Source organism: Neopsephotus bourkii, unplaced genomic scaffold, assembly GCF_033783945.1.
Source record: "Neopsephotus bourkii isolate Nb327-2 ecotype Australia unplaced genomic scaffold, CSIRO-AGI_Nbou_v1 NB_1589, whole genome shotgun sequence".
NCBI lineage: Eukaryota > Metazoa > Chordata > Aves > Psittaciformes > Psittacidae > Neopsephotus > Neopsephotus bourkii.
In genome coordinates, this window is record NW_026902065.1 from 1,776,027 (window position 1) to 1,848,115 (window position 72,089).

The following is a 72,089-nucleotide window of genomic DNA, read 5'->3' on the forward strand; positions in this document are numbered from 1 at the left end:
AAATGTTCGTCTTTTGATCAACTGCCAAGTGCTTCTTAAGGAACAAGGAGAGGGATGGATGTTTAGTGAAGCCAGCATGCATCCTGAGCTACAGCTTTGGGGCTCCCACATTTTAGGTTGCACCCATGTTCAAAGTGCAGCAGAGGCCATAAATAACCAAAAACTATGAAGTCCAATCACAAAAAAAAAGATAAGAATAAAGTTCAGGAGTATTTTTCTTCCCTGTCCTCTGTCTCTTTCCTGTAGACCACAACAGCAGGAGAGAAGTCTGTGTGTGCTAAGAGTGTTTGTTTTTCTGAAAGTCTGCATCCTGTAAATCTCTTTAAAGTTCTAAAGCATTTGAAACATAGCCAGGTCATTATGCATTAAGATTAAGGTTACAGGGCATATTGGTAGTTAAAAAAAAATAAGCCTGTAACCCTATTTTATAAAGACCCGCTCCCCACACACGCTGTATGTGTTTTGGTCATTCTATTGGAGCCAAGGGAACTGCTCAGAGCATGCAAAGTTAAGCATTTGTACAAGTCTCTCCAAGATCAGCATTATAAGGCAAAATCAGGAAGGAAAAAAATAAAGGGAAGAAGAAAGCGCCTTTACAACACATCGCTGGTATGGGATTTTCAAACATTCAAATGTTAGTTAAATAAAAATCTATTTCCTTCATAATAAGGCTGTGCATTGTGACTTAGGCATTGCTATTTCTATGGCAAATCATAGTTTTTAACTGCCAGCTATTTTGCCCATGTGAATTGTTGAAATGGGTCACAAGATACAATTGGAGAAATATATTCTGCTTCGCATTGTCACTTGAAAATGGTCTGAATGCCTCATATGTAAAATTTTGTAAACTATTCAGCAATCATGGCAAACTTCAGCCTAGAATGTGGGTGTTTCACAAGCTGCAACTACTGAAAAACATGGTTTCATAATGAAACCAAATTTTCCGTCTTAAATATAGAGCTAGCTGTAACTTACCTTAATACCTGGTAATACAGTTTTATAAATATACAAATAACATTTTGGTTTGCATATAATGCCTTGATTCTAGGCTTTTAAGAGTTCTAGCAAGAAGAAACTAACAACATCTGAAGAAATGTGACCAAAAAATCGGGGTTTTTTTTCCATTCACTTTTGAAGCACAAGAAGTGTAAAAATATTAGTGTTCCTAGGCATTGGAAGAACTGGTAAGACATTGGCTTACTTGGTTTTACAAAGGAATCATTCTGCTATAATCTTGCAAGGATTTTTGAGTGATAAACGTAAAGGAGTTTCTCATGTTTTTTCCTACGCTAAACAAGAGATCCCATCATCACAATCCAAATTCTCCAACTTGAGCACAAGCCTCTGCTGTGTTGCAAGAGCTTCTTTGGAAGATCAACTATAGCAGCAAAGCAAAAAGCCAACACCTTAAACTCCAGAAGGAAAGCTACCTTTCCACCTCTCAGAAAGAAGACCCTACCACTACAGAAAGCAAATATCCAGATATTCATCTGGTTAACTCCGAGATGATGATGATGATTAAGGCTGCAGTGTTTCAACTGAATTATTTTCTTAGTCACAAGACTTAACACTTGCTGAAGTCATTGGAAAACCTCCTCCCAGCTGAATGGGAAGTGGTCAGTCTTACAGAGAACACTTGGGATGATAAGATAAATGGTGCAAAATGGCAGCAATATGTGGACAGATATGTTGTTCACACATGTCACAGCCACTGTTAATCGCAGCAGGATTTGGCTCACTGTGGTATCCTGAGGTTATCTCCATATGTCTGTATACATGTAGCTGAACATACCTTTTAGCCCTCTTGTCATGACAACGCCTCTATTTCAAGTTAATGTTGTGCCTGATACTTGCTGTGAGCCCATACAGCATTTGGTAGGAATTCTTCTTTATTTTTAATGGAATACACAGTATGATTCCTTGGGGCAGCAGACATGCTACATAGGAAGGCTTGGTCCTTTGTAAAGATAGGATAGCCACTTTCCAGAACCACACACAAACTCTGGCTTCTGCCAGATACAATTCCTCAGCCAGGACCAAAGCAGCTATAGAAAAACATCAGAAATGGCAATAAGCTTGCCAGTCCTTTCTAATGACTGGTCAGTATGCAGTACCAGAGGATATAACTCTAAATCTGCTCCTGCGAAATACAACTTGCCTTCATTTGTTTTGCTTGTCAGAAGACAAATGCCACATTCTTTGTTGAGATACGTAACTCCACCTAAAGTGCCAGAGATTGTTGATTTTTTATTCCCTGTTCTCTCAGAATAAATGTGTTCTGTAATGCCAAAGAAGGATGTAATTCTTGGCTATTTACATAGCATATGCACTGGCCTGAATTACAATTTCCTGCAGGTATGTGTGAAACACAGAAGCTGACACAGTAGAACTGCAGACTGCCTAGTCCACTGTCCTACCTCCAACAGCTATGGATGCAGTTATATCTAAAAGAGAGCCCTAATCCCACCCTCACCTCAGAACCATTGCAACTTTCTTCCAACACTGCCTCAAAGCTTTCACTGTCATCAGGGATCTTACACCCTGCCTGTATGAAAGACACATCCCTCATTTATGCTGCACAAACTGTGGCCTCCCAGAATCTCTCCTAGGTGACAGAATGGCAGGGAAAATACCTTTTCAGAACAGAAGTTCACACTGTACCACCTGAGGCAGATACCGTGGTAGCAGCTGTAACTGTAGAGCTGCCATTAGCATTTTCTTCCTCCCCACTAGACTTTGTACTGCTTTGGAGTGGCTAAGGTGATGCTATTGGAACCTTTGTTACCATTTGGGAGCATGAGGAGTTTTGGATATGACAGACTGCAAAGATGCAAAGTGACGTTCAAGTCACATCTAGCCCTAGGGCAGGGAAGCAGAAATTAAATTCAGAAAAATATTGACTGATTTTAATACATTTGTTGTTCTTGGTATTTTTTCCTCTTTTTTTTATTTTTTTTACTTTCTTGCTGGTGTAATTGATCCTTTGGAAATTAAAAAAGAAAGATTCAGCAAATTCATTTTGGATTATAATGAGTAACAGTTTATGGGATGACTGCAAGATACCTGAATTAAGACAAAACATAAATGTGTAGATGCATACAGAGAAAAAGGAGAAGGAGAAATGGAAATTATAAAGTAACATTCATGATTTCTAAAAAAAAATCTTCATTTTACTGCTAATCATAATGGACTCCTGCTGCTTATAACCTTATTGTAATCAAAAGGGTATATTCATTTCTTACATAGTTATGTGCACATAATTCCTACTGAAGCTAATAAGTGTTATGTGCTCACTGTGAGGGGCAAAGGGGTAGCACACAATTAAATCATTTGCTGTAGCTGCATAGTAAACGATAAAAATAGCTTAAAATGTTATAATTATCAATAACATTGACCATTTTTAATTCTTAAGAGGATGTATAGCATCGGCCCTTTGGCCTTGTGATGGGGGTAAGACAGAAATGGTCACAGGCAGTGAGGCAGTGGGAGGACAGGTTTCCCTGCATGGTCAAGCTTTCTACAGGCCTCCAGTAAGTCTTGCTACATGCTGTAAGGGGATTGCTTAATCACTTTTCAATGAAACTTCTCATGGGTGCCTGCTGGGCTGGGTGATGTCACATCACCATGCCTAAAGATGTGGAAGAAACACGTCTTGGTGGGACCAGACACAGTGCTGAAAATATCATACATAGCAGCTTTGAAGAAATACCAGTGAAGTCTGTACTGACCAGCAGGAAACTAATATCCCTTTTTCAAGGGTATTAAGGAACCTGCAAGAAATTTTCTTGCATACCTTGGTTTGGTATATTTTAGATGTAACCCATTGGTCAGGTCTGACATCAGTGTTCAAAACAGTGGCAGGATGTTCAGCTGGTGCAGTTAATTGACACGTTCGCTTCTGAGAAAAGCAATCCAGATCCCTTGGACAGTGTAACCACAGCTGCAGGTAAACAAGAAAAGGATCCTATTTACATATAAATAGTGCCATTTTGGCTGTATCGTTTTAATTTTATATGGCAGGCTCAGATGAACTTTCAATATGAGAAGCCAAAACAGTGCAGCTTAGATATCAGACTGACCTAAAAACTCTTTCGACAATGCTTAACCAAAACATTTCCATTGTGCTAGGATAATTTCACACAAGGTGATGTTGATGAAATGGATAAACCCTAAAAAATAAAATACTTTGATTTTAGTAAATTACTATTTCCTAAAAGACAACTGAAGTAATATTCTCCAGTTCTGAGCAGTATTTTCCAAACTTTGACATTTACATCAAAAATAAATTTCTCAAAAATAAATAACATAAAAAGAAAATAATGAAAAGTTACAAAGCTGGATAAGGGACTATGCACTTAGATGGTGAAGGAACAATTCATCATAGTACAATTCACTGTGTATAGAAGCATTTGAAAGATGACTATCTTAGGCTGCTGCACTTCACATGGATGTCCTGAGATGAATGTTCTTGAATACAACAGTCAAGGGCACCTCAGCAAAGCAAGGATAATGCAGAAATATGAAAGAAATTAATAAAAAACAAACAAAACCAAAACAAACAAAACAAAACAAACAAAAAACCCAAACAAACAAAAAAACCCAACAGGTTCCAAAGCTGAATTGTTCAGAAATTTTGTGTCTTCTTGAGTTTAGACAGCCTGATTTGGAACAAAAGGCACTTCGTGGATTGATGGAAGTCACGGCAGAACTCCCCTTCCTCTTACTTCATATTAGAAATAGGCATCATTGTCTTCTCATGTGTTACACAACATTTAATGGAGGAGCTGCCACCTGTAATTACAGCAGCCACATCTTCAATGTTTACGCAGTACACACAAGCCTAGGAATGTTACAATCTGGAAATAAGGACAAATATCCAAATCTCTACCTAGTTAACTAAATAAGTAGCATTTATTCTGAGATGTACCAGACCACTCAAGGCTCCAGTTTAATTGTTTTCAGGGGCTGTAGACAATCTCCTTCAGATCCAGCTGTGCTGCTGGAGATCCCATCCCTTCCCATCCCTTCCCTCCCCTAGTGCTAAGCACCCTTTAGAACCAGCCTGCACAGCAGTTTGTATCAGCATTCCTTTATTTGTGCCAAGTAAATTCATCCATGTTAGTTTAATCAGTTTAAATGGGTGGCAGTAGTGACTGTAGCCTTGAAAGGCACCAAATTTTGGACAGCAAGGCAAGGATAAATGGCAAGCCATGAGCAGCCTGGGAGCTCATGAAGAGAAGTAAGAAGCTCAGGTGCAGAACAAAGGTAGAGTACCAATTCAGAGCTATTTAATCCTTTAGTGGTGATTGGGTGCGTGCGGGGAGGGAGAAGCAGGATTATCTGCACTGGTTGCTCCCTTAGGTGGGACCTCCTTATCTCATGCCATCCTGTATATCTGGTTTTCCAGGCTCTCCCATGATTTGAGGTGTCCCACCTGCCACGAATGAAATACACTGTTCCAGTATAGCTACATCCTTTATTCCTCTGCTTGTAAATGCTGTACCAGTGACCTTTCAGATCATTTGTTATTCAATATTTTTCAGGGAATCAGGCAAACATTGCTAGTCAAGAATTGTCACTTGGCACAATCAGTCCAGACAGGATTTGCTGCACCCCAAGTTACACACTGAGCAGCTAGCTGTGATGCAGTCAGGGAGTGTCTAGCTCCCCATATGTGGTGTGCTTCCCATCCAGGAAATCCCATTCAGAAATGTGGCAGCATTACCTGGATGGCAAATATAACCTAGAAAGCTTGACTGGTCCCAAAACCACCAGCTGTACTATGTTTGGGGACACAGCATTTGCACTTGCAACACATGTTCTCTTTCAGTCAGTGGCTCTGAACAGCAGATCTTGTAGCCCTTCACATGTAGATGACTCAGCCTGACTTCCTCCTCTCTTCCCTTTGCCCAACCTGAGGTGTTTGAAGATGCTGATATTGCAGTGTTTGCTAAAGATACTAACGTGTTAAAACGGTGACAGTAGCACCTGTGTGAGAGACAGCTCAGTCTGCTTACCCTTGTATTTGGGGAGCTGTGCCCAGTGGTGTATGAAGCACACCAGCAGCTTTCTCATCAAGTGAAGCTCAGCTGCAGAGAAGTTGGGAATCCCCATCCAAATCAGCAGGCCGGGCTGGAGACCTAGGGCATGGGAAGGAATGGCAATCCATGGGAAACCAGATCAAGATAGTAATTATAACCACCTTGCTCTCAGTGAGGACAGGTCATAATCCTCCTTGCATCCCAGTGGGAACATAGGACCTTAAATAACAGATCTCAAAGTCTCCTTTGTGGGATGTGACACCTCTTTCTGCTCCTCAGATTGTCCTCCGCAGCTGTTTGATTTCCAAGGAATAGCAGTGAATTTGCAGATTCTTCCCTAAAACCCAGAAGGGGAAGGAACATCCACCAAGGAGCTATTCTTACATTGTCACCTCCTGTCCTGCCTCAGCCAAATTATGCAGTTGTGATAGACTTTTAAGTAGTGGCTGTATTCTGCCTCAGAGCTAGCTGCATTCAGAGGGGTGAGCAAAATCTGGCCTTCTCTCAGTTTCAGTGTCCTCTGGATTAAAAATTAGAGGGGACATATTTGTGTTAACTTTCCTCGTAAACTGGGGAAGGATTTAAACAATTTGAAACCTCAGACAGCTTCAGAGAGACATTCTGGAGTTGCGCTACTAGGCACAGTTACACCTTGTAACCCTGAGGAAGACAGGGCAATCAATGGCTTACAATAACAAGTATGTATACACTTCTATGTATACAGACACTGATTCTCACTTCCACTCCCCTTACAATGGACCATAAGATGAAGGTAAATATTATTTTGCACAATTCTTCCTTGCTGTTACAGCAGAGACAGACTTGTAGGGAGAAGGGTTGATGGAGCTATAGCTCTGCTTACAGCATATACTGGATGCCATGTATCCTCTTAGCTGCAGGTTGGAAAGCAGCTGCTCCTCTTCTGCAGTTTCTTAGATTGTGGTCATATTCCAGTCACCTCGACACTACCAAAAGTTGTAAAAAGACCTTTCTGTAAATGAGAACACAAAGCAATATACTTTTTTTCTTGATCAGTTCCTCTTTTGCTTTGTTTTACAACAGGTAGTGAAAAATGTTATCCTTACAGTTACAGATGTGTTGCACAGTTCCTCTTGGAAACTTTCTACAGTGAGATTAGTTAGTAGAAATGATCTTGTGGCTGACAAAATGTGTATGTGCATTATGAAATAATGAGTGGCTCCTTAAAAAGCTCCAATAAATTATGTCCTCAAATGAAGATGTTCTGCTGTCTGTGTCCAACGTTATCAATTTCCTTTGTACAAGAAGAAGAAACATCATGCAGAGGTATGAAGGACACCTACAGTATCCCTCCTTTATGACTCATGTATGCCTGTCTTCACAATCTTTTCTTCTGGACTGACCCTTTGAAGTCTTTTTTGCTCTTCCCTTTCCAGAAAACATTCATACTCTGAATGGCCTGATTTTCTAAGGCAAATTAATCTAATTCACTGTAATTAGGAACATGGTAAACTTCTACTCGTGTACAAAAGATGAAAGGTAACAGCTAGCAAGTGATTATTTCTATCAGTAGGTTTCTGTATAGCATTTCAGACAAAACATTCCTGCTCTTAATAGCTTGAATGTCTCAAAAGAAATCCATGGTAACTTGATCAACAGTGTCTGAATCTTTTCACAGGCTGGATGCTTTTCAAGAAATAATGATATTTGAATCATCTTTCTTAATGAAGAAGAGAGCAGCAATACAATGTGCCAGTTCTGTTGCTTAGGCACTCAAAGTTGGCTCTGGCTTCACATTAGGGTTGTTCTCTTGGTGTCTGCAGATTGCTAAGGCCCTGATCCAAGATAGTAATGAGGCAAGTGTGCCTAAAATAAGCCTGGAGGTAATTCTTCAGACTATCTCATGTTCAGTGCCATGCTCCTGCTCTGAGTACCTTGCAGAAACAGGATGGGAAAGCCAGGAGGAAGGGGAGGTGGGTGTTATTTGCAAACACTTTTGACAAACAGATCCCAGTGTGGAAGTGCTTACACAGCACCAGGAGCAGTGGTCTCCTGAGCACATCCAGGGTATGTAAATCACACACATCAGTCTCCTTAATTGGAAGATCAGGAAGCACAAAACCATTGCAGTAAACTGCACTACATTGGATTGCTGCAGCTGGAACCTCTAAGCACGTTAAACTCACTGGAGCAGGGATCCTGTTACTAGTTCTGCTTTTCTTCCCGTGAGTTCTATGACACTCAGCCTAAAATCACTCAGTTAAAATGATCCCTGCATCCACTGAGAGGTGTGAAGTGGGAACTACAGATGTGGAGCCTAGTAATTATCTAATCCCAAATTCACCATTTGACCAGATCTGGCAGTTTGTTCATGCCAGAACAGCATACAGCATGCCCCTACCCATGGTGTAGGTAATTGATCTGTGGGCAGAGAAGGGATTCTTCTCTCTCTAGCTTCTCAGGACCATTGATCAATAGAATCTGATGCCCTGATCTGCCTGATTCTGCAAGCCTTCTGGTGTGAGAAAATAAGAAACTTTGGCCTGAAGCAATGGGGTCTGGCCACAGAAACCACAGACCTCAAGGTTCTGAGACTGAGCAAAATCTGTGATAGTTGTTGGGAGATTATGGCTCTGCAGAGACACAGTAAAGCAGAAGCATGCCTGTATAACATCAGTCTGCACAAGAGGAAGGATGCAGTAAGCAAAGCACACTTCAGTTTATGAAGACAGCCCTAAAGGAAGATATAGTTGCATTTTATTTCATGTTAATTGTGTGCGTATTTCTCATCAGCATCCCATGGTCAGACTAGAATATTGGAAACCTCTCCTTTTTTATTAATTTTTTTTCTTCAGCTGCATTCCTATTCTTTGCAGAGGCAAAATCAGTCATGAATCTTAAACAGCTTTTGCACAGAATCAGCTCAACTAATGAAAAAGCAGAGAAGATTGTCATAATCTCTTGAATCTAAGGAGTAATACACAGCACTGATTCCATCAGGATGAGGAAGAAAGAAAGAAAGACATGAACAAGATGGCCAGGTGCATTATGAATTTTTTGCAATATTTCTTTAAAAAAAAAAAGTGGGGGAGGGGGACTTGACACTATTTTAACAATGCAATTATTTTACATCATCCTTCTCCTCATTACTTATGGACAGGCTGATGCTGAGATTTAGCACAGGAAACAGTTTCAAGAATCCATATATTCTTGGCTACAGTTCACGCCCTCAGACTGTGCCAGAACTCCAACTGAATGCTAAATATCTAATCTACCTATGCATTTTTAATGCATGTGTTACCATAATATTAAAATAACACAGAGCACTAATGGCAACTCTTCTGTATTTTAGCAAATAAAAGGCAGTGCCCAGGATCTATACTGAAACAGGAGGTGTAGCCAAAACTGATTTACACTGCAAAAACATATTTATTTTTTCTTTCCCCAGAGATGATGTGCCATGCACAGTATAGTGAAAAGCACGAATTTAGATGTGACCAAACTTGTGGATAAGGTTTGCTGGATTGGGAGCTCTTCATCTGGAAGATATAGGCAGGTCTGCAATTCTAGCACTGGCCCTCTGTGTGCCCTCAGCTAAGCCACTAGGTGCATTTGTCACTGAAGGCAAAATGGGTGATGGCTCTGCTGACAGTGCTCCACAGACTTGCTGTGGAGCAATCCCACATCAAAGGAGGGTCTCTGGTACAAGCACAGCATCCTATCTGTGAGGCTTTTCTGGGTCCAGGACTTGCTCTAGGCTACTGTCTGCACAGTATTACTGTGGGACAGTTCAAGGCACTAGCTTGGTCAGGGATATCTAACCAAGAACTGCTTTGTGTAAAAGTTCTTTAGGAATTACAAGGATAGTCAGAGAAATTAAACAGGGGAGATGTCTGCTCTTTCTTGCCACATCTTCTCATCTGAGAGCTTCAAGGCTAGGACTCTTCCTTAGTGTTTTGCAGATACAGCATAAGGAAGCTTCAATTTCAGCAGCAGCTGCCAAGCACAACTGCAATACATGATAATTAATATGAATTAATTGTGTATACCAAAGAAACCAGCTGACTAGCAGGCCCTATGTACTGACTTCTGAAAAGATGATTAGCCCTTTGTTTTTCTCTCTGCTTATAAATATATACATAAGTGTATATACATATTTCTTTTCCACAGAAAAACATTAGTGATTGACCATTAAAAAAGGTATATAACATATATAAGGCTTAAGAGCGGGAGAGAATGAAAGGAATGTTCTTAAACCATGACATTTCCAGGATTTTGAAATGGTGTCTTCCATTTCTTTAATTATTTCTGGAACAAACATACTCAGTATTCATTACCGCTCAAGTCTCTGATCCATTAAGCTTTTCTGTTGAAAACAGAAAAAGACTCAGTGCAAAGGGAAGGAGATCAGCTGCTACAGAAGTAATTAAAAAGAAAAGAAAAAAAGAAGAAAAGGAGGGAAATAATCTGTATCCCTGGAACAGATTCACACAGAGCTGGTCCCCTCCTTCCTGCCTAGAACATACAGGTTAAAGTATTCGTGCATTTGCATTACCTTCTGCAGTATTCTGCTTTGGCTCTGCCTGTTATCAATCTAAAACACTTTCACTCAAGTTAACTTGCTAACTCTTGCTAACCTAACCTAATTCTGAGGAATGCTACTTCCTCACTGTCAGAAGGCCTTTCTTCCCTAGAAGACGATGAAATCCTGGCTAGGCAAAGCAATTACAGCTCTGCAACAATTCACTAATAACCTAAAGTGAGATCCCTATTCCATAATCCTGCTCCAAAAAGAAATATTCATGCTTCTAATGCAAATACTGTTTCTGGGTTTTGCTCACTCGTTCTGTCACTGAGACACTGAAAAGAATGGGTACTATGTTACATCCCAAAGGCAAACACTATCACATTTATTTTCCTCGGGAAAATTAATTTCTCCACTCATGTCTTTACCCCAAGGTACCCGAACACCACCATCTTCATTTCCTATTTCAGGTGCCAGAGAACAGGCAAGGTGACTTATGCTCTTGATGCTTTAGTTGTTCTTTTTTTAATCTGGGAACATGATATGTATTTTGTCCTTGTTTCCTCTGGCAAACTTGGTACCGCTGTAGACACACTGTGACAGGAACACATACCTCAGTTGCCTAAAGAATAAGCACCTAGTTCTCACCTAGTTCTCAACACCAGCTAAAGTTAGCTGAAATGAATCCCACTCATAGTCACTGCTACTTTCTGGATAGCTCAAAGCTACCTGTTATAAGCTGCTCATGCTGTGCCAGCAGTCTCGCTTTAATCAATGCAACACCTCAAACAGTGAGACATGACCCAGCTAGAGGCAGAACTGATTTCCCTGTTCTTTAAATCAATGAATTTTGCCATTGATTTTCCTTAGGACTAAAATATTTCTTTACCTTTAGCATAAGGATATAAGTATGGCCTTGCTGGTTAAAAGCAAAGGTCTGTGCAGCCCAACAGATAAACAAAAGTGTTAGAAGCAAGGCTGGAACAGAGTGATTGTTCCCTATTCCCATACGCCTTTCCAGCAGCTAGAAACAATGCTGTTTCCTGAGCTTGTAGTTGTGTGTATATCGCTCAAAAAATACAACCTTTTTTTGGCCTAGTGCCAACAGTTTTATTTAATTGTTGGTGGCTTAATTTCTATGCATTTGGGCTTTCAGAATATCCTGAGTTCCACAGTGCTGTGGAATACCTGAATACTTGAATATGCTCCTGAATTCTTACAGTGCTTCTTTTAAACCTGCTGCCTAATAAATTGTTCCCTCCCTCCAGTGAACCTTGTCATTTTCTTAATGAAATTTCTAGTTCTATATTTCCATACCTACCTCATTCTTTTTTTCATTCTACCAGGAGATCAGAACTGCAGGTAGCATTCAAGATGTGAGCACAGCACAAGTTTGCATGGTAACAAAACATATGGTTTCATCATGTTGCTTATTTCTTTCTTCTAATATTCCATTTGTCTTTTTGACCACTTTGAGATGATGCTTTCGAAGAATTACGTGTAATGATTCCCAAATCTGTCTTCGGAGTGGTAATAGCTCATTTAGAGTCCATCACTGTGAACGTACAGTTAAGGCTGTTTTTTTTTTTTCTGTGTGCATTACTTTGCATTTATTGACACTGAATTCAGCTGCTATTTTATTACCCAATCACCCAGTTTCTCGAGCTCCTTCTGCAAGCCTTCACAGTTTTAGCTCTGACTGCTGTAGATAACTTGATGACAGCAGCTGGCTATGACAATTTACTATTCACCTCTAAATACTATGGGACCACACCAAACCCCTCCCTCTTCTGTGAAACTGCCCCTATTTTCTAAGGTCTCCAAAGTGACACGCTTCAAACTACCCTCTATCTTCAGGTACCCAGGTGATGTGGTTTTTCCCTTTTCCTTCTAGATACCCTTACCACAACGTCTCCTCATACTAAAACTCCCTTTGGCCATTCCCAGAGCCAGGCCTCCTAGCTGCAGCCCAGCGAGGAGCATAATTATAGGTTACTCCCCGCCCAGGCACGCCGAAGTACCCCCTTGCGCCCAGGGCGCGGAAGCACCCCTCCGCGACCTCCAAGCCTGCGGTGCCTTTCTCCTTCGCGGCTTGGCCAGACCAGCCCATCGGCGCATGGCTCCCTCTGGCGGCCGCGACCGGCATGGCGCCCCGGCTGGACCCTCAGCTGGGTGAGGATAGTGGGCATCCCTGAGGCGCCTCCGCGCCACCCGACAGAGCGAGCAGCAAAAGGGCTGCTCTGCAGGGACGGGTAGGGAAGCAGCCAGCCTCAATGGTAGATGTCCGAGATCGCATGGGCAGTGAAGGAAGCACTTCGGAGCTTGACGTTTGAAGCTTTTGGAGAAAGGTTGTTGCTGCTATGGTCTCAGATCCTTACTAGCAATGTCAGTCATTCCCTGCCGTAGTTGTTCCCAAGCCATGGCACTGTCACAGCGGTTTAGAACTTTTGCGGGTCTCAGCAACAATGGGAGATGAATGTTTTTACAGGGGGGGTGGGGAAATACAAATCCTCTTTGCTGTTCTGTTCATATCTTCCCCAAAGGGAGACGGGAGAAGGAAATTAAACTGAAGATTCCAAAGAGGAATAGCTGATGAACAGGGAGCCAGGGACCCTGCCAGAGTAGTTCTTACCTGGGAACTTACCTGCCATAACTCAGAGTTCAGTGCTTTCTCTAGCATACTACTAACTGCTGGCAGACTAGCTGTCTGTGCTGTACAGTGCAGACTGAGAGAAGCTGAGAAAGAAGTGAATTTCCAGTTAATTCTTCACTTGCTCACAGAGAGGGCACTGGGAATGGAGGGTTCACCTCTGTCACTCTGGGCAACAGTGTGCTGATGTAAAAGACAGTGCTGTAAAAGATAATTGCTTCATCAGGCTCACAACATAGAATGGAACTAAGTAGCCTGTTTAGAACTCTGTATTAACTGAGACAGTTCCACTGGTCTTAGAAGCAGCACCTCAGTACACCAAAGTTCAGCACAATCCCCCCCCCGGAGGAACCAGCAGGTTTGAAACTGGCTCATACATAGAATCTCTGCGTTGCATGGTGCTGACATGCCCTGGTGCACCTGGAAGGAAGTTCAGATACAAATGCTTAAACTAAGCCCATGGTTTAGCTCAGTACAGCCCATTCCACCAAGAGCAACATGAAGATACAAGATTTTTGTAACATTTTTGTTTTCATAAGATCACTGCATTATTTTGTCACCTCTCATCTCGCACACCCAAGTGTCTCCTTTTACAGCACCAACTACAGACAAGGTTCTTAGGTACTAAATGTGAGCTGTAAACTCAGTCCAGTGCCTTGAGAAGTCCAGGTAGAAGCTGCATTTCAGATAGTTAAAAAAACACAGAATGCAAACTCAGTGAATATGACCACATTCCACACGTTAATAGAAAACCAAAACAGTTTGGAGCATCTTTCCAAGCTGATAGCTTCCAATCTCTGTTTGTGACCTCAGGGTATTGGTCTGAAGGCTACATGCTTGGACTCTTCGTGAAGAGGATACACTGCAAGGCTGAATGCAGCCACGATGTCCAGGAGCATCTGTGACCACACAGAGTGTCGTGGTTTGAACCCAGCCAGACAGCTTTTCACTCACTCCCCCCCTTCTTGCCCTCCCCCTATTCCCAGAGGGATGGAGAGGAGAATTGAAAAGAATGCAACTCCCACGGGTTGAGATAAGAACAGTTTAGTAACTAAGGTATAACACAAATCACTGCTGCTACCACCAATAATAGTAATGATAAAGGAAATAACGAGGGAAGAGAATACAACACCTCAGCACCAGCCGACCGATAACTTGCCCCCCCAGCCTGACCAAGCACCGACCGATACCTCCTCCAACCCTGCAGTCCACCTAGCCCTTCCGGGTAACTCTCCGTTACATCCTGGGCATGACGTGCTGTGGTAAGGAATACCTCTTTGGTCAGTTTGGGTCAGGTGTCCTGTCTCTGCTTCCTCCCGGCTTCCCCTCCTTTCCTGGCAAAGCATGAGACTCACAAAGTCGTTGGCCAAACCAAAACATCATTGTTATCAGCTCTTTTCCCAGGCTGAAATTCAAAACACAGCACTGCCCCAGCTACCAAGAAGGAGAAAAATGACTGCTACTGCTAAACCCAGGACACAGAGCCATTATGTTTTCCTCTGGCCTAGTACATATTCTGTTTGGCCTGGGTGAAACTTCAGGTGCCAAATGAGGCATTAAAGCATCCTCAGTCAGAAAGCTTTGTAACAGTTGTGACTAAGCCAAAAACCTGATCAATATTTCAGGCCAGCCAACACATGAATCAGGTACACTGCACAAACTGCAAATGGCTTCACTCCTTTTGTCTGTGTTCCTCCAAATGCTCCCACTGCATTATGCCAGTGTGAGCCAAACCCTAGTGCTTTTCTCAGCCTTGAGGTAAGTCTATATGAGCAATGCAGAAAGTGCATAAACCTTATTTCCTCTGCGTTATGAAGTTTCTAGTGCACTGGAAGTCCAGTATGTGAGCTGTGGTCCAGGGATACTCAGCCAGCACCCCAAGCAGGAATCTTGACTGCATGGTCATAAAGAGTACACAGATCACTTGCTGGGCATGTTTTGTCAAGCAGAAGGTAACTAAGCAAATGTGTATTGTTCTCTTTTTCTCTCAGGAAGCAAAGAATACTCTCAAGCTATATTCATCACAGCTTCCTCATCACAGACACATGCCTGTGGAAATTCTTTCTCTCTCTCCATGTCTTTAAAACACTTTATGTATTTGGTCTTCTAAAAAATCACTGGGAAGATTCGTCAACGATTCACTGTGGAGACAAAAGCTGTAGATGAAGCTGACCATTAGCACTAAAGAGCAACTTCAAACTGGGATGGCATGAGTCACGTTAAGTCCCTGCTCCAGCTGCAAATAGAAGAGATATGCAAGCTGGATTAATCATTGTTATAAAAAAGTGGATTCTGGCGGTGTTCATGGCCTAAGCACATTGCATTCTCTTTAGGCTGAAGTATCCTGAGTTTGATTAGCTCAGTTACATACGGTGGAAAGTTCTTAATGGAAAGGTTTTTGTGTAAAGCAAAGACTGTCTTTTTTGAGGGTGAAGCAGGAGATAAAAAGTCTCTCCTTGATTCTCTGTATGCCCATTATGCAGGTTGGATATTAACTGTGCAGTCACCTGTGGGTGCTCCACTTGAACAGATATGCTATTTCCATATCCACAGAGGACACTGGCATGGTTCAAAGTCAGACATTGTCTCTGCTGGACATTGCCTTGACGACGTCTGCTCGGATATGGTCTCTTAACTGCATCCTCTTCTCTATTGCATCTCTACCTTATTTCAAATGCATTCAGTGCAGCTGTCTTACTGCTTTTTCTGGATTGTGTTATGCCATCTGTATCACTATTGGCTTGCATTATCAAGATAAAAAAAGTCCTTGGCTGCGTATGACTCTCTGTTTATGTGTGTGTGTGCAATTTTTTTAGTGCTCTCTAGCTCTGTGATGTATTAAGGTGGAGCCAAATGAATATTTAGCCATTTAGCTTGTTATGCCTGAGGTGGATTTTCATTGGAATGCAATATTTCTGTAATAAGCTACAAGCCCCAAAGTCCAAAATGTGCATCTTCAGAACTCTTGAATTCAAAATACATGCGGTCTCAGAAAATTAATATTTCAGATGCATTTGTTAGTTCTAACACTTGGGTATTAATGAAAACGCACCGACAGGCTGCAAGCTTGATCCAGCCACCATTTCAATCAAAGGAACTATTTATCTGACTTTTATGAGAGCTAAGTTGAGCCCTGAAAACACAATGTTTCAAATTTCGTTTTAAATGTTTAAGTGAAACTATAGATCTTCAGGTATAAGCAGAAGAATGCCTGAATGCAGCATTCAAATACCTTGGCAGTACAGCTTTGTTTATTTAACACAGTTTCTAAATAACCAATGCTAGAATATGAAATGGGATCTAGACTTACTGCTTGTGTCACTATTGTTAGCCAAGTATTATTAACCAAGGACTGGTTTAAAGGTGACAGATTTGGATATGTAAAAATCATGTGAGTTTGCACTCCATATTCTTCATAGTTCTTCCAAGGAGTGAAAAAAAAGACCCACCACCCTTATTATTTAAAATAGGAAGTGAGATATAATTATAAACTGATTCATAACCTCATCTCACCTCTACTATTAGTGTACTAGCATGTAAACAAAACTTAAGAAAAGTGTTTACAAAAAACTTGTCAAAGCTGACAGTGACTGTCTTGTGTATTCACCTAGTCATGTCAACAGCATAGGGGTGGCAATTAGTATGTGGTGTCTGCAGGGAAGTTGCTGTATATAAAGCACATACAAGGCTGTACCTGCCTTTGCAGAGCCTGAGGAACAAATCTATGTGATGCCTGGAACAGATTAATGCACAGGCATGTGCCTGGGGCTCCAGCTCTGCTTTGATGACAATGACATCTCTGTTTGCATTATTGAGAAATGCTTTTACCCCTCCTGGACATGAAGAAAACCTGGAAATGGCAACCTGCATGTCACGGATAGAGCAACACGCACTTAAATCTGCTGCCAGCGTCCAGCAGAGGGAAGGGCTGTACCTAAAGCTAAAGGGAAATTACAGGGACTTTTTTTTTCCCCCTAAATAAATAAAGAAGACAGAAGAGATTTTTCATTTTTTAAAATGCTCTTTTTATAAATTTTGTAAAAGAGCACTGACAATCTGAATATGTTTTAATTTTTCAAGCCTTACTGCCGTAGAAATACAACTAAATAGAACATTTCAGCCAAATAGTTTTATTTTTGGCAACCCAAATTGTGAATAAGCTTCAGTATTCAGTCAGGAAGGAAACTCACTGCCCTCTTACACTAACATTAATGTAGGCAGAGGCAGAGAACCTGCACTAGTTGCCCCTAACAGTGCTCAACCATCCTTGACCAGCTTTCTCTTTGGCTATGCAAGGGGGCTTCTTGGTGCTTTGTTTTGCCCATGTACAGCCCAGCTACAGTCTGTTGACATGTGGTGGGGGTAAATTTTCATTCTCTTCCCAGAATGAGCCATGGAAACTTTCAGTGGATCAGAAAATAGCACTACTTTTGTAGCACTTTTCAGTGCCTTACCAATGACTGGCACCAATGACCTTCACCAAAGGAGGCTGAATGAGCCAGGGATAAACCACAGAAAGGGTTTAATCTACCCAGCAGCGCCTGTCTGTTGCATTCAGGACTGAAAAATGCCCTTTCATCCCTCCAAGGATGTTTGAACCAGACAGTCTTCACCTTCTGCCTCCTTCTCGTCTTTCCTGGTCTGCAGTGAAGTTCTTACAGCCCCCCTGGTTTTAGTACCTAGTTGGAGTTGTGAAGGACACAGTAGATCAAAATGAGCAGAGGGAAGGGGCTTGGGGGCCAGGGCTGAGGAACAAAAAGTTCATGCAAATGAGTCTCTTTTCAGGTAATTCATCAGTCCTGCCTGTGAGACAGATCCTCCCACCATCTGCAGGAGTCTGACCATATAAAAGAGCTTTTAGGATGTCTTGATGCATCTGTCTCTTAATGTATTAGCAGAAGCACTCTCAAGTCTGGCATTGCCTTAGCTTTCCAGTACTTGATTCTGCAGCCTCAGCTAATAATGCTCTTTAGATGGACTTTTTGGAGTGTGATTTTAGGGATAAAAAGCAGAGAGTGCACTTGAAGAGAGGCCAGGTTAGCACACAACTACAGAAAGGTTGTTTTCCTGCTAAAAACTGCAAGGGGAAGAAAAAGAACAAGAGACAACTATATAGCCCAAACAGTTTTCACAGCCTGTGACAGCAGCATATCACAAAATACAGGAGGATGTTTAAAACATCCATGGTTATAAAAACACAGGATGGCTTCTTGCAGGAAATTTATTTGAAGTATATGCTACATTAGGTGCCCTCCAGGGGAATCAAACTAGGGCTTTTCTGACCCAAAGGTATAGGCAGCTTTAGCAGCTGGAGGTAACCTTTGGCTCGAGTGTGTGTGGTTTGTGGGCCAGACCATAGAAGGACTTGCAGCCATCAGGCAAGAAGTGTGTTTTTCCCTGAAGCTGAAGTTCTTGTGCCACTATAGGAGTGGAAATACCATGTCTCAGAGAGTATCTTAGGAAAACCACCCAAAACATACTTTTGCCCTGTAATCGGACTACTTATTCCAGTATGCAACTCAACCCCTCCAGCAGACCCCTACGTGCCTATGTAGCTTTACAGATGTCATGCCTTTATCCAAAGCCTGAAGTGGGCTTGCTGCACCCCTCCAAAAATCCTGTCATTCCCAGAGCCACAAGAGCCTCTCTCTACCCCTTCCTGTGCCACTTCAGCACCTGGCCTTTCTCTGGAGGGATGCAGCAAGGAAGCTTTTAATGGGCCCCTGAGGGATATCACAGAGAAGTCCAGGAGTGAGGAAGAACATCAGGCACATAATTCATGACCTGCCTCAGGCAGAAGGGGACAAACAACAACGGCAGCAGCGACAACAAAAAAGGTCTTCTCTCTAGAGTGAATTAATAGGAGCTCCCACTGGAGCCCATTAAACAAAATAAAATGCTGAAAGCATAGGAATATTGTGCACTCTATCATTTTTCCAGTATCCCCAGGGAGAGGGCAGTGAAAGTTGCAATGCTACCAAAGTGAAGGAGCCTCAGAGAGGGCTGGCTTAGGAAGGGAGAGCAGTGCCAGATGAGAGAGTCTCATGTTTCATCAGTAAGTGGATGAACGTCTCCTTTGTGTGCCTGCAGGTGATACTTTTCCTTCTCTAGTCTGTACACAGATATCTTGTGCTCTCCCAAGATTTTGCAGGGCCTCAATGGACTTCTTACTCGTTTTGCCATTCTGCCATCTGGCCAGCCTAACACGACAGTCCCTGGCGGAAGTTGAAATCTCGATGTATTGTCTAAATTTGGAAGTGACATTTTCCCCGGGTTTTGTAAGCAGAACTAATGAATCAGTACAGTGCAATCTCTTTCACTCTTTCTTCATGGAATTTGACCTGAATTTAGCACTGATGAGAACTGTATTGACAGGACAGGTTGCAAGGATATTTCTCAGTCTGCTCTGCTGATGTATCTTGCTCCTGCTCAGTATCTTCTCCTGCTATCAATACCTTTTTGTTTACTGCTCTCACTCCTCCATCAGCAAAGAGTTTATTCTCCCCTCAGGACCCCCTTTGCATGGCTCTGAGAATACCTTTTCCTGCCCTCCTGCCATTCCTGCTCTAGGCCTAAGAGAAATTTGATAATACAAACCATTCTAGCTCCCAGCTTATCCTGAGATAATAGTTAAAGTCTCATCAGGCAAAAGGCTGTTTGGCCCAGCAGGCTGGATCAGGATCAGTTCACTCCCTATTCTTTCTTGGATAAAAAGAGTTTGGGGTATTTGACAGGAAAATCGTGATTGTCACGTTTCCCATTATTAATTTCTTTAAAACTGCATGTCTAAGTGCTGGGAATTCTGAAGTTTAAAAAAGACAGGACAGCTCTCAGCTTCCCTTGTGCTTTCGAGAATAAGTCAACCGGAAAAAAAATGGCTTTAGTGACCAGCCTTTATTGATTTTTAATTTACTAGCTTTCTTTATAGATAGTGTGCTCTCTACAGCTTCCTGAGGAGGGGAAGTGAAAAGGGAGGCACTGATTTCTTCCCACTGCTAACTATCCAGTGATAAGGCATGTGGGAATGGTTCAAAGAGGCACTAGGGGAGGTTTAGGCTGGACATTAGGAAGCACTGGTTTACTGAGAGGGTGGTTGAACACTGTAACGGGCTTCCTGGTTGATGCCCCATGCCTGTCAGTATTTAAGAGGCATTTGGACAATGCCATTAATAACATGCTTTACTTGGTAAGCCCTGCATTGGTCAAACAGTTGTGCTACATGATTGTTGTATATCCCTTCCAACTGAAACAGTCCTGTTCTGTTCTGCTCTAGCTCTGTCCTGTCCTGTTCTGTTCCAATCATTTCTGTAATTCTTTCCTACCCTGCAAAGCTGCGGAAGCCCATACATGTAAAAAATCAAGGCTGTTTTTGGCTTGGGGCTTACTATGTCAAGTAACTGAAAGAGAACCTTTGCATGGAAATAAGGTGGATAAGAGTATCACTTCTTTGCATTCTGGGACATCTTTTCACTGTGGAAATGACTCAACTTAAAGTGGAAAACAAGGATGTAAGACAATTTTCACTTCTTTTCCTGGGCTGTTGCAGCCCCAGTGTGCTGTCCCACGGGACATGCTGCCCTCTCCTGCTTGGCTTTGAGAAGCAGAAATGGTTCAAGAAGTCATCGCCTGATACTGGCTCAGCCAGAACATTGAACTGGTAACTAGAGCACTGTTTTAAAATACTGTTTGCAAATCCTATCACGTGGAGGGTATTGACTGATTAAAATCCATGCAGGGTGTCAGAGCCAGTTGGGATCTTTATGACACAGTATTGCTTTTTTTCTTGTCGAAATCAGAACAGTTTCAGAGAAAGGTAAGGGTGGCAAACTTTTATACACTGAAATCTGTGACTGTTCCAGACAGATAAATGCCCTGTTATTCAAGGCAATATAGAATTTATTTATTCCCAACATAAATTATCTCTGCAACAGCTACTTTCTAGGATGCCTCACACTGCTGGATTTGAGAAAAACATCTATGGAACCAGAGGAAAAGCCTTTTAAAAAAGGGGGTTGATAATTAACTACACCACATCTTAATTGAGACAGGTAGCAGCCTTAGAAAAAGCATAAATAATATACTTCTGAGTGGTTTCTGGCAAACCGCTGATTTTCCCATTACATCTAGGAGAGCTAGGTCAGTGCACTAGGTCAGTGGCAAACAGATTTGTTTTGCAGACACAGAGCGTTACACCACCAGGCTGGTGGTGCTTGGATTCACTGTTAATTAAATAAAAAAAGTATTATTAAAATACTTCAAATTGCTTAAACTTGTTCCAATAGTTTTTTAAAAGGTTGTTTTTCTGTGTTTGAGATTACTCCTTTGTTTAAAAATAAATTAATTGTGGTGAAAATAAATAATTGAAAGTTCAGCAGCAACACAAAACATTTTATTATTATCAAAATGAAGAGTTTTTATTGAGCTGAGACTCATGAACTGGAAGTGTTTTTGAGTCCTTGAGAGTTTGACTTTTTGTTCTGATTTGGAATAAGTGCATCTCTTGAAATCTCAAAATACTCCCAGCATGAGAAGGCTACTTCTCATGAAACTGTACCTAGGAGGTAAATGACTCTACACCAGTCTTCTCAAGAATGAGACAGTATCTAGCAGCTCCACCCCATTAGAACAGCATAAACATTTCCCATACAGACACTGATAGTCAGCTCAATCTCATTGACTTATGCCTACTGCTAGGCTCACTTTGTTTGTGTGCACTTTTTCTCATAGAAGCACATTGAAAAAGCTGTCTACCAAAACAAACAATCCAGTGCACACATCGTTAATAGCACAGGACAAAGAAGGTCAATCTTACACTCCCATCTGTATTGCATTGCATGACCTATTTGATGGGGTGTGTGTGTGTGTGTGTGTGTGTGTGTGTGTGTGTGTGTGTGTGTGTGTTTAACCACACTCTAGACACCTAACTTCTAGATAATGAATCTAAAGTACTTCTTGAGACTTTCTCTGTTGAAAACGTAGATAACAAGTGCCTCCTGAAGGAGGTTAGGAGCACCTTTCAGACACTGACCTGGGGGTAGCTCGAGTTGTCCATGATTCTATGATTTGGAAGTGCCATTCTCCTCCCCACTGGTGATTGAGACAGATTGCCATGGCACTGTTTAAAAGATTATCTTCTGCTGGCTATCTCCACAATGGGAATTGGGAAGGCCTAATTCTTTAATTGCAGATACCTTTACAAAACAGCAGCAGTCCAGCACAGCACTAGTGATTCATTAAAGGATTCAGTGCCTTCTCCACATCTGGTGATGAAGAACCATTCTGGAACACAGGAAGTTCATTTTCATACATCACTATGGACATTTATTCACCACCGAACTGCAGCCTATTTGAAATGATGATCTAGAGGTCATGGACTTTCTGTTTTGCTCTGTTATCAATTCCTGGAGCTTTTTTTCTTTTTTCCTGGAGAAATGTTGTTATTTCTCTACATGCAGCCTCTGTAGCCATCTTCAGCAGTTGGAGAGAGAATTGTTCTTCCCAAGTTTGCAAGGATGGGCTATGTTAAGTACATTCCTTCATTATTTTTAACTTTCCATCAGCTAAAAAGCAGACAGATCAAAGCCAGTTTATAGCCATGCCGGACAGTACTCCATGGCAATTGCTGCTCAGAGGCCTGAATTGCTGTGAAAAGGACAACCTTTGATCTCTCCAGCCCTTCCCACATATAACAAGTCCTGCTCTATTTCAAGCAAAGAGCTCCCCATCATGGATTAACTAAAGATTTTTGCTAGAAATACCTCTACGAAGGGCTCGAGGGGCCTGGCAGGAAAGAATAAGCATTATGAAATACAGGAATGGATTAAACTGAGGGTGGGGTTGCTAAAAAACACCTCCAGACTGTAATCAGTGACCTGACTAAAAATGGTTTTGTGCTTCCTCTCTTTCAGTCCTGCTGCTGCTGCTGTTATTATTTTTTGCCTGGGAGAAATATCTTTCTGAGTCCATTTCACCTTGATGGATTATGATGCCATTTTAAATGTCAATTGATAATAATTGTGCCATTAAAAAAAATGTTATCAGTTTAAACCTATGGTGTCCCTTTTATTAATATTTCTAATATATGAGCTTGTTGAGAAATCTATGGAGACAGCAGGACTAATAAATCTGAGGCTAAAAGGACTGCAGAAGGTAGCATGCATAGGCTTTCTGCTAGATCATAGGCAGCTGTTGAACTTTGAGAAGAGCAGAGCAGCTTGGCTGTCACTGGGGAAGTTGTCAGAGTCCAGTAAGGTGTAAAGGATGGAAGACAAACATACAAGGACAGAAGGCTCCAGAGGTAATGTGGGCAATTTGCAGCTGCATCGTCCGTGGCAGCTGCCAGTGCACCTATGCACTGGTGCCTCTGACTGCCTGAGCTTGTAGGCTTGCTCTGTACAGCTGATTGAGCACAAGCCCATAGAGGAGAAATGTTGTGAGCTGCAGCATTCATGCTGTGCATAAACATTGGACAGCTCTGACACTGAGTCATATAAAGAAGTGTGACTTCCTTAAACACCTTAAAACTTAAGGGTTTAAGATGTTTCAGAGATGTCGTGTAGGATATTGTCCTGTTATCATCTTTATCCAGAGGAAGAGACCAGTGGGGCTGGAACAGTTGTGCTTCCCTACTAACATCATAAATACAATTCTTCTTCCTCTTTGAGACAGGCAATATAGGACAGAAAACTCCCAAGAATTGATCCCCAGTTGATTTTGAGTCTGTACATCCAGGATTCTTCACTTTCTGAAAACACATCGTATTTTAAAAATCATATTTTTAAAGGCTTTGTGAGCCTCTAGATTTGCCAGGCACAGGGAGGGTGGGTTAAGAAAATCAATACAGCATGATTTTGTTCTAGACAGCTGCCTTCTGGTTTAAAGAGTTGCCTTCAGAGCTCAGCAACCCTAAAAGAAGATGTTTCCTGCCTCAAGGAATTTATAGACTAAATTAGAAAGGTAGCACGATAATTGTCATGAATGAGAGTCATATGCATTTCCAGGTCAAGCATAAATGAAAAAATATCCCCAAAACAGCCTTCAAAATCCATCACATTAGAACTTGGCAGAAAAATAATTTCTTCATTCTTTGGTAATTTTAAAGTATATTATTTCTTGGTTTGAACATAAATAATTTGTTACATTTCAGCAACTCTATCATTTGAAAAAGGGGGTCAACTTAACTATTTTAATTAGCAAAAATGCATTTCAAGTTCTATTTTTTGCCAGTCATCTTTATTTTAACCTAATACAAAGCAAAGGAATTCAGTTATCCCAATAAAGTATTTTTTTAGTTTAATGAAATAGTATTTATCACTATTTTTCCTTTATTTATTTAAAAATATTAACATGTTCAAGTCTTTTGGTATTACTTAAACGTTTTGATATCAAATCTACATTTTTTTCTGAAGAAACTTTTATACACAAAACATGGGATTTATACACCATTACACTGCTGTTTTCTAATCCCCTCTCAAGAGCTGTCACTTATTCATCCTGTTTCCTACTCCGGTGCTTGCTGTTTTTTCTATATAGAACAAAAATATATTTCTAAGTTGGCATTGTTTTCAGTTACAATAAAAAGAACAATACAATAAGACAGAACAAAAATAAAGCCTTCACAAGGAAGCTTTCAAGTTGTAAATTTGCATGAGAGCATCTCATTTAAGCACACATAGAAAATCAACTTGTCCCTGCGAGCAGCAGGGAGTTTAAAGTTGCAGACTAAGACAGAATAGTTATACAAACAGACACAATTTGATTTTGAGACATTGGACTACAGTGTTATCTCAGCAGGTACCTACCCAGAGCGAGTTGGTGGCAGTGTAGATAGGCAGCGCATACTCTGAACACAGAGATACTCCGGTTTCACTTGGTACGTGTTGTCAGCGTGATCATTGAATAAAGGTATTTCACTGAAATGAAACTTGGAGTGTGCCTGCCTCACCTCTCTCTTCTTCAGAAACGTTCTAACACAGAGGCTCACATATTTCTTTGGAAGCTGGTGTGAGCGTTCATAGAGACATAACTGCCAAAAGGCTATGTTTCTTCCTTTCAAAATGGTGTGTATTTAACTCCGCTAAAACAGAGCTGGAGCAAAGAGGAAAGACAAAGTATGTTTTTTTTCCCCTGAGATACTTTAGGCTAATCTACCCAGTCAGTGACCCCCAAAGAGAGGGCTCTTATAAGGAGTATGGGACCTGTCAGACTTTCCTGTGAAATCCTCCTCCCCCTGCAACAAAAAATTAGCTCCTTGAACACAAAGAGACTTTAATAACAAATCAAAGCTAAACATTTCCACAGCAATGGAAAGCGTATCCTTTCTTGGCCTTCACTTGGCAACTGGAACAGACAAATCCATGGGCTTCACTCCTTCACCTACACAGAGCCTTTGGAAAAATTAACAGCAGGGGAGGCTTAAAAAACAGAGGATCCAAGTCCCTACAGGTGGTGGCCCTGTGCCTGAAAGCTTCTTTTAAATAAATGGTAGCCCAGTAAAATCAGAGAGTTCAAACACTTTCATGTGTGCTGAATTAATACACTGAAGGCTGGACATACAATTCATGACATCTGGGAAGTACAGTTGGAAGCCACTGCTCTATGGAAAGCTGGTAAAAGCAAGAAGAGTGGCCTGGTTTTAGTGCTTTAGGCAAGCTGAGTAAGGAAAGCAAGGCATTTGTAAAAGAATGCACCAGGTTTTTCCTTGTGCTTTTTCATGGGTCTTGAATCAGAAATCATGAGGGAAAAGGGCGACTCTGTCGTTAAATAAACAGTTTTCATGAAGGGTGTAGATTCAGAGCATCTTTCTTTCCATTCCTTCTCCATACAGATGACACGCTCACCTCTTCTCAGCCCATAAAATTACCCACTCTAGAGGAAGACATCCCTCTTTGTGTCCCCAGCCAGAGTTACAGGCACTGGCAGAAATGCAGCAGAGGATGGCTTGCCTAGAACAGTATCCTCCTATGTGTATCAATTGAAATGGCAAGGTGTCCTCTGCTTACGGAGCCACCTCATCACAGAACCAGGGAGGAATGAGATCCTCCTTTACACAGACAGCTCCACTGAGCCACCAGGCAGAGGGATGAAAAGGGAACAAAGAAAAGCACTTCCCACTCTCTATCCCATGCATTTCATTAGTGTGAAAGACACTCTCTTGTCTACCCTGTCATCTGGGGAGAAGCTTGACTAATAAAATCAGACAATTAAGTATTCTTCATCACCACTGGCTGCACCATTTTTTACCTCTTTCATTGTTCTTTTCCCCACCACCCCCACTGCTTTACCAGTATCTTGAATCTGGAATAAGCCAAAAGCCTTTCATCTTATCAGGTGTGGTTTATTGCCCCCTGGTTACACAGTAATTTTGGTCTCCACTCCTTGGAGAGGTCATATGATGGGATATCAGCACAAGAATTGTCAGTTCATTGGACAAATAAGGCAGGGCCTGCCAATACAATTATAAGAGCCTGATAAGGAAGACACAGAGAAGAATCAGCAGGAGAAGGAGACACAACCATAGCAATTTAAAAGGTGAGGGGCAATCCCAGAAGAAGGCAAGAAATGCCAGTGGGGGCAGGGAAAGGGAAGGAACAGGAGTGCATTTAACCACACATTCTCCCCACAATAAGAATTAACAAGACAGAAAAGGCTCAGGAAAGGAATCACTGGCATCCATTCTCATTATCCAGGAAATCTTCTCCCCTTCGGTGGATGCCAGCCTGGGAGACACAAGCAACTGTTGGGATAATTACCAAGCTAGCTTCCCTCATAGCTCAGAAGGGGAAAAAAAAATGTTTTATCTTTAGGATTATAGGTGGGGGGCAGAGGGCACTAATTCCTATTCCTAAGCATGTTGCAGAGGCCATCACTTTTTCTCTTGTGACTGATAAGATTGGATGATGTTGAAAAGCACCTGTTTGGAAAGTTCAAAGGGTTTCCAAAATTGTAGAAAAGAGAATCTGAACTAAAGCTGATGGGTGGGGGACATAGCTGAAGGCTAACCTGGGAACTGCAAGCGAGGGAGGTTTCTCTCTTGTATGCAAGAGAAGTTCACAAGGTTTCTCTCTTACTAGTAAAACACTCAAGGGACAAGTATTCATCCTGCTGGTTAACTCTGTAATAGTACAAATCCAATGGGTTTGCCAAAGATTTCAGCCTGAAAGCAGAAAAGGAGGATAACTGCCCCACCAACAGGATTTACCAACAAGAAGTAATCCTTCCCAGAGCATTTTCCACCTGGGTCTGTGAGGAGCACACATCTTCCCAGGAGGTTCGGAGCTCTGTAATCTGCACTGGCTGGGGGATGCAGGGCAGTGGGTAGGATGGGCAAGACTTTACACCCCCACTTGTAATGCTGCCTTCCCCAGACACAGGAGCGTATGTCTTGGTCCCAAGCTGATCAGCAGTGAGGAGCAGGCGCATGTGCTCACTCTGAGTGGCCTTTGTTTTTCCTCCGAGCGCTGCTGCAGGTCGGCTGGGCACGGGTGAAGAGAGACAGGCACATGCGTCTTGGTGCACACCGAGAGCCAGGAGAGCAGGAGAACACTCTCTGCCCAGTAGCCACTTTGGCAAGAAGATGACAGACCCCCAGGGGTGTGCTGGCCAGAGGAAGCCCAGCCTGTCCTTTTCCATAGAGGAGATCTTAAAGAAACCTTCTGCCAGCACTGCCCTAAGTAGGGAAACCAGGAACAGAAGTAGCTACGCAGAGAGACCACCATCCCTAAAAGCAGTGTCACCACTGGCCTTTGGTAAGTACCAATTATACCACTTAATGAAAATGCTCCTTTCTTTTTAACCCCTAGAGCTATCACATTTGATGCAGGGGGGCAGAACTAGATGATCTTAAGGTCCTTTCCAACCCAAACCATTCTGTGATTCTATGATTATGTAGAATTTTTATTCTTTAGCTTTTGTAGGAATCTAGGATTTCCTGAATCAGGTACAAATCATTAATTGTATATACAGAAATGATCCTTAAAAAAAATTATTTGCTTTCAACTTTGCAGTAGACTGGGCTCTGTTCCCAGGCTTTGGTGGGATTTTATACATTATGAAGTCCCAGTGTCGTTGGAGAGGTGGGTATGCAACCTGAACAGTTACTGCAAGTAGCTCTCTTCAGTAACAGTGAGAATTGTTTATAGTAAACAAATACAACACCGTCCCAGTGTCTTTCCCTTTAGAAAACAATATTCTTGTTATTAAAATAAAAAAATCCCCTGCCATAAGGAAGGACAGCCATTCAAATTCAGGAAGTTACCTAAAATTGCTGAAACATACTGAAGTTGTTGCAGTTTCACTTAAATCAAGAGCTGACTGTTGTCTGGAATTACAGCCAAATCTCACATTAGTACCATTCTCTGATAAATTTGACTACTCATCCTCAAGCAGGAGAATTGATCTGCAAAGGTAATGCTAGCTAAGGAGTGTTAGAACTCAATTGCTGGAACAAGAAAAGAGAAAGCATTTGTGTTTAATCATTTCTCCTTATCATCAGGGACATTAGGTTTTTTCATAAACTAAAGAAAGCCAGCTAGTAGAAAACTAGCATGACTTCAATCTTACCAAACCAGCAGTGCATTAGCCTTTTTAACTTCAGTTTCCTCAGCTTAGTTACTTTGGCCTTGAGTGAACTTTTACCCCCCAGAAATTCTCTCTTTTATTTTCCTTAAACAAAGACCAATGGCCAGAATTTTCAGGATTTAGTATTCCTTCTTTTTTAATTTACATCATCCATGAAATGGAGATGTTTTAAGCATACAAACACATCCACTTAACTTGAAAATGACCTGTAGTTTTGACAGAAAAGTTTCACTCACCTCTCGCTCAACTGCTTTTAACAAAGCTTAAGGCTCCACTTCAATTTTTGTAACACACAGACGTTCTTTCATGGGTTCAGGTCCCCATTTCCCAGGACACTGGATGAATCACCCAGCAGTAAGGGAGAGACTTTCTCCAAACCCTGGCAGTCCAAGTAATCATTGTTTATTTGCATAGCTTCAGCTCTTTTTATGTCCGTAAGTGGATACTGACCTGGACTAGAAAGAAAACAAGACCTAAATTGGGAAGGAAACTACAATGAAGTGAACACCTCACTTACTATTGTAATGTTAGTCACCAGTCCCACTAACGCTGCCTCTCAGCCATGCTTTGCACAAGATTTGCCCTTTGTCGCTCAGCTCTGACACAGGGTAATTTCATTCACTCTGCACAGAACTTGTTTCCTAACCATGGGGCAGAGACAAGCCCACAAGACACCTTACAGATCTGGGAGCCCCAAGCATGGGGCTGAGTACGCAACCGCTGTCTTTGCGCCAGTACCCGCGCCTTTCCACAGAAACCTATGTGTGGGGAAGAAGGACAGCATGCTGCTGGGTTTTCCCAGAACATAGGATAACTGACATTGGGTGGGAGTTATTGAGGTCATGTGGAAGTCCAGCCTGCTGCGCAAAGAAAGGACAGCTTTGAAGACAGACAAGGTTGTCTATCTTTGAAGCTGCCACAGTGAGAGTTGCTTGGCTGTTTCACTACTGGTGCTGTTGGAGGACTGCAGCATTTAGAGGCCTCCTAAGGCTGCCAGTGCAGATTGGACTGGAACAACAGCAGGCCCAGGTCATGTTTTAAATATGGCCCTGAAACAAGTAAGAGCTTGGTATTTTGTAGGAGTGGACAACATATTGTGCTTGCTGGTGATTCATCCAGTGTCCTGGATATTATGCTTGCTGGAGCAAGCATAATAGAGCTTGAGTGCCGAAGGAGCCCAGGTGCTACATTGTGAAGGGGTAGAAATGCTGGTGTGGGCTCTATGGGGGGAGATTTTGTGAACTCAAAGTCCTTTCCAGAGGGCAGTTCCTGTGCCACTGGATCCAAAGTGAGACAGATAACACCACTGAAAATGGAGTCAGCGCTGTTCATAACATGGACCATAGAACTGCATTTTAACAGCATGAAACTCTTCTCTGAGAACAGAGAAGCGTGTCAGAGACAGGACCTTTTTATATTAAGTCTGTTTTGTGATCAATATGTTGAAGCCCTATTTTGTTGTATGCTTCAGCTAAGCGTGCTGCTCCAAGTGCAAGGTCTGACAAATCTGTATGCAGGACATGATGGGTTCCTAGGACTGCATTACTGCACTGCCAGCACTGTCTCATCCCAAATTGCTCCACCTGAGAGTACAGTCAGTTTTTCACCTTGAAAGCAACGCAGGCAGAAAAGCCAGGCCTCGTCACTGACTTCGCTTCATCACCTAGCCAAGTGAGAGATTGTAGCTGTACCAAGGGAGAATAGTAACTCTTTTCTCCCCTGATAGAAAGCCAGGTTGGATTAATACACTTAAGGCAATGTGAAATGTTAACTTATGAAAATAGTAGATTCATTTAGCTGTCACTGGAGCTAAGCAAACAGGAAAGCTGTAGAGATATTCCAAACTGTTGTTGTACATTGCTTTTGCTATTGACCAAGAGTGTTTAAAAAAAAAAAAAATCCTGAAAATGAATCTTTTTCACTGTTGGTTTCTCACTAACACCAAATTGATACTTAGGCTTATTACCCTTTGTTTTCCCAGCAGAACTGCCGATTTTTGCAGATAAGGTTTATTTATTTCAGAAGTGCAATACCCTATGCTGTACATCTTGGGATAATTGCTGTATTTCATCAGTCATTCAACTTCATGCCATATAACTGCCATTAAACAAGTTGTGTAAATAGTCAGCTATATGTAATTTGCCTCAGTGCTGGCCAAGGTCAGGGCACTGAAATGCGCAAGGGAACTTGTTGGAAATTCCAGGAGGGGACACACATCCAGCTCCTTTCCCAGAACAATTCAACACTGTTCAGCAAAGAAGGAAGTATTACAGGTCAGACCTGAGTTATACCTTACTATGGATTTTAGGAACATTTCCCATATCCCATATGGTATGTATCTGAACCAAGCCACGATCCGTATGAGAGCGAGCTGGCACCACACACATACTCATGGCTACCAAAAGGTAAATACCAGGGCCAGAAATTATCATCCACCCCATCTGCTAATCTAGGCAGCCTAGGTACTGAGATCACACTTGTCTAAATATAGAATTAAGAGCTGAGGAGATGGGTAATACCAGAGAACCAGAAGATGCAGAATGTCAGAAATTAGGGACACAGACAAAGTTTGCCCTGGAGTAAGTTCCCAAGAAAACCTGGGAGTGCTAGATCAGATGGCTTCTAGAGGTTGCTCCTAACCTAAATAATTCTGTGATTCTTTAACAAAAAGGATGTTGTGATTTACAGTTGCAGCCTCTTATGGAAAGCTGGGGCAGGACTTGATGATGTATGAGAAGATCTCTGGGCCTGACTTTGAAGTTTGCAGGTTTTGCTGAGTGTAATTCCTGTGGCACTTGGAATAAGGACTGTGCAGAGTTCCCAGGAGTGTGTGACTTTCCAGTTTTAGTGAGCTTACTGCATACAAACACAACTACTAGGTGGCCTGAAACTGCATCTGTTGATCTGACATCTACTGAAAGACTCTTACTAAGTTAAAAAAGGAACAGTGAACAAGAAGACATTTTAGTATTCAGTCTGCGCTTTCCATCTCTTCTTTTAGTCACGATGCCTCAAAAGGGTAACCATGGCCTTTGCAAGTGACACAAATAAGCATCCGCCAAGTGCTGCTCTCCTCCCTAGTGCCAAATCTTTCATTTTAAACAAAAAAGACTAGAAGGCTTATTTCAGAAGAAATCCTTCTTCTGAAATCCCTGGGAACTTGATTTCAATGTGCTTGAAACTACATCTGAAATAATTGTTCATTACTCCACCACCACTGAAGTTCCACCAGCAGGAGGTTCTTTATCAAATCAAGGAGAGTTTGGGATGAGTACGTTACACCTGGAAAATTAATAGTAAAAGTAGTAACAGATAGAGCAGTTTTGTCATTCTGCCTGTTATGCCCCATTATGTTAAGGACATGCAAATTAATAGGAATACAACTGTTGCTTCACACACAAATATCAATATGGTGATTGTTTACTTCACCCTTAGCAACACTCCACCCAGCTTTATTGCAAAAGAGGAAACAAGCTGAAGGAATAAAACTGAACAGATACCACCTGGCCAATATCACCAGTTCATCCCACCATTTACAAGGCAAAACAATCCACCTTAAAAAAAAGGCAAAGAAGCAAGAGAAAAACAGCACAATAAAAAGATGCTTCCATATCTCAGTGACAGGCTTTTCTGTTCACAGCTGTAGTAAGATCTTAAAGTCATAAGCCCTATGCCTACAACAAGTCTTTCTCTCCAGTAATTACACAGAAAGGCTTAGATGGAACTTAGGCCATCTGAAATAACCTCCCACTTCCAAAAGGAAATCTTACTATCTTGCAAGATATTTCCTATCCTTTCCTATGCAATTGAAATTTAAGCTAAAAAGACCATTTTGAGCCACAAGTCAAAGTAATTTCTGTGCATGACAGTATAAAGTGTCTCATGTTGTGCCAGGCTGAAATGTCGTAGCCATCCCTGAAAAGAAAAGAAAAAAAATAGAAAAAGAAAAGGCAAGAAAAAAGAGAGAAGAGAGAAGAAGAGAGAAGAGAGAAGAGAGAAGAGAGAAGAGAGAAGAGAGAAGAGAGAAGAGAAGAGAGAGAAGAAAGAAGAGAAGAGAAGAGAAGAGAAGAGAAGAGAAGAGAAGAGAAGAGAAGAGAAGAGAAGAGAAGAGAAGAGAAGAGAAGAGAAGAGAAGAGAAGAGAAAAGAGAAGAGAAGAGAAGAGAAGAGAAGAGAAGAGAAGAGAAAAGGGAAAGGGGAAAGAAGAGAAAAGGGAAAGGGGAAAGAAAAGAAAAGGGAAAGGGGAAAGAAAAGAAAAGAAAAGAAAAAAAAAAAAAAAAAAAGAAAAGAAAAAAAAAAAAAAAAAAAAAAAAAAAAAAAAAAAAAAAAAAAAAAAAAAAAAAAAAAAAAAAAAAAAAAAAAAAAAAAAAAAAAAAAAAAAAAAAAAAAAAAAAAAAAAAAAAAAAAAAAAAAAAAAAAAAAAAAAAAAAGAAAGAAAGGAAAAAAAAAAGGAAAGAAAGAAAAGAAAAGAAAAGAAAAGAAAAGAAAAGAAAAGAAAAGAAAAGAAAAGAAAAGAAAAGAAAAGAAAAGAAAAGAAAAGAAAAGAAAAGAAAAGAAAAGAAAAGAAAAGAAAAGAAAAGAAAAGAAAAGAAAAGAAAAGAAAAGAAAAGAAAAGAAAAGAAAAGAAAAGAAAAGAAAAGAAAATCAATTGGAGGAAATTTCACCCCATGCCAATTTGTAGGTATTTTCATAGCTCTCTGCTGGAGTGACATGAATAGACACTAAGAAATACTGGCTGGCCTAAAGAAATATCACTTTAGACAGTCTTCTTGCTTGTTCAGGACAACAGGTACCAGAGAAGGTTGCAATGCAAACAGAACTAGACTTTAGGGCTCCTAAGTCTCAGATATGTGTTTTAAGCTCAATATCATCTACCTTTAATCTTATCCTCCAGAAAACTTCTTGATCTTTTCTGACTCTCTTTAGGGTTCATAGCATTCTAATTTACGCTTCTATCTCAAACAACCGATCCTCCCACTCCTTTTCACCAGTTCACAGCGACATTGGTATTTTCCCATCTGCCGAGGACAGTCTTCCATTCCCTCCCTGTTTTCTCCTCTTCAGTCTATAATTATTCTATCCATGCACACACAAAAGTTGTGCTCATCACTGGAGTATGTAAACATCTCAGAAAAACAATCAGAGGGAGGAAAGTTGTGTATGAAGGATGAAGATGCATGAAAAGTCTTCTATAACTTAGAAAATGGCAGTGTCATTCTCAGAAAGCTTTAATCACTGCTCGTAAAAGCATCTTGCTCAGGTACTGTTACATTCTTCATTACTGTAGGATATAAGCACCACTGATTCTGTAGCATACCCATTTTCTCAGCATCACATCTAGCAAAGGAGTGCATCTAGTCCTCGATTTAGGGATGGGGGATTGAGATATAAAAAACCTATGCCAACACTAATTTTCTCTGAGTTATTGAATAAATCATTTAATACCAGCCACGAGCCAGTGACCACTGCCAGGTCTATCCTTCTCCTTCATTCCACAAATATTGTTCAAAACCTCACCTGTTTTCTTACCAGAAAACTCAAACCTAGTTGATCCAAAAGGAATTAAATTAATCTCATTTTGCACAATACTCCTCAAACACAGAGGTGGACCTCATACCAGGTTTTTAAGGTTCGCAGGAAATTGTGTTTGGAAGTTTACCCAAAGATTGGTGATAATTTGAAAAGATAACATTTGAACAGTCATCCTTTATTGACATGAGGCTTTGGCTAATTTCCAGTGCTCTTGTAACTGCATTTTCTTCATGTCACTGTCAGCTCTCTGTAAAATTCCTCATGTGGGCTCTCACCGAGGGCAAAAAGGGGCACTTTGTCTCTGGATGTTATAATTATCATTGTTCCAAGGCTGATCACAAATAGAACTGTTATTTGTTCAGAAAATAAAGTTCTTGACAAGTCTAAAAAGTTAGATGCTTTGCCAATGCACCAGCAGTAAAATATGTATTAAAATAATGGAGTTTCTTCCAGTATAAACTGTTGGGGTTCATGCATGCTGTTATTTAGATATAAGAGGGGAACAGCCACAGGTGCTGCAAACCCCAGAACCTAGGTATGGGTAACTGCTCGATAAAAAGACGCTTGCAGTCCATTAATGCATTAAGATTTTAAAGTTCTTTGGTGGTAACAGCAGCCAAACCTGTGCTGCCACATTCACTTCAGTGTTATGTTAAACATGGAACCTAATGGGTCCATTATGGTTATGAGTTGCCTCTTCCTCTGCCTGTCCCAGCAAAGAAATCCAGGCATGGAGGAAAACTAGATCAAATTCTAGGTTTGACATTAAAACAGCACACACATGGTTATCTTGTCTCTGAAGAGTCAAGCCTTGATTGCATCTACCAAGGGCAGCACATAAAGCACTAGGAACCAGGGATTATGGTGAGGCTGTAGTGTAGAAGAAAGGAGGTAAAAGAGTGGGAGTATTTGGTCTAGCATCCTCTCTTGCGATACTAAGAGCCACCAACAGACCCAGCCTGAGCAATGCAGCTTCCCAGCATATTATACTTCAGTGTATGTCCTTCCGAGCTCCACTTACTCTTAAAGAAGAGTAAGCACTCACTACATCTACAAGGGCAGAAAACTAATTTGAAAGATATTTGCAGTACCCCTGTACACACAGAGCTGATAGTGCTTGTAATGAGGCAGAAGAAAGATTATGGCTTCTGTGACCAATTTCATCACCTAGCACATGTCACCACTGACTACTACTGCGGTTACCTTCAGCTCCGACAGTCACTGTTTGTAGTGCCCATGCTCAAATCTAACATAACCATATGGCTGCACTTCCTGAAAATGGGCCAATATGCACTTCTCTTATGTTTGTCCTGTCAACAAGAGCATGCAGGGGATTTCATGAAGATGAGTTAGCTGTCAGTACCTTCCTAGATATCACCAGTGTCACCTATCACAAAGGCAGATGGATACTGTTGACGTCATGGGCAAAGGCTGCTTCTAGAATTATCCAATGCCAAAATCTGAGAGGCAGGCAGCCCAGATGTAGAAGAAAGGACGAATGGACCTAAATCAGGGAAGACAATGACCTTTAGCTTATTCTGGCTCATTTTCCTGTAGGGTAGATGTACCTACAGGGACATTTAAGAAACGAACAATTTTTAAAAGCATTTGACATACAGCAAATTCCATAGTGATCTTGCTGACAGATTTTCAGAGCACTCCATATCTACTGCACTTCCTAGTTGTTAGAAAAGGCAGCCACTGATTTGGGTACTGACAAGGAAGCTCAGCTTTCTTGACACTGGGTGTGCCTCCTTATTTCAACAATCCCTTCTTGAAAATATTCCACAAGGACCATTGAAAGTTTTAAGGTGGAAAGAAGCAGAGAACAGGCTGGATTTTAGGGTCAAATTCACCAGGATCATACCTCCGCAACATGGGTTCATCTTGGCATTGATGCACAGCACAGAAGGATCAAGGCCATTTTAAATATTATCAGGTTTGAATGCTAAAATATTTAGCCCACATCCATGCTTCTATTTTTTCACACAAACTGGAAGATGCACTGAACAATGGCTGGTTTATTCAAAGCTATTTTGTGCTATGTCCTTCACAGATTCCAGCAGCAGGAGTCAGTTAGGCTGTGACTTATATTCAGCCAAAATGCTTCTCCCTGCCATGTGTACTACACCCATAGCCAGGGCAAAGAACATGCAGGCAGCTTATTGCAGAAGACCTACTGACAGCCCAGCTTCCCTCCTGGGCGAGGATGCACGACATCAACACCTGAAAGGCAAAAGAAAACACGAGGAAGAGGAAGATCAGATATGTGATTTTCCAGTGGGCCATCCACTTCATGGTGAGTGCTTCTACATCCAGACTTTCTCCCACAGTACCCAAAACCATAGCTACTATCTTACAGTGATGTACATGGCAATACCTAGTAACAGATGTCACAAATATGGCTGAGTCACAGGGGTGATTCTTCAGTGTTGCCACCGAAAACATGGAGACTCACCCTTTGAGCTAAAGATCTAAACCTGGCCTGCCAACCCTACCAATTTTAGTGATAGGGACTGCTTGGGGTGTTTATTACCCTTCTAGTTGGGGTGGCAATCTACAGTTACCGTGTTCAGCAGCATCTCTTCCCGGGTTGTGCAACGCCTATTTCCTGGCAAATGGGCATTGCACAACGTGGGGAACAAGGCTACTGAACATGACAAATCAGCTCCATGTGTTCCATACACCTTGGACCCACTGCACAGACAATGAGGTCATCAGCATGCACACAGGCAAACTGTCCATGTGCAGTAGGTCTGGCATGCAGGATGGGCCAGGCAGAGTCAAGCCTGGCTACGTTGGCAGGTCTGGTAATCTCTTTAGTTGTGAGACCTGGTGAACAGCAGTATGTCTCTTAACCAAAGAAAAGGGTAATACAAATATATTTTGCCAATATGTTGCACAGAGGCTTTAAACTAAGTAGGATGCATGGTACCTGAACAAGACAAGTTCCTAACAGACAGACTGAAGTTTATTTGGAGCTTGTGGCAAAAAAGTGCTTTAAGTTCTTTGGGTTTTAGGAAAGATTAATACAGATTATCATACTAACTGAGAAAACAACTCAGTAGCAGCAATAAGGTGTTTCCTGCATAGTTTGTTATTATTCACTCCTTTCTGAAAGAAAAAAAAAAAAAAAGGCAATTCCAATTAAGGCCATGGAAGACTCCTAATGGAGCTCATGTGACCACAGATGCAGTTGTTCAGCTGGCTTCACTGAGATTCACACATCTTCCTCAGCCCATACTCTGCAAGTTGCCAAAGGAAACATTTCTCTCTGTGAAATACATTTGAAAGAAAAGACTTGTTCCTGCTGCTGCTGCTATGGTATACACGAGTCTTGTGATGAGCTGCTGTCACCTCCTTCTCCTGCATGAGACAGCATCTGTCTTGACACAGACAGAAGCCTTGTAAGATAACTGGATATTTTAGCCTATCTCTGTCCTGTAAGCTGCATGCAGCTGATGGCAGCAGGGCAAAATCAAGTTCCTCACAGAAGAGCTAGGGCTGTAGGTACCTGGTATTTGGAGTTGCGCATGACGGCTAGAAAGGAATATATTTCATGCAGGAGGGAGTCCCCAGCCACAGTAATCACACCGGAGCTGGTTGGTGGCTTTCCCAGGGTGATAGAGGAGGGAGGCAACTATCCCAACTCAGCACTTAGCCTCATTGACCAGCACAGTGGTTGGTACCAGCCTCATCAGCAAAGCAGGCTGGGGAGGGTGTAATTATCTGCACAAAGCCAAGCCAATCTGAGCAGGCCCTTTCAATGGAAACATATTTTAAAGGCATTTGAAACAAAATCCCTCTGTTCCCTGGTGGCAGTGGGGTTTTGAAACCAAGCAGAGGTTTAATGATCTGCCATTTTCTAGGCTAATGGTTCCTGCAGTTGCTGAGCCTTTGATGGAAACTGGCTCAAGGAGGAGGGGAAGATCCTGAAGCACTGGATTGGCATTTTCCCTGCAGTGCACAGTGATGTTTCATATACCGTTCATGCACTGTGTCATTCTTAGCAGAGAGCTGGAGGCCTGGGCTTAAAATCCTTTCCAGCATCATAAGCTTCAGCCTCCTTTCTCTACTTTACATTAGGGGAGAAGAGCTGGCGGCTCTTTTTCTCCTGCCTCTGGCTGTGGCATGAGTCATCTTTGCCAGCCAAGGTCAGTAGCATTTCCTGCAGGAGAGGTAGACTGCACCACCCTTGAAAACAGCCTCTAATCCTTACATTTTGTGCTGATAGCAAATTAACTTCCCTTTCAATGCCTATCAACTCTGTGGTGCTTCAGACACACTCTTGGCATGGTAACTATAGTCTGATTATCGGTCACCTAACAAGGCACAAGGGCAGTGCCAAATGCCCATAGCATGTGCCATGGAGGTGTCCCTAGGACTTCCCTCACATCTGCACTGAGGATGCCAACAAGTGGTCAGGGCAATGGCACTAACCCTATGCACCAGGAGAACTTTCTGATGTGAAAGACACCAGAAGTCCTTGGCTGGACATTCCTTTTCCTCTTCCTCACAGCCCACCTCTATCTCTATAAAATACCTGCATAATTTGTGAGGAAGGGCAGTAGGCTCTGGCTAAGAACACACATCTGTACAGTGTCAGGGAGCAGAAGAAATCAAGAGGGCTATGCAATCACCTTGGTGGCAGGAGAACTGGGGTTTGTCTGGTGCTTTTTTGGATAGGAAGAGAAAGATGGGGAGAAGGCTGTGACATTATGCCCTTCATGGGCAGGTAGTCTGAGATAGCAACAGCACCCCAGCTGTGTCATGACTGTGAATTTGGAGGGTATTTCCAGCAAACTCTGTAACTCTGTAGTGTTCCTAAAAATTTGTTTCTCCCAAAAAATGCCTTCTGTGGCAAAGTGGCTTAGAAATGCAGTGTCTTCTAAACTTAACAGATTTATGCCCTTATCACAAACCATTTACAGGAAGCAATGCCTCTTGCACTTTGAACTTAGAGGCTGCATTGTAAGCAAAAGAAAGATAAAAGCCCTCACATGCAGGAGACATGCTGGCAGTGACATTTAGTTTTGCTAAGCTCCTATTTGAATTTGGAAGCCTTTGCTCTGAATGTTGGGTGCTCTCGCCTGTAGTCTTCTGCATGAAAAACTCAGCAGAACCTGTTCAGAAAAACTCATTCCTGAGAGCAGTGCTTATAAAATCTGGTTTAGGAGACCACTCTGAGAGAGGCCTTTACTTTGGAGCTGGGTACAGACTGTGCTTGGGCCAGCTCCCTGTGAAATGATTAATTGCTGCTGGTTTGCTGTGTACAACCATCATTGCTAGGGTCCTCAAAACTTAAGAACAAGGAGGGCAAGCTCTTGGGAAGGTCAGTCAGCATCCCAACAACACGCCCCAAGGTGTGAGCTCCCACTTTCCATTTAATTCCTTCTCTCTGCCCTACATGACACCCCTGAAACCTGACCAGCTCACGACAGCCAAGCACTGGAACCTGAGAGGATTACCTGCCCACATGCCTGTGTGAATTGCTGGAGACTGCCACATACAAAATCCCAGCCTACTTCACATCCTTATGGGCAATTCTTTTGCAATGTGTTCTACACATGCTGGGTCTGGTTGCATACATCCAAGCGTGTGTGCTCTAACTACATCCAAACGAGTGTGCTCAGCACTGCACATAGGCAATAGATGCAGTCCTTTACTCCAGAGAGGGAGCAGTCCATACTTCAGAGAAGCCAGACAGATAGCAACATCACCTTAAGACACTGGCAGATGCCCAGTCTTGTTAGATTTCTTCTCTGAGAAATAATAGGTAGAACAGGCCTCAGTAAATGGAGCTGACTCCTAATTCCAGCAGAAATTGAAGGTTTCAGGCCATTGGAAAAACTGGAATGTGTTATTTCCTTCAGCTCATGTCTTCTTTATTCACTGTAGAGGAGGATGCCATAATGAGTCAATGTCACCCAAATATTTCCATAGCAGATATCCTCTGCACATTGCTGACTGGAAGCCCAGGGATCTTTTTATTAATTTTTATTAATCAAATTATTTTATTATTATGATAGTATCTTTGATCCCAAAGCATACTGACAAATTCTTGTGGCAATAAATGCAATAGGAAATTTAGAGATGATCTCAGTTCTGGAGAACTTCCAGTGTAATTCATGTCCCCTCTGTAATTGATGTCAGTTGCATGCATCTTTACCTTAGTGTTAATGTTCTCTCTAACTCCATAAATTAATTTGTACTGTTCACTTGTGGACAATATGGTTAAATCCATGTACCCGTGTGAAACACCATGGTTTATCTCTTGCAGAACAGTCTTTTCCCCAATATGCTGGCTTATCTTAATGCCTTTATAAAGCAGCCAAGAGACTATGAAGCATTGTGTAATCACAATCCCAGATAAATATCAGCTGTCCAGAATATGCCAAAGGGACTGCAAGAAAGGGCATAAGCATCCCATTATCCTGCAGAACAAAAGGAAGCAATTCTAAATGAAAAGGAAAAGCAGGAGGAAAAAATAAATGCCTATATATATAATTTGGCTACCATTAGCTGTCTTACCAGTCTTCTGTTTATCAGCATGAATAGACCCTGCACCCATGTGTCTCTGAAGTGCAGTATTCCTATATACATTTAGAAATGCAGCAGACCATTGACCTTGTTTTGGTGCGTTTACCTGAGGCATTGTTGAAGGCTGGTTCTTTGCTTTTCTCCCTCTTTGAAGACTGACTGTTTACAATCACACCTGAATCCTTTACTCCCACCCTTCAGATTCTGTTCACATAGAAGTCTCACTGATACAAGTGAGCACAGAAGAAAGCAAAGCTGTCAGCAGTTGGAGGACTATAATAAATACTGCTTGTATTGTTTCTTTGTGAGTTTGTGGTTTGGGGTTGTTTTGTATTTGTTTTTGTTTACTTAGAGCAAATGTTAGCATTCAATGCTTTCCTCTATCAGCCTCTGCTGTCCTGGGAACTCTGGGTCTGAAGGGTGTATTACACAGGACCCAGAGATTAATTTGTTCCTGCTAGTCAAATCTGTGTAATGTGACCATTTGTAAAGCTGATTGCACACCTCGATAAGCTTATTTCAAAGGTCTTATGAGTACTTATTTAGCTTCTCCTAAATTAGTATCATGGAATCATAGAATGGTTTGCATTGGAAGGGACCTTAAAGCTCATTCACTTCCAACCCCCTGCGACACCTTCTAGTGGAAGGCATGGACACCTTTCCACTAGACCAGGTTGCTTTGAGCCCCCTTCAACCTGTCCTTGAACACTGCCAGGGGTGCGGCAGCCACAGATTCTCTGGACAACCTGTGCCAGTGCCTCACCACCATCATAGTGAAGAATTTCTTCCTAATAGCCAATCTAAATCTACCCTCTTCCAGCTTGAAGCCATTCCCCCTTGTCCTGTCACTACATGTCCTCTCCAGCTTTCTTGTAGGTCCCTTTAGGTACTGAATGGCTGCAGTAAGGACTCCCTGGAGCCTTCTCTTCTCCAGGCTGAACAAGCCCAACTCTGTCAGCCTGTCTCCATAGGAGAGGTGCTCCAGCTCTCTGATCATCTTCATGGACCTCCCCTGGACTCACTCCAATAGGTCGACTTCCTTCTTATGTTGGGGTTCCTACAGCTGGATGCATTACTGCAGTTACCAGATCCCAGCAGAGTGGAGCAGAGGGGCAAAATCTCCCTCAACCTGCTGGTCATGCTCCTCTTGATGGACCCCAGGATATGGCTGGTCTCTGGGCTCAAGCACACACTGAAGTGGCTCATGTTGAGATTCTCACCAGTCAACACCCCCAGGTCCTTCTCCTCAGGGATGCTCTCAATCCATTCTCTGCCCAGCCTCTATTTGTGCTTGGGATTGCCCTAACCCACATACACCAATGCTGTAACCCCATCATGGAAGGCCACCAAATTTGTCAGACATGATTGTGAAGCCATGCTAGTTGGCACCAATCACCTCCTTATTTTCGATGTACCTCAGCATAATTTCCAGGAGGATTTGCTCCATGAAGTTGACAGGCATTGAGGTGACACTGACTGGCCTGTAGTTCCCTGGGTCTTCCTTTTTTTTCCCTTCTTAAAAACAGGGTTTATGTTTCCCTTGTTCCAGTCTGTGGGAACTTCACCGGATTGCAACAGCATCTCAAATATGATGGATAGTGGCTTATCCACTTCATCCACCAGTTCCCTCAGGACGTGCAGACGTATCTCAGGAGGTCACAGGGACTTGTGCACCTTCAGGTTCCTTAGATGGTCCTGATCTCCTCTGACAGCGGGTGATTCTTCATTCTCCCAGTCCCTGCCTTTGCCTTCTGCAACTTGGGCGATGTGGCTGGAGCACTTGCCGATGAAGACTGAGACAAAAATGTTGCTGAATATCTCAGCCTTCTCCATATCCCAGGTAACCAGATCTCCTATTTCCTTCCAGAGAGGGATCACATTTTTCAAGTCTTCCTTTCACCATCGACATACCTGTAGAAGCTTTCCTTGTTGCCCTTTGTGTCCCTGACCAGATTTATTTTTGCCAGGACTTAAGGTTTCCTAACTTGATCCCTGGCTGTTTGGACAATTTCTCTGTAATCCTCTCCCTGTTTCTACCCTCTGTAGGTTTTCTTTTTGTGTTGGAATTTCTCCGGGAGCTTGTGGTTCATCTATACAGGCCTCCTGGCATCTTTGCCTGACTTTCTCCTTGCTGGGATGCACCACTCCTGAGATTTGTCTGAGAATTTTTCATTACATCTCCAGGATTTGGTACTTTTAATTACTGTTCTTTGAAATTGAGGGCAAGCCTTTACCTACTGTATTAGCAAGTGTTTTATGCTGAAATGGGAAACTAGGGAGTGCAGACTCTGAGCCAGGGATGTAAACAAGCATGTCTGATTGATGTCTAGAGGTTTGCAGGTACAAATAACCACAAAGAACAGCCGAAAACAGGCTGCCTGCAACCTGCAATAAGCTCAGCTTTCTCCATGGGCAGATGGCTGTTTTCTAACAAAAGCAATTGATCAAACACTGTGGGGATAGTAGTGGGGAACCTGTTTTCCCCAGTGAGAACCACTATCAGATGAGGCTGGCCACTGCTTCTAAGGTAAAGTTTGACAACTGCTGAACCTTCACAGAAAGTATATTTCAAGCTTGATATTTAGCTGAATGGAGAAACTACATATATACCTACCACAAATCCATTTGAATCTGAAGGAGTTCATGAAGATGCAGGTCATTTAGCCTAAGTACAGATTTGAACACACACTCCTGTCAGTTGTGGTCCCTCATACCATGGCCTCCATGCTTCTTCCTCCAGATACATCACTGACTGCTGGCTGTGCCAGAGTTACACACAACACCTTTTCAGGGCAGCAGCATTTGTACACACTGTCCTAATTTTTCAGGCAGATGGGAAGGGTTAAACTCACCAGGGGCTCAAGTTGATGACGGGCACCATCCTCCACCACCAACTTCCAAGTGAATGGTTTCATGCATAGCATCTACTCTGACAAGCAGACTGAGAAGCTCATGTGATCACCATTACCCTGATATTTTTAGAATCCCTGCTCATTCCACCTGAAGTCTGTACCTGTCTGCATTCCAGCCATGCTCTGGGTGATCAGGCACTGAACTTAGTGCCAGGGTGGAAGCAACTCTCCATTGAAGAGTTGTGGATTGAAGGGAAGAAGTCATGCAAGTTCAAGTCGTGCTGCTCTGTCTTATCTTTGGCAGTGCCTAAACGGCCAGCAGCTGGATCCTAAATGCTGCATTTTGCTAGCAGGAGGATCTATCCAGAGCACATTGTACCTATCCAATTAGGATCAGTATCACTGGCTATACCAGTCCTTCTTAACAAAGGCAGAAAAGCCACTTTAATAAAGATTACCACGCTGCCGTACTCCCACTTAAATATTGAAGTAAGCTCTTTTGAAAGCCACAAGCCACCTCCTTAACTAGGAGAGGGACTACAATGGGCACATCTCTGTACACAGGCGAGCACATTTTGTCCTGATGCCATCAGCACCCTCTAATAACTCTGATCGAATAGCAATTGGGTTTGGGTTTTTTTGCTATGGGCTTTGTGGCAGGGTGTCACTACAAGAGGCAACATTCAGAAAAGCCACATGAAGGAATTGGCTGGAAAACCCACATATGTGTAATTGGATGAATTAAAAAGAAGAGACAGAGGAACACCTTTTAAAGGGTCTAAAAAGGAAAAATAGAACTTAACCAGGTATAATGAAGCCCTTTTTCAGTGCTCGAGTTTCTTTTTGAGAAACAAATGATACAACTTTATGACATAAAGAAAAACATATTTCTGAGAATATGCAACTAAAGCTACTTTCTTGATTATGTGACTACATTCTCTCTTTTTGTCAAAGAAGCAGCAAAATCTTTGGATCTGGTTATTGCATACCATGAGAGGGTATCTGTCCAGAAATGACAAAGAGTATTGCAACAAGATAAACTGATCCCACCAGCTTTCATCTACCTACATTATGTACTCCAAAGCAGATATGTGCCACCACTGACTTCCAGCCTTCCTCTTGGGTTTTTAATTTCTTATCCCTACAGGCGATAAGTATGCACCCTTGTAATAAGACCAAGTAGTCTTGATATGGCAGTCTTAGACTGCTAATGGGCTAAATGCAAATGGGAAATGCAATTGCAAAGATCTCCCTGAAGTAGCATTTATCTGTCTGGTTCAGGAACACAGAGCAGCTGAGAAACAGCACTACAAGGTGTACCATAGGCTATATGCCAACTATAGACTATAGTCCAGAATGAATTTGCCCAAGCATGGCATTGCTGCACCTGCACATCTTTTACTTAGCAAACTCAGGTACAAGCAGTAGTCTTCAGTACTGGTTTGTTCATACCTCTAATATCTTGTGACTGTGTTATACTAGACAGTGAAAATAAGGTGTAATACACTAAGCTAAAACTGTGTAAACAAGCAATTGCAAATCAGACTCCTTGAGTTATGCATAGTATCAGAGCCTTAAATTCCCTTACTCATTAGGAAAGGAATGATGAGGGGTGAGGCTTCATTCCATGTGGATATTTGGAGGTCAGAGATCAGATAATGAAGTAAGTTGGGAGGGACCTCTGAAGACCACCTTGCCCAACCCCAGCTCGAAGCACAGCCAGCTTAAATCAGGTTACTTAGACCTTTGTCCAGTCAATTTTAGAGTATCTCCAAGGACTGAGACTTCTCAGCCTCTCCAGTCCCATGTCAGACCACCTTCATGGTGGAAACCATCCTGTTGTGCAACCAGAATTTTATTTGCTGCGATTTTTACCCATTGATCTCATCCTTTCAGCACTCACCTTCAAGAAGAATCTGTATTTCTATGAAGATCAGATGTTTCAACTTGCTCCAAGTCTGACCTAGTAATAAAGCCAGATCTACAGGGACAAATGGAGCCTGTTACTGAATTTAAAGGATCTATGCTGCTTTATCAGTGTAGAGAATCTTGGTCCTTCCAATGCCAATTTTCCAATTGCCAAGGCAATGTGTAGACAGCTGTATCTCAAAGTGTCTGCAAATGCTGACATATTTAGCTGCTTGATATTTTCAGGCTTGGTTTCAGCTAACCTGCAAGTGACTTTCAAGAGAGCATAAAACCACACTTGAATAGCCCCAGCTTTTACATAGAAAATAGTTCAGGAAACTCAGACAGAATCTTATTTCCCCAGAGACTCTAGAGCCACGTTTGTAAAGCCAATGTTACACTTCCAACACTTTCTAGCCTTATATCTTCCACCCACGTTCTTTATTAGACTGTAATTCTGAATGCAGTTGTTTGCTGTGGGATCTCTAAGCTAAGGTCCCAAGGCAAAGAGAAGTATCAACACTACAGTCAGAAAAAGTTTTATCTTGCAAGAAAAAATGTTAACATATAGCCCCAGATTTTTTGTATTTTTATAGGGGTTGTTTTATAATAAACAAAAATAGAACGACAGAAAAAAATGCACTTTTCTAGATTTCCTCCTGTCAAAAGCCTTGATTAGTTCACAGGAGTCTATTTTGTTAGCAATTTAATTTCCAGCTGAAATCAAATCCTGTCTTTCAGTCTCTACTGGCCCATAGCTCATGTCATGTTATTGTATTTTGTTTAATCTGATGAGTTTCAGCTTTGAAAAATCTGGTTTCAGAAGGATTGACACTTCTGAGCATTGTGTAGACCTTTCCCTTACATAAGAGTCTTATCTGTAAAAAAGTTCACCTTTCAAGAAGGAAAGATGTGGAGAATGTAAGAGTGAACTGATAGGGAGTTTCTTTTGCCTGTCACTAAGTTATCTGGGTCATTTTCATACCAAAAAAGGTGTTACGAGACACCAGAAACTAACAAACCTGTTCTCTCTGAAGCTATGCGCTCTAGTTCTGGACTCTTCTTAGCTACCGGTGGGACAGAATACTGTAAAAGATTATCTGACAGATCAATTTCCCATCCCATCTCCAGCACAGTTTAAAATACTGTGTGGTTCAAGGCAATGGATCTGCCTCCTAGGTACCGTAAGATGTTGAAGCTCAACTAAAAGTTTCTTCTCAAACCTACACTAGCTATGCACAGCCTTTGTTATCTCATTCTTGTATATTCTTTGTAGGGTAAACTTTGTAGCTCCTTCTAAACTCATGATCTTCAGTACTGAGTTTGTTCCACACCTTGGCCCTGTGGAGATGGTATTCCATTGCTTGTAGCAGCTGATTTCTTGAAATCATCTAGGTTGATTAATCCAATGAGCTCTGTACCAAATGCCCTGCCAGCACCCACAAGTTCTTAAGGTGGTAACCAAGGACAGATAGTGACATAATTGTCTCTGGTGTGTATGAACATACTCTATGGAGAAGTCCTCCAGCTAGCATGGTCTAATAGTGTAAACCATTCCTTTCTAGCTCAGGTAGTAGTTCCTGGTTTGGGCACTAAAAGTCTTGCCTTAGCCTTGTTTCCCTATTAGGAAGAGGAGAAGATAGCTGTCATCATATGTGCTTACAGGCAAGAACTAATGAATGCTGTTTGTATGGTGTCTGCTACAATGAGGGCTGATAGAGTTGGCTGATGCATTCTGATTCAATACTAAAATCTGCCTTTTTTACTTATTACTTGATGTGACATTTTAGGTTTTCAAATGTAGACGGTTCTTAATTTGCTTAGTCATGAAATTGTATTTCAGTTCATTAATACTTTTTTTAAAAGGAACACTGGGATTTTTTGTTAGTTCAGAAATTTTTCAGGAGCTGGGCAGGTTTGTTCTCTTTCTCGTGAAGGCTTTCTGATTGCTTGAGTAGGCTGCCAGGGTATACAAAACCTGGCAGGACAAGAACCCTTCCAGCATCCCAGGTGTTTATGTACAGTGGAGACCACAGGAACCAGGAGGTGGTCACAGTTTGAGCTTGGATCTCTTGCTCCACTCTTGAAGTGATGGAGGTAGACTGCAGCTTCTCCCAGGTTTGTGGAGCCACTCTTCTACCTTGCATAGAAGCAGGAGCTCAGCTCAGTGTTCAGGGATACATAAAGGACATCTCAGGGAGGCCTCAAATTGCTGAGACCATGACAAGGTTGAGGCAAATTTCACTTGCTGTCAAGATCTGCTATATGAAATGCCTTGTGCTAGAGAAATCTAAATACCGTATGTTGTCATGATACACGCACAGCTGAGAGATTTATTACCATATGACAGAACATGATGTGCTTGACAAAATATAAGTTTGGTACTCAAACTTACCTCTCCGCAGTATCTCCCAGAACGATATGGAGGCCAGCCTCATACCAGAGAGGTATGAGGTGAAAATCTTCCAGACAAGAGACACCATTATGAACTGTTAGCTCTTTCATATCTACAGGGGGCATACAGTGCCCTGAAAATATATATTATCAACACTGATATTTTCCTTTTAATCTATATAGCAATAAATCCCCCTTACAGCCTTTTTGGGGGAAGGGTCTAATAGATGCAGCTTTGTAGTCAGGGCATCTTAGGAGAGGGTGCCCATTGCTATCGTCAGCATAAACGCACAAAATTATTTCTAATTTCAGATCTCTCTCCCAGTAGTGCCAGCAAGATTCAGTGTAAATACCATTCTTCTCTTGGGGCTGAAGCCAGCACTGCAGTCTAATGAGTAATACTTTCACAGCCCAGTGAAGTCTAATGACACAGATTTAACTGTGTTGGACATCATCTTCATTAGGCTGCTTCTGAGATACATGAGTATTGACAGTTATTTATGATAAATGATGCTCCTCTGTTATTCTTACATGTCTGATTTCTTTTCAAAGTACCCAAGAGGTTTTAGTAAAGATGAAATACAATGGAATGTATTCTCTTTACTGATCCCCAGGTATTGTGTCCTAGGCACCTTCCTACTAAGGTGGACAGATTTTTTTAATCCCTTATATTCTGTCTCAACAGAGTTACAATGAGGTTTCAATTACAGAATGAAAAATGTCATTTTCTGATTGGCACAGAGCTCAGGTTATATTGACCAAGGTATTTAGTTACCTTTTTTCACTGTTTTAGCATCCAAAAGGAAAAGTTTATGCCAATGGTTGAGCAAAAGGGGCACATAAAGCAAAAAGTCTCTTTGAAGGGACTAAGGCAGACTTCTCTGGTTAACCGCTCCCTTTAGGAACTGTATTGCATCTAGTTACATAGTATGAATTCGTAGTTATCATGAGACCATGTAAGACCAAAGCAGTTATTCAAAAAGGTAATTATCCTCAAGCAATGTGGTGTCATTGCCAATTACTTCAGGTCCCTGAGTAGCAAACTTATCATATTAGAATTTTTATGCTCCTATCAGGCTGCAGTTTTCCAAGCTCAGCAGAAAAAAAATCTGTGACTCACAACATTTAGGGGATAGTTTTCTACACTGGTCAAGCAATATCAGCTGGAAGATACTTCCAGTGCCATTTGTGCATCAGAGAGGATTCCAGCTTTGGGATGAGGCAGAACTCCACGTTCTGCAGCTCATCTGCCTTAGAACTCACTTCTGTTGCTCCTTTCTCCTCATCCTTGCAAGATATCAGCCCTTCAAGTATCATTTCAGAACAACCTAGACTACATTCAGGTTTACACCATGTGGCATACTGAGTTCATAATTTGAATAATGCACTCTGGTGTACGAGCACATGTGCAGGAGTGCTGAGGAAAGTGTTTAGTGTGGTCCCACTACCGCAGGTGAAGGAATAGAGCAGCCTGGGAGTCCCTTTAGGAATTCACAGCAGCCAAAGTTCCCTGTAGGGTGCTCCATGGTTTTTAAGGCCTTGCAGTTCTTAAGGTGAAGCTTGTTTAGAAAGTCCCCACACCACAATAGTGCAATGAGGAGAATACCATGAATTTTCTTTGTAAGGTAACATTTTTAATGACACCGTCACGCTGAAGTGAAAATGCTGGCTATGCCTAAATACTGCCAGGGGAACGGTATGGGAAGAAAACATCAGTCAGTTTGGAATGGTTGACTTCTCTCTACAGCATTCACACATTTTGAGTACTCTGATATTGCAGGATGAGAAAATTTATCATAATCAGTAGAGTGACAATGGAATAAAATAATACCTCACAGCTTGAGGAAAGCAAGTTAAGATCAGTATGATGGGAAAAAATAGGGATGGAAAATTTATGAGCTGAAAGATGGTGATTTGTTACAGGCATGAGAACAGCACCAAGACAAAATACAGCTTCTACTCTTTCATTCTGTTTACATTAAGGGTTTCTTCACAAATAGTTAATACAGGATTGCATATTAGCAACAGATGTGTGCATGTGACTAATGGAATTTCATAGCAAATCCAGGGCTAGTGTGGTTAAAATACATAGGGGTTTCTAGCCTTTTACGTGCAGTGGATCCATGGAATTAGCACTGCAAATGGGCTCCTTTGACTCTTTGAACGACAAAGGAATTCATTCACATTCACTGCTGGGTCAGGAGACAGTCACCTATGGTAAGCATATTTCTAGAAGGTGCTGGAGGTGCCATCCCACCTGCATAGCAATTTACAGAGATTGCTGGATTTCTGAATCTTCTTGTGGCCCTGTGGCATTTTCCTATAAAATGCAATACAACTTTTCTTGTTTACACAGTTGAGAGAAAAGGGAAGCGGAGAATCCGGACAACATTCACAGCCGAGCAGCTCCAGGAACTGGAGAAGATTTTCCAAGTGACTCACTACCCAGATGTCCATATTCGCAATCAACTGGCAGCAAAGATAAACCTCCCAGAAGCCAGAGTTCAGGTACATTTGTCTCCGAAAGGCTATGCTCACTGCAGCAATTCTTTATTCAGAGTACATTCTTAATAGTTTATGCCTGGCTGACAACACTAATGAAATACGTGACCTCTATGTTACCTTACAGAAAAGGCCAGTATCACTGCTCTCCTTTTACAAATAGGGAAAAAAGTATTTGTCACTCAGCTAGTACTAACCAAATGGGATTAATCAAAGGGTTAACAGGAGCTCTAAGCATACTAAATGCATAGCAAATAGGAGTTACAGATGGTTATGAGCAACCTGTTGGACTCTGTACTGACAGAAGGGCCATTTATGAAAATAATTATTAATCATTTTTCAACCTTTTATAGACTAATGTACATCCAGTACAAACTGTCATCCACATCCATCTTCCACAGGGTTTCAAGAAAATAAAAATAACTGCCCAAATGAAAATGCTTTCCTAATGTTCTCTATTTTGATATCACAGGCTATAAATGCCCTGGCTGTAATTTCAGTGCATGAAAACTAATTCAGTTCCCCCCCCAGCTGTAATGTAGTCTTGCTGACTGTGCTTAAAACTGACCCCAAATGTTTACTGCATATGAAATCTGCTACATTAAAATATACATTCCACTGTGTATTGGAATTTGGTGTTGTTTACCAGGCACTGTTGTGATGATTTTTGCATGAGTCAGTTTCTGTACTTGCCATAAGGCGAGAATCATCAGTGTACTTCCATGCTCATATTCAACTGTAACAATTAAAGTTCAACACCAAGCAGTTTATTGATTATGACATGTCTGGGACTATTGACTAACCATGATGACATTGCTTTATAGTTAGGTGACAGGGAGAATTGGAACAGCATAGCCATAATATGCCCATTAACGATATCATTGTACCCACAATGCATTTCCAATGGTATAAAGCACAAGCCGGGCTACTAGTCAGTGCTCCCAACAGAACAGCAAATCACATGAAAGAACAAGGCAATCTTCTGTTTAGAAAATATTTATAATCTGTAGGCTGGAAAATAAAGAACAGTTATCATGGGAAACATCAACCTGAGACGTAGGCAAAAGAAGAAAAAGCCCCTCATGTATGAATGGCAGATGGCAAATTCCAATTTACACAGTGTTATACATGACACAGGAAATTCTGTGCTTGACCTCATCTTGGGAATCAAGGTCAACCAAGGGATCAAGGGAAAACCAGCCACGGGACTAAAAATAAGCAGTATCTTAGGCACAAGTTACAAGTTGTTATAATTTTGATTGATTGTATTTGTCGCATATAAACAAAACAGCATGCAGAGAGTTTGTACATGCTCTTGTACTTTGAAATAATAGTTTTGACAAACCTAAAAGCAGAATAAGCCAAATCACATCAGAAAGATAATTTAACTGGAAACAAAAAAACAGGTGAGGAACTATTGGGTAACCAAGTGAAGCGTTTCGTAACTGTGAAAAACCTTGTGTCCTCCAATCAAGAAACAAAGGTATGATTGCTGTGAAACAGTTTAAGTGGATAGATGGAATTATAACCCTGCATGTGTGCATGCCTACCTGCAACACAAAGTGAAGAATGCTGTATGAGTAAATATTAGAAGAAAGAAATTATTAAAAATTAATAAGCAAAGCAGAAGGATACAGGCCAAAGCTTTGGTTGGGAAAATTAAGGATCGTTAGAAACTCAATAAAAGTCCATTAAAAATTAAAAACCAAACAATCAAGTCAACAATTATATTGATCTGCTACTTTCTAGAAACTGTGGGACTGCCAGGGATAATGTAGAAATGGCAAAGATATTCAGTCATAATTTCTGCTCTATCCTTGGAAATGTCAGGTAAGGTGACAGTATCACACGATGATGAAACACTTATCCATAAGGACAATGTGGAACAGCAGCTGCTACAGACAGGTATTTTTAAATCCAGATATCTAGGTGACTTACCTCCAGTAGTTCTTAAAAAGTTGCTTGAGAAGCACTTCGGGTCATCAGTGTTGATATTTAACAGTCCTGGAACACAAGAAGACAAAAAGTCATTTTAAGGGTAAGAGTATTGGAGAGCTGGATGGACAAAAAAAGAGCCGCTTGGTCTGTGAATACTGTTTTGCCTTTATGAAATAAAAAATAAATTAAAAAAAAAAAATCCTGAAGTGAGGACTTTATCCCATGTGCATACTTTGGAAGGAGCACTTCAGAGGTTGAATTTTGGCTTCAGTCCCCCGTCTGCCCTCAATCACTTTGTCGCTGTTAAAGAGGAGTCATTTTTATGGTGCTGTTTCACCATATAACTCCTGCATGGTAGAAAGGGAATATAGCAGTTTATACAAACTAAGCAGTTTTCAAACACATGCAAACCCAGATAAACAAAACTGTCCTTTCAGTAACCTCAGATACTGCTAACTATCAGCAATATAGCAGAGGGCTCCTGACATTCCCATTGCTTCTTGGGCAAGAGATGCAGAAATTATTGAGCTGCTCATTATTTGATTTAAAATACATATATGTTTACATCCAGTAGCATCTGGTTCTGATCACTAACACCTTGTGTTTGTGTGAAACGCTTGCTTACATCCAAACAGCAAGTTCCTAAGCCAGCTAGAAACTACAATGAAGGGGGATTCAACCTTTCACAGCAATGCAGCAAGATGCACTACTGTGGCTTGCACAGTAACTACTTGTGTACCCCCACCAGCAACCAGACTGATCAGATGAAAGAAACTCCCCTCAGAAAATTAGCTGTCTGCTTTCCAGTGAGAAAGAGATGTCAGGTAACAGACTGCTGAGTGATCCCCTTGGTTCTGCTCTTAGTTCTCTTATGTGAACTTCAAAATGTTACCAGTTAAATATAGAAAGAACCCTGCTACTACATCTCCACTGGCGACACATTTTTACTGCAGCCCAGCAAAACATCTAAGTGGGTCTTTTCCCAGTCTATTCATTTGGGAATTGGGAGCAGGGTGAAAAAGCCATGTCATGCAATAAATCACACCTCCTAAGGAAAACAGAATGCCATTTGCCTTGACTGCTGCAAAGCTTTGACCGCAAAAGGATCTGCTTCCCCAGGAGAGCCCTGAAAGGCATGCTCCTCCCTATGACACTGTCCATCCAGTAGATCCTAGCCCTTTCATAGGTAGATCTTAGCTCTTCTGTGAGTTGTGAGAGCAAAAAGGATGTCATCCCACATCCCACATGCCATGTGAAGTGTGAAAGCTTCTGTGTCAAATCCGATGTTTTCCTTTAGATTCAGTCACTGGTTCTGCTGAGCTGGAGGTCAACGTTTTCTGATGTTCACTTAGAGAACAGGGAAATTAGTTGGATGTGAGCAGATCCTCCTTCATCTCCTGTTCATTTCTGTACCTTTGCTTTCTTGCCTGTATTCAGATCTGGTTCCAGAACCAGCGAGCCAAGTGGAGGAAGCATGAAAAATTTGGCAATTTTGGTGGCCTTCAGCATCTGACAGAAGTTGATTTCATCCCTGCTCCCAAGTCGTATATCACAGTGAGTATCAGAGGCTACATAAAAAGCCACTAAGGGAGAGACAGCTATCATTCACCAGGTCATCTCTTCACATGGGACTATACCAGTGAAGAAGGACTGGAAAAGACAAACATGGCAATATGATTAAGAGAAATACCGCCAAACATGGTTAAATAACACATTTCTTCATTAAATTAATTCTGCCTTGTAAATATGATGTGAGGTAACTCTTGCAGGATGGTCCTTCCCCTTTTACTTCTGAATCACTTCCCTGTAAATTATATTTTGATTGAAAATATCTTTACCATCAGAAATTTCCTAAACAGGAAGGAATATGACATTTTCAGGGACAAAGCCACGTTTCCTTATAGGCAGTGTCTCTTTACAGCGTCCAGCCTTGTTAGGTTGACCATCAATTTTTGCCTCTGACTTACATCCTTGCCAAGTTCAGGACAGTTAATATGATCTAGGCTGGCACATGCGCTTTCCCTCTCAGGAGTTTTTCTATGGCTAGAAAAAGGGTATTTTGCCTTGATACTTGGGTGACAGCACACCACCAGGTTTAGGGAGTCTATTCCTCTTAAACTTTTCTTCTTAATTACTGAGCACCAGGGAAACAATTAAGGTTGATTGTAAATTGTATTTAACTAAAAGTCTGCATTGATTCACCTAAAACTTCATTTTTACTCTTGAAAGGCTCCAAGCTTGATGCCAAGAAAGCTCGCTGCTACCATCCCTGCTGCGGGGTACTACTCACAGCTGCAAGGGCAGCTGACCACTGCCTGGCTGCCCAGCACTCTCTCCTTCGTCCCCCACCACTTGGAGCTGCTGCCCTTCCCAAAACCATACTTGCTCTTCAATGTCCTCCCCACTTATGGTGTGCCACTACCCCACAAGTTGGAAAGGAGCAGTATCTGCACCAGTTCCACATAGAGAAGAATGCGGGGGAGCAGGGGAAGTCTGGGGCATGTTTTTCTCACCCATGACTAATTTGGGAGTGTGCAGTTCATTTCCTTGAACAAGACTCCTGGGACAATGGGTGGCCTGTGGTGCAAAGTCAGCTTGCTGCAGAAGTGCCGCCATGAGTAACCGCAGCCTAGCAAGCATGGGGAAGAGCCACCATGGACCAGGAAGGAATTCCCCATCTGCTAGAGGAGCAGCATGCTCTGCAGAAACCCAGCCACTCAACTGATAGCCTCTTCCTGGGGGAATGGTGCATGGAGCAGCCCTGCAAAAGAACTGGGGTTTTACTCAGCCCTGAGACAGTGCTGGATGACCCTGTTCCATTGGTGGATTGAAGCAGGCAAGATGCCTGCCAAGGTGTTCATAGCCCCACGGTCCAGCCAAAGGGGCTTTTCTCCTCAGGTTTATGTTGCTTTCCTCATATATGCTGGTCCTCATGCGCTGGGGAGAGCAAAGAACATGCTTAGGTCAAAAATCAGACTTTGAAGATACATTTTTTTTCCCAAAATTGTCAATGCAGGAGGGGGGTGGGCTTGATTTGCTGTGTTTGTGACTTGAATAAAGGGACACGAACACAATTTGAGCTGAAATACAATAGTCTGAGAGGTATAGCAGTGCTGAGCTCTGGATTTGGTAGTCTCTGGGGGCAATAGAATTTTTCAGCTGGTTAATTAAAATGCTTATTAGGAAGCCTCTCATTTTTGACCCAAATTAAGAAAGCTCCAAAACTCTCTCAGAAACAATAATGAAAAGAGACAGTCTTAATCTGCTAGACATAATAGGATGGTTTGACCCCACAGTTCGGTTTAATTGTAGATCAATAATGAGATCAGCCTGCCCACTTACAAGATGACTCTATGGGTTATTATTTATATAATATTAATCTCCTTCCAACATATGGCGCTCTTTTTCCCCCTGCTTATTCAGAGTCCAATCCTACTTCCACTAATGTCTGCACTGACTTTCATGAGAAGCACTGTTGGAAAGCACTGTTGAAAGGGTTGAACAATCTTTTGTCTTGCAGTCACAGCACATACTGCACACTGACAGGGCAAGCTACTGAGCAAAGCCATTAAAATGTAGTCTCCCTCCCAGACATACCACTTGTAAGGGTGGCCATTCGTGACAGAGTCCAAAAGCAATGCAAATTGTGACCCAAAGGCTTGCTGGGAAGGCTGCCCTGTGCACATGGGAGTGCAGGTAGGTTAATGACTCTGAATAGGTTGCTTACTTAAGAAATCCTCCAGCCAGACTGCAGCTGCCAGGTCTTCAGCCTCCTTCTAGCTGCTAATTGTTAGTTACATAGTGGATCACACTGAGTCAATAGCTTTCCTGTCTGGCTGGTACCAGCTTTCCATGTACTTCAGGTTTGAGAGTCTTGTATGCTAGGCAGTAGGTGACTGTTGCAGGGAAAAGAAAGGATAAATCCTACCCCATATGGGTTCATTTCTCCAGGCCACAACTATTCAGCAGAAGTCAGATATACTGTGTCCCTCCTCTTATAGGTATTAAACAGGACTTTTCCCACCCCTGCTTGGATCTCTATAGGGTCATCCCTATCATTTTATGTCATCTGAAGGGCAGTCCAGTTAGATACAGGACTAAACTTCAGCTCCAACAAAGGGATTTAAGCACCTAACTGATTAAAGTCAACGGGGATTATCAATGGTACTCATCTCATACAACTTTAGGTGACTGCACTGCAGCTACAGACACCTGGATTAAGAATCCTGGGCTCACTTTAAAGAAGTAAAAGCATTCATGGTAAGGTTTCTGGGTTAGATGAAGTCTGTGCATTCGTGCAGTTTCCAGGGAGTGAATTGTCCCTGTGCAATGATTAGCTTGAATATAAACACTGGCATTGTAATCATCTAATGCTAAGGGGCCGTGATTCTTAGCCCAAGTAGACCAGGGCTGCAAGCCAGCACCCACATGGGGACAGCTTATCATCCTGTGGGAGTATTTGTGTAGCACAGAGGATGATTCTGGGATTATCATGTGACAGTTTTTCTTCGTCAGTATATGTAGTGGTTTAATTTCACCAGTCTTTTAATAGAAACCAAACAACTTTCTAGGGTTATTGCTTACTTTCTGTCTTCTTGATGTTCTGTCTGATAATTGCCTGGCCATGCTGCCTGCCCAGAATCTGGAAACTCTGCTCCATGTCATGAGCAAATTCCATCAACTTCGTTTTGAAAAATCAAAGCCTTAGAATTCTTTTTTTGCTAGTAAGTTCACTACTCAGGGGGGTTGTTTTGACATAGAACAATTTTGCTTGAGCTTTCTTGCGTATTTATGAAGTTTCAGAATTTCCCACTGAACAGCGAATCTAGGTTTCAGGATACGTGTAACATCTCCATCCACATGCAGCTGTTCAAATGCCAGTGAGAGCTAATACTATTACCTCTTTTTCACCAATTTCATTATTTTATTTTGCGATGCAGCCAGAACAAATGGACATATAGTGGGGCAGTTTCTGGCACTGGCATCTTATTGAAACCCAACGCCTCCTAGTCTTCCAGTTTTCATCCCGTCTCATCCAATAGTGGCAGATTTCCCTCTGTCCTGGGTTCAGCAGTAGCAGTCATTTTTCTCCTTCTCAGCAGCTGGTGCAGTCCTGTGTTTTTGACTTTCATCCTGGGAGCAGCTCTGATAACACCGATGTTTTCAGTTGTTGCTCAGTAATGTTTACTCTGACCAAGGACTTTCTCAGTCTCATGCTCCGCCAGGGAGGAGGAGAAGCGCAGAGGAAGCAGAGACAGGACACCTGACCCAAACTAACCAAAGAGGTATTCCATACCACAGCACATCATGCCCACTGTATAAACTGGGGGCAGTTACCCAGAAGGGCTAGATCACTGCTCAGTCGGGCTGGGTATCGGTCGGTGAGTGGTGAGCGGTTCTATTCGCTTCCCTTGTTATTTCCCTTATCATTACTATTATTGGTGGTAGCAGTAGTGGTTTGTGTTATGCCTTAGTTACTGGACTGCTCTTATCTCAAACCCAGGGAGTTACATTCTTTCAGTTCTCCTCCCCATCCCTCCTGGAGCAGGGAGGGGGGGAGGGTGGGAAGCGGGGGAGTGCGAAAGGGACTGCGTGGGTCTGAGTTACGGCTGGGCTTAAACCATGACACCCTCCCTCTGCACCCTCTACCTATCTTCCATGCAAGAAAGTCCACTTGTTTCATGGCTTTGATGGTTTTCAGGATGCTGTCTTTGCACTGATGCTTTCTGCATTTCTTTTTGCTCTGATGTTTCAGAAAACGCCAGGTTGGGCACACCAGTCTTTGTGACACCCTAAACTCCACTGCCCTTCAGACATATAGGACTGCTTTGGGCATAAATGCATCTTAAAACTGCCAAAGGGTTGCTAGCGCAAGTCATTCAAGGAAGCTAGTCACACAATAGCAAGACCTGCATACAGTAATGCAGTTGTAGTTTCATCCTAACTTCAGAGTAATAGTTTGTGGTATTCCCTGAGCATGTGAGTGGAAAAAGAACAATCAGATTTCTCACCACTGGTGTATGGCTCTGGCTGTACTGTCTCAAAGTGACCTCCCAGAACATGTCCCAACCTTGTCCCAGCCAGAAACACTTTGACCATCTCGCAACAGACTCATCCTACTTGTCAAACAAAACTGTATGGCTGTCATCTCTATACAAAGGGCCTGGCATAGAGCTTGGGCTCAAATCCAGTCGTGATAATATTTTGTTCCCTCAGCAGATCACAATCAATTCTCCAAGGCATTGGCAATGAGAGATGACAACGTGGATCCTTGCGTTCTTCATCTATGGCCATCCTGGAAGGCTGCTGCCACAGTCTGCTGGTTCAGGTCACATTAACCTAGTAGCAACTCAGAAATGAGTGACAGGAGAGACCGATCTTATCCTAGTCACTGACAAAAATGAAGGGCCATTATTTCTGGTAGATGCTTAGAGGTTTTGCCTCACCTGATTTCAAGTGACTCAAGTGACAGGGCTTACAGCCCCCTCGGGGAAGACCCCACTGCAGTGTCACAGCTCTCCATGACATTTTGCTTACATTATTCATGTGACAGTTTCATCCTTCAATCCCCCACAAAACCCCTTGTAACCTGAACAATTCCTCCTTCTGGCTTATAGTCTTGATTTCCATTTTTACAATGACTTTCCTCAGTAAGCCAGGCCACCGATTTCAGGGCAATTAGTCCTCTTCAGCACAAGGAAGACATGATCCTGCTGATGCTGTTTGTGCACCACAGACACCTCTGAGCCCTCAGACTTCCTTAGCTTGTTCTTTAGCTCACCTAGCTATCTGGTGTCCTTAATCTTTCCTTGTAAATCCCTCTGGGACATAGATATTGAGGGCAAAATTCTCAATTGGATTGAAAACAATTAGATGGATGACCAAGGTCCGAGAACCAATGTTAATTAGCACCAATCAAGAGGGTGGAGACTGGGACAAAGTCCGAAGGGGTGGTAAATATGCATCGGAGAGAAGGTGATGGGGAGCATAACAAGTTGGCAGGGTTGGGACCAGCTTTGCCCATGTATCAGCTACCTGGGAGAAGGGGCCCTGTGTTACTGAAGGGGAATAGGGCATGACTGTACAGAAGGAAAACTGGGCTTAAAAGGGACCACACACGAAAAATGGATGATGAGGCTACCTGATTCTTACTTAAACAATTTAATATGGAAAACTTGGTGCATATCAGACTGAAAGGTACATCAGCGGGGAAGCAAGAAAACACATGTGCAATGGTTGCTCTTCTGATCAAAAACTCATTTTGGGTTTTTTTTTACTCTTAACTGGAGTTTTCAGATGGGCCAGCTTTTAACTGTATGACAGTAAGAGAGTACAGGGGCGTCTATAAAGCTTTTGTGTTTTTGTTGCTGCTGTTGGTTTGTGGGGGTGGCCAGAAAAAGAGCTGGGTCTTGAGAAGGGTTCCTTACTTCTAAAGGGTTCTTATTTTTTATTTTGTTTATTTGTTTGTTTGCCCCTGTGATTACCCCATGCTCTGATCACAGTCACAACCAAGCATGCAGAGAAGGCGCTGCCTGCTCTGCAACTCCAAACAGGTACACACTACACCTTTGGTCAAAAAAAGGCTATTATTGAAAGCAGCCAAACATCTGGTTCTTCATGCTTGTTGACCAAGCTCTCTGCCCTTTTCTTGCTCTGATCTAACTCTGCTAAGTGACTGTAAGTGTCCTTCCTCTGTTACCTCATGTCTCCCGTTAGCCTTAGGTCTCACTAAAGTGTCTACTTCTGTTTTCTTGTTCTGCTCCCTTTTTGCCCTTTGGTAGCTTCATGCATTTTTGTGTTATGAGAAAATGCTGTCACTTCTAGCCCACATCTGGGTATCTCAGGGAGATCAACCAGAAAGACTGGGTGTAAATAAGGGTGTAATTCAAAATATACTGGTTAGTGCAATAATTCAGTGGGGTTTTTATCCAACCAGGAGAGCATGATTATTTCAAGAATGCCTCTTGTGGCACTTTTTCCTTGCTTGAGTCTTTATGAAAACCTGCTCTGTTCCTGAGCTAGTTTTTACCCCATTTCCATGACATGTTCTTGCTTTTGCTGAAATCCATCATTTACAGTGTCTATCCAAAGATAACTCCACAGACTAATTTTATTTTCAAGTGGTTAGCAATAAAAACTCACCCCCTGACCTCCTGAAGCCCAGCAGAATGAGGAGGATGGGAAAGGAAAACGCCTTTCATTCCAGCTCTTCAGAGCTTCTGAAAGGGCTCTGGAGTTTGATCAAAAGTGAACCTGCTGTCAAAGCCACAAAGGGGGTTTAGATTAAATGCTTTAAAAGGAAACCCAAACAGATATTTATTTTTTTTCCAATAAGCTCAAAGAAAACAAAAAATCTGTGTCTCAAAGTAGCAAACGATTCATTACTCTGACAGCCGTTTTCAGAGGCATTTCACGGAGAGGATGTCCCCTAATGGGGTAGGTTGCATTGGCACTGTGACAGTTTCTGGGACCAGCATATCAAGCAATATGTGTTGGCCACCTGAATGATCTGCAGCCTGTTATAGAATTAAAGACTAACAGCCAGAAATTGTGTGCCAGGAATTCATAGAAGCTGCCCCTTCTTCTGCATTTCAAAACTCTCATAGTCGCATTCTTTGCCATTGCCTTCCTTGTCTTTGTCACACAGATGATGTAGAGCTTACAGGACAGAAATTCACTGAATCCTTCATAATCTTCAATTAAAGATAGATGTTGCTATTTACAGCCTAACCGACCCCAGGCCTTGTCAAGCTTTTAATATTTAGAAAGCTTCCAATAGCAGAAAAGAGCCATTTCGTCTGCTACTCAACAATAGGAAAAGCCAATTTAACACTTTTCTTTCCTTCTCTGCAGGAAGCATGTTCCTGACTCTAGGATGGCACCCTTTGCTTTGTTTGTGACTGCTGAAGCTAGGAATATGTTTAGAGCTCTCAGCAATATCAACCATGCCTGTCAATAATTTTCCACTCTCTGAAGACTTGCTATTCCCCAGCTCTTTTCTTTTGTCTCCCCACATATTAGCAGAACAAATGCTATTGCTACTTTTGCTTTATTCCCTTGGCTAACCTCTTTTTGCTGCTCTGAACTTAGGGCTGTCCCGGACAATGCTACCAGGATTTCCCAGCATCAATAGGTGCACACACTTTCACAGGCACCAATTAGTGCAAGACTTCCTCACTGCTATGAAACGGTTGCTGGTGTAGGGAACTACTCAGGAGAGGCTTTCTCCTCTTCTTGCATGGAGGAGAAATAGATAAGGATTCAGTGTCCAGGGTCTACCATATTATTCCCAGGGTTATCCTTATAGTTAAGGAAAAGTATGTCCCCACCCAGGGGTCTTGAATCTCAGCCTGCATCACAGGTGTTTGAGCAATCTTTTATTGATGGCTTTCCACAGCGCTCCTCAGTGCAATTCCTCTATTTTCTGACACTTTGAATTTTACCAAATTTTAACTTTTAAAATTTAATGTTTTTTTCTGTGTTATCTGTCTGCCTCATGCTGATGTCTTAAATCTAAGCAATTCCATCCTTGAGGCTGGGGAAAGTGCATTCTTTTGCTCATGATGACAAAATTCTGGTCCCAGTTTTAGAACAGCACTTAGAGCAGAAGCTTGAAATCTGGCATGGATGTGGCCTTTTCTGTTAATTGTGCTCATTTGCCAGCTACTGACATCGGGCCAAAGTATCAGTCTTTGAAAAGTATAATTTTGCACAGGTTTATTTTGTAACCTTCAGATTATAGCAATTACATTCCTTGTGGAGTTAATGCTCCCTAGCAATGCTTATTCTGAGGCCTCAGCACAACTTCCCACAAGCTCAGTTCTTAGTTTGCTGTGAACCTATGCATGGCCCGGACTGTCATGATAGCAACCAGAGCCTTTTCCCCCTGGTTTCTAAATGCCCCATCACCTCAACTGCAGGACCACAATGATGGAGCAACCTCCTCAAGCCTAATAGCAGGAGCGCAATACCAAAGAAGGTGGGGTGGCAAGGAGGGGCTGTGGCTGGAGAGGAAATATAGGACAAAGACTGGCATAGGCAGAGGAGTCTTTGCTGGGAATGTGTTACCAGAGGTGATGCCTGTGGGTTCATGAAGCCAGGATGGGCAGGTAGCAGTGGACTGCACAGGGACAAAGAGCTGATCTGAGGCAGGGCGAGGGGCAGGTTTGGCCCTACCTGTTCCTATGTGATGCTCAGCTAGTGGCTTGAACTTCAGGTTTCACATATACAAGACTTCTTTTCTATATGCCTGGTTCAGCTGCATCACACTACAACCCTGTTTGGCACTGCCTGCCTGGAAATATAAGATCCCCACACTCTGACAGTGGCATGCCAAGCTCAGAAGTGCTCCCAGCCTTTGCCAGCCTGTGTTCCAGGTCCTGTCTGCAATACAGGGGTTGCATATCATTGAAGGACATGAGTTTGTGGGGCTCACACCCCCAAAGTATATCACTGCAGAGAACCTAGTGAGCTGGGAATACTTCTAACATCAGAGCAGCAGCTAAGGCATGAAAGCTCATTATTAATAATAAGGAAAACTAAAACAAATCCTACCTAAGGCCTGTTTTTCAGTAAATCCTTCCATCTTGTGCATTCAATGAAGTCTGGTCCCAAAGGAAAAAAAGCATTGTGTAATCATTTAATTAAGGAATTAAGGACTGACACAATCCAAACACAAAAAGGGGCAGAGCTGAAGATTCACTCCACCCTCTTGGGGTTTTCTACCCTTTTCAGTGCGTGATTTATCTACCTTGATAGCTTTTTCTTTACTCAGCTTTTGCCTGTGGTGCTGTGCAGAGCATCACTGGAGAGACTGAATGGTGAGGAGAGTAAGAATCCTTTGTGCCATACAGAGCAGAAAGCTCTTGTTGACTGATAGAAAAAAATTGACCAAACTAGCAGGTATTTTAGTGTCTATTATATCATTCATTACTAAAAAGCAGTGATAGAATAATATATGGAATAATAAACACCCTGATGAATGTATGTGTGTTTTAAACATGGATGTGTATGTATGTGTGCATTTCTTGAATGACACAATTTAGAGTCTGCTGGCAAATCTCACTGATAAAACTGCTTATTTTATAGAAACTGGGAGTGAAAGAACATAAAACAAGCCACATTATAGCAAACCCCAAATGAACTCCCAGCCCAGTACCAGACAGCGCCCAGGTGATCAACACTGGATATTCTCAGCGTGTGCTATTTCATGTTGTGTTGCGTGCATCAGGTTATTCCTGTGCATGCACCCAGCTCAAGCAAACAACCCAGTATGCTGTCAGTTCTCAATGGCAGCCTCTCTGTCCTTGACATCACCTTGTTATGAGGGTTGTGTTAAGTGAGACAGTTGTGGTGTCTCTCCAGCCACCAGAAAACCTCCATGACCAAGACTATCCTTTTCCTCCTCTGTGAAAAACATTCAGTCACAGCCTACTGCCTGTATCTATTTCCAAACAAAAACCCTACCCATAATATCTCCCCACCCTGCACAAGCACCTGCCTCCCTGGGTAGTCACAGTGCACCCAGTTTTCATCCAGACTTGTTGAGGACTGACTGAAGTCTGAAGTCGGCGAGGTGTCTTAAGCAAAAAGCAGATCCATTTTCAACCCCCAAATATCCAAAATGTTCCCCATGTCTCATGAGCTTCTGTTGACTCTTGAAACCCCTAAATTACACAGAAAACAATTTTCTATGACTAGTCACAAAACAAGCAGGGGCCTATGTGGAAAACACTGCCTTCTGATCTATACCTGGCAAAAATCCACTGTTCAGCTCTTTGTAACTCAGTGCTAGGGGCAGCTCTGGGAAGGATGGTGAGTTTGGCTGTGGGAGTCTGGTTCAGTCCCTGTTGTTACCAGTAGAAAAACAGGAAAACATCCATCATCTTTGGCAGAACCACATATTGGTGTATACTGGAAAAAAAAAAAACCTCTAACACCTACTCATTGAACAAAACTACAGCCCGAGGCCTATTGATGTTGCACTAGGAGTTCAGACCAGCATAGCACAGCATTCCAGGGCTTAATATCATTCCAGGCAATTTATTGCTCTCCAATATTAAAGCTGCTGTTCTTATGAAAACAACAGTGTGTGATGGTGTCTCATATTTTCTGTGTTTAACTGAGCTACCTTAGAAATCCTGCTTTAATAAAGTTGAATTTGTACTCATGTTACAATGAACGATAGTGCTGAAGGAACTGTGAGAGTTAGCTCCTCCTCTTCTTGGAAGCCAAGGCTTCTCAGCTCTTGTACGATCTTTTACGGCACACGGAAGGCACTAGCCCAGAAAATGTTTTTTCACACTGTTATTTAGTAACTGGTTCTTAGTGTAAAAATTTACTAGAAAATTAATCTTGTGCTTTTGTTTTCCATGGGGAGGATGGAATCAGGGAGACAAACCCCAGTCCTGCTTCTCCCATCAAACTACCATGACTACTAGGTCTTGTTTGGGCACTTTGATATTTCCTCTCCTTCTAGCCTCACAGCATTTGTATTCCTGCTGTCATTTGTAATGACACAGCCTGTAAAGGAATTACCCTTTTGCCCCATACCAGAGCTGTGCATCCGATCATCCTCAAGGCAGAGAAAACTTAGGGAGCACATCCTGGTGCGTAAAACCTGTAACCAATAGGTCTGAGGTCTTGCCATGGCTTTTTACCTGGGAGTTGCAGCAGTGACAAAATCACACCTTCAGCACTGGTTGTGGCGCATACCCTCAGCTGTGTTGGCTGCTCCCACCTCCAAGACAAATTGGGTACCACGGTAAGTGTCAGTGCCTTCTGGATTTCAAGCATGCCTAAATCTCTCCACAGAGTCTACAGGGAGACTATGTAATTCAAGCAGCCCAAACACAGCCAATAACTATGGCTCCACAATGCCTATATCAGGCATGGTCTGGATACTGTCTTCAATGTAACATGTATATTTTAGCAATACTTATCTTCTTAGAAGGCTGTCTTCAACATCCACCATGGTAAATAAAAAATGAAAAATCAGATGAGGATAGCTTAATTGAAAGATAGACACAAATGAAGTCAAAACAATCAATGGCAGTTGAGTTTCATTGTCAGAAGATCTGCTCCTGCTCTTTTGACTTTCCTCCCAAAATTAGAAGCTCTGGAAAGGAAATTTACCTCATCAAATTTCACATTCAGTTGAATTAGTCTGGGAATCTTGTTAATAAAAACTAAAAATAATAATTAAAAAACCCAAAACCACCCAACAAACAAACACAAAAAAGCCCCCACAAACCAACTTGGAAGAAAACTCTATTTCCAGCCAAGGCACTTAAACCAACCGCCCTGTGCCAGGCCATTCGGCGAGGGAACTGGAGGGTGTCAGCACTAACCATCTGCCCCTGTTTTCTAAGGGTAAATTCGGCATGTATCTCAGAGCTGGAGAGAAGAGGCTCTGGAGTCCTCCAAGGAATTGGGTTGTAATTCTGATGTGATGGCATCAGCTAATTAGCAGCCTTAGCAAACCTCACCTCCAGCTCCTTGCTGGATTTTTCTCCAATTATGGCTAACAGTAAAGCCTGCAAGAAGCAGAGGTGAGACCATAGTTATTGAAGGTTACACAGCTGCAAAGAATAAAAATGACTGCAGGATTTAACAATGCTCCTGTTTAATTCTGACAATCAAGAGCGTTAACATCCTGCAAATAGGGACAAATTAATGTGGAGGATCCTAAACAGAGACAAGCCCCAAAGCCCCTTCTCCGTCCCTTTGCACAGAACTAAATTTTGACATTATTGACATAAGGGAGTTGGCAGCCTTTGAATATGATTACTCCTTTACATATGTGTGTGACTATAAATACATAATTTCCTTGAGGTTCTGCTTTATTCAAATTCGTAACTACAGAGGTTTTCTTCCAGCACTCTTTTCTCATACATATGGTGCAAAGCAGCAAATACTGTTTACCAGAAAAAGAATAATCACTTACATGCCAAAGGCAGAAAACACTTTAATTGCTGCTGTCCTCAGAAGAGTTTTCTGCTGTGCTCAGAAAGTTTGGGTGTGTTTTTTGTCTCTCAGTGGCACTGGAAAACTCTCCTACTGAAACCAGTGTAGTCCATTTTTCACTGAAATCACAGCATTTCCCAGCTGCCATAAAATCACACAGAATTTTACAAACGCCATAAACGTGGCCATGCAAAGAGTGAAAAATGTTCAAAGTGTGGTTGCATCTTTCCCAAATAACTGTGACACCCCTGTCACAGTACAAAGCTTTGCAACGGTTATATCGCCTTGCATAGCAACATAAAGTGTGGATGATGACACCAACAAATGCTCAGTGCTGACACTTAAAAGAGCAGCTGTAAAAAACAGCAGTCCATGATAAAAAGCACAGCATCAGCCATTGACTTTATGCAAAATATTATTTACTGTACAAACATACTGGACTGCAAAATATAGCTAATAAAGTAGGTGATTTGCCTGCCTGCTGCTTCCAGAATCACTCACAGTCTCCAGCAGGCACAGTTCCCTAGGGGTGATGGAAAGCATTTTCTAGCAGTAGACAAGAAACTCTTGATGAATATTTTTTCCCCTCTTTCACTGGCAGTGAAAAGCCACCCTTGAAAATCTGATTTTAACTCACTAAACTCATGTCAGGAAAATTAAAAGCAGGAGCACAGGTGCTAAATAAATCAAATAGATTACATCTCCTAGGGATAAGACCTGCTCCTCCAGCTCCGAAAAAGCCAAACGGCATGCTGAGACTAGTAGGTAGCATGGAGCATAGGCACCAGTTGTGCTAAATGTCACCTCACAGTAAGCTGACATCACAGTCAAGGTATGCTTAGTTTTGGCCAATGCAGAGCAATTTAGATTGGATATAAGGAGGAAATTCTTTCCTGTTAGGGTGGTGAGGCACTGGAATAGGTTGCCCAGGGAAGTTGTGAATTCTCCATCCCTGGCGGTGTTCAAGGCCAGGTTGGATAGAGCCTTGGGTGATATGGTTTAGTGCGAGATGTCCCTACCCATGGCAGGGGGGTTGGAACTGGATGATCTTAAGGTCCTTTCCAATCTTAACTATGCTATGATTCTATAATAACCTAGCGAGACACCAGCCAGGGTCAGCCTACAAGCCATTTAGGCACACTAGCCCAGGAGCTGCATCTGAGCTAAGAGATCCTCCCCTTGGCTCAGGTGGCTCACAGACGGTTCCCTGGACACTGCCTGTGCATTGCTGTGTCACACATACATCCTTTCTTACTTCCCTCTTGCCTGTACTTGAACTGAATAAAATCCCTCCCTGCGCAGGCCATCAATTTTGAGATCTATGTACCAATAAAGTTTAACTTGAAAAAACTCTAGGCAGGTCAAGCAGGCCTCAGAGTCTCTCTGTTAACAGTGATGAGTTTTGCTGCCTAAATGCAACACAAACAGCAAATCTTCTGGTAGTATCTAGACCACACTAATTTCTGAGCAGAAGCCAAAGACCTTTTCCTTGGCTGATCTCTGAAAGATCTAGTTTCTCAGCCACCAGCCTGGTCACCTGCATCCTGCCCATGCATGAAGATTGAGAAGAAATCATCTAAATGAACTTAGGAAAAGGAAAATTTCTCCACAAATGCCAGCAGCCACCATGTCCAAAAGATGAGTAGCTGCTATATCGATACTACAGCATTGCAAGTTACTCTGCATGTACCCCAAGGAGAAGTAACTGGCTCTACTGTGGTCTATTGTTCTACTTCTTCTTAACGAGTAACCCCTTATTCAAGGATGCCTTTCACCAGAGAGCCAAGCTCAAGGCAGGAAGGAGCTGTGGGCATGCTGGGAAGGGTTTCACCCCACCACCTCTTTCCCACTCACAGGCAGTCCACATTCACCAAGGAAGTCAACCACCTACACCTTGGAAGCATCGCACACAGATTGGATGCTGGGTTCTCTTTCTGGCAATCTCATTTCCCGCCTTTGCAGGGCACATCAGACATGGGCTACCACCCATCCCTCTGTGCCTCCTTGCCTTGTGCTGCTTCAGCTCAGCTTTTCTCCACAGACAGCTGCCTCACTTAGGAAAATAACCCAAGTACCTGAAACCCACCACAGTGCTTTCAAGGTCTCCTACAAAGCCTCCTGGAATTGCCCTGACATTTCAGGCATAGCCTCCTGGGAGTACTGAGGAGCTAACACAGAACACATGGACAACAAAGCAAGTTTACGGCTTGATTAATGTAAGCAAAAGCAAAGCAATGTCCTTTCTGGATGGTGTTTCTCAGCCAGATTCCATTTTGTCCACTGGGATTTTCTTTGTTGGTTGTTTTGGGTTGGGTTTGTTTTTTTTCTCCTCTCCTTGTTTTAAAACACTGACACATTGACAGATGCTTCCCATATATTTCCATCCTATGGTGTATTAAATCGTGCTGCTGAAGCAGCTACACGTCCTTTCCAGGGAGTATTTATTTCATTGTTACACCTGGGTCATCTGGAAATCTGAGGGGAGAAAGCAACATTCTCCGATGGCTCTGTGATTAAAATGATTTATCTTGCCACATCTCACAGCATCACAATGAGCAGAACGCCACCACCCTGTGTGCATGCTAACTCCTGCACGACTTTGCTAATGGCTTCTTTTCCGCAAACAGGAATGGCTTCAAAACCCCAGAGATTTTTTCTGAGGCTAGAAAAATACCTGGTGTTCAAAGCAGAACTCAGATGGAAGCAACACATTAGGTAGGAACTATACTGAAAACTCAAAGCAACCTTGTACTCCCTTATTAGTTGTGTAGTGTAAAGGCAGTGCCTGGGCTGGTGACAGCAGGAATGTGTTCATTAACCAAAGGCATCACAGCTTCCTTCTTATTGCTGAGCTCTGTAACTGCATGCAGTATTCCCACCTAGAATCAATGCTGCTTCAGTAATATGGTTAAATCTAAGCATTGCCCCATTTATTCTATTACAGATGAAAGTATTATTTTACTTTTTACATCAATTTTTTTCTCTTTGTGACAAAATTGTGACATACCAGTTGAAAATACCGTGGACAAATTAAAAAAAAAAAAAACATGGTCTTCTGACTGCTGAAATTTTCCTTTGCTTAATAAATATTTTACCGTGCATTCCCCTACCTCTTGACTTTCCTGCCATGTGAAAGGCCATTCAGTCTGGTATCTGCCCCTCAGAAACTGTATACAATACATTTGTGCCTTCTCACATATCAGGCCCAGAGTGATCCGAGCTCTTGACAGATGCTGTTTGTAAATGTCTCAGCTGGTGAGGCAGAACACTTACAGGGGACTGCCAGCCATTGGAGAAGTATGGTGCAAAGGAACAGTATTATGTGTGATGCACACTCCACCAGTCCTTGCTTTTATGTTCCAGAGGCACTACCACTGTGACCCTACCTTAGAACCTGGCTTCACACCTGCAATTGAGTCATTTAGCATCAAATAGACTCCCAAGCAGCTTATTTTCAGTTGTAGGATGGCTCCTAACACCTCTGGAGTTCCAGGATACTATTTGAGGGAGGTTGTAAACCAGTTGGGTTGTTGGCAGGGTTGATCATGGAGCTAAATAAGGAAAAATAAGGTGGCCCATATAAAGGTTTAACCCTCAAGTGACTCAAAGGGAACCACTGTTATACCATTTTAGTGGTGAGAAACATTATCACACTTACCCCCTTTCCAGACCAAAAAATATAGCATGAGCAGCTGACCAACTTTTCCAACTTCTGCTTCTGTGTCTATACAATAAAAGTTATCTTGTCCTCCTTAATGAAGAAAGGGGTAAAGTTTTGAATTCCCTAAGAAGCAGCACTGTATAGTGCATTCTTAATATTTCTGTAAGCATGATGCTGTTTGTATTCATCTACCTGGTATTTTTAAAGTATTGGGACACCAAGACCCTTGGAGGAGCTGTAGCTGGCACTCAACCTCACAAATTAGATACAACTTCAGACTCTCTTAACAGGTCTTACAAAGACATGGGCTGCATTTAGTTGTTCTAAATGACAGCATACAGAGTCTTACCTGATTGCAGGGGGAGATAATTTTTACAGGCTAAACTGGCCCATTGCAAATTGCTTCCCTGGTAATCCACCACTAAGTGTCTTGCATATGAAGCGATTAGATATCTGCTCTCCCAGCCATAACACATTCCAGTTTTTTCCTTGCCAGTATGTTGTCCACCTATATCTGACATCTGCCAGGCTAGGAAGCGAAGCCCCCACAAGCCCCTACAACAACGTCAGTAGCACTGATGCACACCACCAATCTCCACCTGCAGATTCTGACAACCACAATGATAAGAACTATTGCTGAGCTGGTAAGGTTTGATCTCTTGTGCTGTCAACAGCTCGCTCACTGGTTCATAATGTCCTGGGGGACAGTGAGGATGTGGATAAAATGGTGCAACCAATTGTTAATCTGCTTGAGTCAGTGCTAAATTTGTTCTATAAACATTTGCCCTGAGTGCATGAGCCATTGTGTGTGTGGTGCTTATTTTTTTGCTGTTTATGAAGCTGCTGGAGCTGTTTTGTCCCAGTTGCCTCATACAGTAGTGCTTAGAGATTGGAGCTGTTTCCACATGGAAAGGAGGCTATCTGTTGATCCCAGGGCAGGGGATGAAAACTGTGGATGGCTTTGCTTGTCTTCTCCGTGGTACAGATTGCACTGAGAAATCTTATAGCCAACTGGAAGATTTTACTGAAAGAGGGTGAAGACATACATGAGGAAAAAAGAGCAAAACCACATGTAGACAATCATAGAATCACAGAATACCTTGGGTTGGATGGAACCTTCGAAGGCCATCTAGTCCAACTCCCCTGCAATAAGCAGGGACATCAACTAGGTCAGGATCAGGAAGCAAACCATTATGGGGCTCATCAGATCCCTGATGAATGCAAGACCAAGCTCTCCATTGCTCCGCAAGAGCACAGTTCTGTCAGCACCAGCACAAAATTGCTTTCAGCCCCTGAAAACTGGACTTGGGATCTGGAAACTTGGAAACTGTCCTGTCTAGATTTACCCTGCTGCACCAGAAGCCAAACTCGTTGACCTCCTCTCCCAGGCAGGAAGTGACCCTTGGTCTGTGCGCTTCTCAGCTGATGATCTTCAAACAAGGCTTGGTGGTGCTGCAGCCAGCAGCATAGGCATGGAAGGGAGGACAGTATGCAGAGGGAGGGACCAAAGCCCTCCAGGCAGCCAAAATGCCGACTCTCCCTGCCTTCCAAAGAACTGGCCTTGCAAGCTTACTCTGTGTCTAGTGCTATTTCTCTGCAGGCAAGACTGCATAAACTCTCAGAAGAGGTCTCTGTTGAGTGCAGCACTGGGGAAATCCACAGAGACACCGTTTTGCTCCAGCCAGTAACCCTGTACTTACTTTATGTGACCTGTCCTTGAGGAAAGAGCTGAGAAAAAACAACTCGCACCAGGAGTTAGGACAAAAAGAAGAAATAAACAGCACAGAGTGTAAGAAAGAGAAAAGGCAGAGGGAGCAAAGCAGGCAAAAGAAAGTAAATCTGCCGGTGTGTTAACAGCCTCCAGAATTGAAGCTTTATCTGATGTTTTTCCACACAAACCCAAGAAGGACAACCTGGCCATGTGAGATATCCATCGTCTGCTCCTAACCTCCCCTAAGCAGAACAGGGATGCCGTCCTTACTTATGCCAGTGAAAGTTTTCAACACCTTTCAGAGCCACTGCTTG

At 42.3% G+C, this 72,089-nt stretch overlaps 1 protein-coding gene across 1 annotated transcript; it reads left to right on the top strand.

The window, feature by feature from the left end:
• Positions 1 to 27,666: 27,666 nt before the first annotated feature.
• Positions 27,667 to 56,899, top strand: ISX (intestine specific homeobox). The gene is made up of 5 exons (XM_061371728.1): positions 27,667 to 27,942; positions 36,361 to 36,603; positions 50,355 to 50,506; positions 53,876 to 53,992; positions 54,668 to 56,899. The coding sequence occupies exons 1-5, from the start codon at positions 27,771 to 27,773 to the stop codon at positions 54,902 to 54,904; spliced, it is 921 nt and encodes a 306-aa protein (XP_061227712.1). The 5' UTR covers positions 27,667 to 27,770; the 3' UTR covers positions 54,905 to 56,899.
• The last annotated feature ends 15,190 nt before the right edge of the window (positions 56,900 to 72,089 follow it).

What these genes read in the sequence shown, in the direction of transcription:
- ISX (XM_061371728.1), top strand. Translation starts at nt 27,771, where the DNA reads ATGACAGACCCCCAGGGGTGTGCTGGCCAGAGGAAGCCCAGCCTGTCC. An exon ending in AGTGGGCCATCCACTTCATG is followed by an intron (nt 36,604 to 50,354) that starts GTGAGTGCTTCT and finishes TTGTTTACACAG; the next exon opens with TTGAGAGAAAAGGGAAGCGG. An exon ending in CTCCCAAGTCGTATATCACA is followed by an intron (nt 53,993 to 54,667) that starts GTGAGTATCAGA and finishes TACTCTTGAAAG; the next exon opens with GCTCCAAGCTTGATGCCAAG.